This window comes from Nymphaea colorata, chromosome 8 (genome assembly GCF_008831285.2).
Source record: "Nymphaea colorata isolate Beijing-Zhang1983 chromosome 8, ASM883128v2, whole genome shotgun sequence".
In the NCBI taxonomy this organism is placed as follows: domain Eukaryota; kingdom Viridiplantae; phylum Streptophyta; class Magnoliopsida; order Nymphaeales; family Nymphaeaceae; genus Nymphaea; species Nymphaea colorata.
The window spans coordinates 8,787,914-8,860,002 of record NC_045145.1 but is presented as its reverse complement, the minus strand read 5'-3'; the positions used below and the strand labels follow the sequence as shown (position 1 = coordinate 8,860,002).

The following is a 72,089-nucleotide window of genomic DNA, read 5'->3' as shown; positions in this document are numbered from 1 at the left end:
ATGTGTGTGTGATGACTGAGAAACTCCAGCAATTAGATGTAATGGCACAAACAACATATAAAATACCACTTCACTATTTTTGTCAACTGACAAAGATCTTTGTATATAAAAAGGCAAACTCTTCATCCACTTGAACATTTTTATGGTACAGTAATATGAGGAGATATTTGAACGTTACTCGTTTGTGATTCTCCTTTTCTTCAAAGAAGCTTTTGCTTAGTAAAATTAAATATCTACCCAGAATAACCATCGTACATATACATAGATATGTACATAAAGGGGGGGCAGAGAGAGTGAGAGAGAGTTCCAAGTACATTTCTACCTTCCATTGACACTTAACAGTTTTTCTATTCCCTATGGATTAATTATGCACACGAATATTCCAAAATAGCTATAAAATCATAAATGGAGAAGAACCAAAATCATGCAAAAGTGATCATTTCTATGTCATTTGATGTCTACCTCCATTTAAAAGCCTATACCAATTGTGCTAATTTCATCATCACTGGAAACTACAAATGGTAAGCAACTGAAAACAGACAACATTCATCATATTTCAAGAGTAAAATGTGAGAGAAGCAGGAAAGAAATAAGACGTGCATGTGCTTTCATTTCTATTTTGCCTTCTGTCATCTTCATGGGTCCACATCTAATCATGGTCCTTTCAGAGTGAGAGACCGATCCCTCTGTGTTTCAGTCTCAAACAACCAATTCTTGGAAATGCTTCTATCAAATTGAACAGCAAAACCAAGAATCAACTAAATTGATGTATCAACATATATCCATAACAAAACAGAATAAAAAAGAAAGCTTATAGAGAAAATAAATATACTGGAACACTCCAATGGAGAACCGGCCACATAACCATGTACATATGCAAGGACTCCTTCAACACCATCTCCTTGCAACTTTTGCATGCTTCAAACACCACTTCCTGCATGATTTCATTTTCTAAACATCCATCAAAAACATGAAAGAATTTCCCTCCGTCAAATATCACCCAATATGGAACTTTTCCCATCGATATGGAACTTTGCTTCCAGCAATAAGGTTCCACCAAGATAGGTGGAACTTTAGGTGGATTGCTTGCCTCTTTTCTTTCTCTCATCCGTAGCAACGCAGAGCAGAGGAAGGTCAACCACTCGGCCAGCCGGGACATATTCAGTTATTCTTGAAGGAACGGGTTTGGTTAGACAGGTTGAGAAGACATTGGCTTCCTCAAGGTTGACTTCTAATTGTCACTACTAGTAGGAGGAATGTGTCTATTGGTGAATAACAAACAATTTTGAGACCTCATCAGATCCTAGATTTGATGACCAATAAAAATGCAAGCTTGAGGTTTCTTAATCCTTATCATTGTATCTCCTTAAAATCGACAGAATGAGTGAATGGAGAAGGGAGGAAACTTACAGTCTTGCTCTACCACCCGAGGCAAGTGGAAAATCAGGTCCAGCGGGAGAATGATGGATAAGAGTTGTTGCTCGCAATATCGAAGGATGAACTGCAGCAACCCATGCACGCAGTCTGCATCCTCCTCTATCATCAGCACCATCAAGGATCCAGCCTCGCTACGATCAAGAGAGAAAGAGAAAGTGCTTTCCTTCCTTGGAACTCGGCGGGAAAAAGAAAACTGCGTAACAGTTTATTGAAGCAAGGATAGAAATATTTTTTTCCCCTCCCCCACCTGACATACAATCATACATACAATCATTCCCTTCCAACAAAAGGCAAAGACACATACCAAGAGGGAGAAGAGGAGCGGGGTGGAGGCGTGCTCATGTGCCACTCCGCATTTAATGTGGGGGTGAAGTGTGGCTGCGGGCACTCATTCCTCTCAGTCTCTACGCTGGCGGATGGGATGGCGTTGGGAAGAGGCCGGCTGTCTTGGTGCTAACATGCTGCGAGAAGTTCAGAGAGGTGACAGAAGAAACAGGAGAGAAGAGCTCATCTGCCAGTCTCCACAATAAAATTCTATTAGTGGTACCATCCACAAAAAATGTCAGTAGAAGATACATGGAGACAAGCACCGGAAAAGAACAGAGAGGAGATAAGGCAAGGCCCTAAGATTCTGAAGATTCATGGAAAACATATAAGATGCAAAATGAAGGAAATATAGAAAATGATCTTAGATCCATTAAGGCTGAACATAAGATTTTTCATTTTATAGAGCCTCATAAGTATCTACTGCCTCCTTTTGCTGCATCAGATATGCCCGTCAGTTTTATGTCAAGCCCCAACCCTTACATTTCTCCTCAACCATTCCAGGTAGTTCAAAATTCTCTAGCAGTGTTCAAAACTATCCAAGAACGATTGTGGCTAAGCTGCCTGTATTTCAATGCAAAGATGACAAAAGAACCGAGCAGAAAGTTAGCGAAAGGTAAAATTTGGAAAAAGTCATGTAAATTTCAGAAATTCTGAGTTCCTGCACCAAGTTAGCGGAAACAGTTTAGTAAGAATTTTATAACTTTGGTCCAAAAATTCTGAAATTTTTAGAGTGTCAAGTTCAACACAACTTTGACCCAAAAACCATACAAAAGTCGGTCCCTAACCTCTGCAAAATCAGTGGTGGAACTAGCAGTTTTCTAAAGTTTGAGGAAAATAAGAGTCCAATAAGTGGGAACTCCAGATCGAACACAGGGAACAAACGGATATTAAGATAGACCAAAAAATGCACATTTACTACCTCAAATAGAAAAAAGTCAAAGACTCAAAAGGTTCTTCAAAAGTGATGCTACTAGTTTAATTACAGAAGTTGAAAAATAAACAATTCCTAAAGTGTGGTTGCTTGAAAGGGCAGCCCTGTGTCAATTTAGTTCTTTGACTTGTGCTCCAACTCCTCCACTGAATGCATCGAACCTTACATTTCTCCAAAAGTGCCAGCGGCTGCAATGACCAACTTGAAAACAAAAGAGAACAAAGAAAAACAAGGGCATAAACCTAAAGCTTAGACCCACTCACGAGGAAGAACTCTAAGCTCAACTAATAAACACTTTAAAACGATACACATGAAACAGAAAATAACCAAAATCCTTACTTGAAATCTATGTTCTCTAAATTAACTGGACCTAAATATAAACAAATTTGAAAGACCGTGAAAGAAGCCTACACGACTCTGACTTAAGCTGTCATATCACACCCAAAATCCTAACTCAATTCAGGTAAAAGATAGACCAATTGAAACTTGTTTGGTTTCTGCAAGCAATCTAATTTCTGCACATATATGTAAATTTCTCTAGCAAAAATTCTCTGTTTTCGACATCAACTTTGCACCAGATTTCCTACAATAAAATAAACTAAACCCAAGGGATAAGTCTTGGGAAGCAAAACAAATCAATCATCAAATGTTAAAGTCACCCAAACATCCACAGTTTTGGAATAGAATTCTGCAGCAATCTCTGCAATTGTAGGAGATTTCCGGTGTAGAGGGTGTGGTATCGAGCTCTCGTGCAATGTACATGCATAACACTTGGCTTCCGACCAATTATGACAAGCTAAGAAACAAAAAACACAAAAAAACAATGACGGGATTTTCCTGTCTTTGCGTGAACTTTTGCAGCCAGCATTAGTTTCTGTTTCAGCCAAAAATTTATGTAAACTCCCTCAAATCAAATTGGATGCCACAACTTTGTTGGGAACTCAAATAAAAACTTGATTTTGAAGTACAAGATCAAACTCTCGTGCAACATGAATCGGCTTTTCCAAAACCACTGTACATCCACAAGACACTGACAATGTAAAAAAAAAAAAAAAAGACAACAATGATAAAAGAGTTAAAAGCTAACGACTCTTTCAAGCCCCTTCCTAAGCAAACCTTAAAAGAGAAATAAACAAAAATACTGCCTAGCCTTCACAAGAAAACAAATTGTGATGGGAACATGGAAAGGGGAAGATGGAAAATTCATTACACTCAGCATGAGTGGAATATGTTTGAGGGGTTTCGTCTATTCTATGAATGGACTAGCGGTTTGGTAATAAAAAGGACAACATTTTTCAAAAACAGAGAGGGGCTGGGAGTTCCTCATATGCCCATGAAGTCAGGAAACATTACAAGAGATGTCAAGTGTTTACTTTTAAATAGTTTATAAATCATCAATTTAAATCATAAGCAGAACGTGATCGTGTTGTGCAAATGATATGCCTTTTATTTATCCTCAATTCCGTACAAGTATCGGGATTCATTTCGCATCAATGTTGTTGAATCTCTAGAAGGGAAGCCTTTAAATTTTCAAATAATGAACACAAAGTAATCATCCTCAACGTTTTAGGAAATCAAAAAGAAGAGCAGATATTGACCCAAGGATCGCACATCCATGAAAGATTGTTTCATTTCAATTCCTTCGAGTTCAGCCTTCATGCCATTTATCTCTTGACAGGCACCTTTTTTGTTTTTCTTGTTTTGCTTCTTTTTTTTTCTGCATCTGGCTTTTTGCCTTTTCATTTTTTTTTACCTTTCATTTTCTTTTTCAGGCCTACCTTCACCTTTGAGGGAATACCTCACCACCCCAAAGGCTACTACGAAGCTCCACCGCTTTGGTGGTTATGTATAGCTTTGTCGCATATCCAACCCGCTTCACCTTGTGGGTTTTCGACGAGACAAAGGTTCATAAGTCGTTATCTTCGCGGCATAGACATAAATCACCTATATGCCTACCCGGTACTCTTGATTATTAACCCAAAGGAACAACTACACAAGCCCCGAGCCCATCTCTCAACTCTTATTTTGCTACCTGCCAATATTTTATAAGGCATTATGGTTTCTCTCTAAGGATATTTTCCTGTTAAACCCTTACAGACACTTGATCACTACAGTCAGTAGCATCTCCTAGTCTTGACTTTCTCAGCTTCATAGGATTTTTCCAGATTTCCTCTTCTAATGATTGTCAACAAAAAAAACTTGAAAGTTTCCTTTTACTTGGGCAGGTAGTAAGAACAAAACAAAGGCATATCATTGCATGATAAGACACTTTTAAAATGTTTTTAGGCACAATTAAAAATTTTCTCTTTCAAAAAAGTACTTGACATCAAATGACATATCACCTGGAAGTTGGAACTCTCTTCTACCAAAAGAGGTGTTTTTGTGAAGCCAGATTGATTTGTTGGGTAGAAGAAGAACTTCATATGCTCTCCTATAGAAGTAGGGAAGATCAAACTATCCAATTCAAAAATCGAACTATCGAATTCAAAAATCAAATACAAATCATCTATTCTACCCTATCCTCACCTATCTAATCACTCATTCCTTGCACCTTATGCTAAATAATCAAGAATTCAAGCAAAAAAAAAAAACGGTTTATAAGAACATAAACACATCCTAAAAATAAAGAAGTGAACCTATATTTACTAAGTTGAACCCTTACCAACTATAAGATATAAAATGTCACTCAAAAAAGAAAATGAAAACAACAAAGCAAACCTTTCCACCAATGTTGTGTGAGGTTAATGACAAAATATCCAAGGGCGTCTTCCCTTCATCCACATACTGAAGATCTTGCATGAAGGAAGAAAAGAGAACTAAGACCACATTCTAAGCACACAAAAGAAAGTTATCAAATGCCAAAAAGAGAAAACATTTCAGATCTTTGTGACAATCTGCCTTGATGAGACAAAGTGGCCTGGGCTCATGAGAAAAGAAGAATGAAGCATGACTAACCAGGAGAAATTAGGTTGCAAAAGAATGGTTGTATTTTGTTTATCACCAGTAAGCATCCAAAAGTTGATTCCAGCCTTCCAAAGCAGATCGATTGTTTCAGGAACACCTTCCTGCAATGACATCCAAAAGAAAACGAAGACAGTCTACTTAAGTCAAACCAGAAGGAAAGCTCTCGCATGAAACAATACCCCCCAGAGAAGGAAAAAGAGAATCACGTGCAGACGGTCTTCTATTGCAGCAACTCCAAGAACCTCAAGATTGTGTTCCAAACGTTGGCAAACTTCAGCACTTCTCCACTAAAGGGAATGATTTGCATGCATTGACAAACTTTACATCTTCATTATACGACTCAAAACATTTCACCAAAGCCAGAGTTCAGTCAGAAAGAATCACTTGAACAGAAACCAGAAAGTAGAGAAAAATCAAGATCTCAAAACTAAACAGCTCACCTCCCTGTCAACTAGAGAAGCATTAGCCTCTTTAAACAACACAGACCATTCTCTATATTCATCTTCTGATAATTCTCGCCATGCCAAGCAAAGGGTTCGCAACACCAAAAGCCGACCACCGAATCCAGAAAAACAACAAAACCCTAAATCTTCACCATTCATGTTCAAATACTAACCTTCGATGAAAACCTTGCAGATCTGCTCACAGAGGAACAATCTGCAGACCATGTGAGAGTTTAATTAAAACTGAGACTACCTTAAATGCATTGCGGATGGTAGAATTTATGTGATCCAGAATGTAGCCTCCAGCTAATGTTCCAAATATCCCACATACAATTGTGATTCCTCCAAAAAGCAAATCTGCATTACTCTGCTACAAAGGTAAAGAAATTATGAAGAACAGATTATAATCAAGAAACATTCGGGACATATTGATTATAATGTTCTATAACAAAATGTTCGATTTTGATGAATGGAAAAAACCAGCAGAGAAGTCCAATTGTCCAACCAAATCCAAGAAACTTCGTAGGCAAAGAGCAAGTAAAATAGGCATAAAGAATAACTACCATCAATCATCTAACAAACCAGGACATAAAATATTCCAAGACCACTGCTTAACTCAACTCTTCAACTAGTTTGACCACAATGCAAACAGGAGCTCACAGATAGGCAAACAAGAAGGATTTTGTTTTATAACGCTTCCTTAAACCCTTTTCTTTTTTGCTGCTTTTTCTTTCTGAGAAACACAAATACTCATTTTTCCAAAAACAGAAAGAAGCTAGACTTCATTTCCTAACAGTCATTCCTTAGATAGCCAACAAGACTAACTCTATAGCTTCCATATTTCCATTAGAAATTTAGAAGCCATTTTTGCACAAAGTTAACAGGCAGGTGATAAATGATAACTGACAGGCAAACGAAGACCTGGTATAAAGCAGAACCCCTTCAATAAAATACTTCACCTCATTAATGAAATTCTTCCTTTATTAGGTCCTCATGAAGACTGTCATGTCTTCACATCAACTGGTGGAGGAGACACTCATAGTAGACAACCACTAAACCCATAAAATAGTGGCCATTTAGCAATACAAATAAACAACACAACCTAGACCATTCTTATGTGCATCTGAGAAAACATAGGCAACTTTTTCCATCTGCTGGTCAACACTTTCAAAGTAATTCAAGTGCATCCAATTACACTAGAAAATTGACCTCCTGAGATGATGTGTTAGTATAGGATACAAGAATAAGTGGGTCAGGTCCTAGAGACAGGAGATCCATAGTTCCCACGTATAAAAGGGAACTAATACTGTTTAGAGGTCTATGTTTTTTGAATGAAAAGGTTCCTCTCTCGCGTTGAGAGAGTTTGGCCCTAATTCCAAGGAGAATTAGGTTAAGTGTGTGTGTGTGATTACCCCTTTTATCGCAGCTCAGTTAGCCGACGGCTAACATCTGGTATCAGAGCCGATGCCAACCAAGGAAGCACTAGCCGCCGTGGACGCGCTGCGCCGGCAGGCAGAGGCAGACCGTCTGGCGATCGCTGGGAGATTGGAAGGAGTCGCAAGGAACAGCGGAGAACTGGGACAAAGGCTCAGCGACTAAATAAGCACTTTTAGTGGTGATTTCATTATTGCTTCATCTCTCTTCCATTTCTCTAACAAAATTTAATGCTAATTATATAGGAGGCATACTTTTTTTTGCATTTGAAAATGCCAAATAATATACTTCCAAAATGCAATGCATGTTTATTCATATATTTGAAAAGAGTACCGCAGTACATAGAACCTCTCTTAGTTGACATACACTTAAGAAACAAATTATGCAAAGTTTCTTGACCATGTTTTTAAGACTATGACAAGGTAAAAGGAAAAGATGATTATCATTATGCAATTAAAGAAATCTTAAAGATACATGAGTGACAAAAGGAAAAAAAAAGTCATTGGAACATGGATCACCATTTCCAATTCTTTGACCAAATGCATCATTTCTAGCTTTGTTTTCTTGAATATTTGCACTAGTCACCAGTTGTAGCAAGATCAGCCACATTTACAACATCATGCTTCTCCATTTTTGAAGGTTCATTTGTTTCCATTAGAGGCTCTTTAATCGGTACCATTGCAACCTCTACTTCTTCTTCCAACAACTACCCAAACTATATAAATTGCATTAGGATATTTGGACAGGAAACTCTAAGGCAGCACTACATAGAAAACTTATAGTTGAAAATTTAGCATAAACCATCCAAAGCAAATTCAAGTGAACTCCCAATTTTATTTTTGTGTGTGCTTCTTTGGCATTGTTTATATATCTTATTCTTGAATGCAAACAAAAAACATTGTCTTTGTGAATGCGAAATTAGCATATCTTACAACCACTAATAACTTTGCAAGGTTTTTCATTATCCAGCTGTAAGACCTCCTTGACTCTATCTATCAACCAACTATAACTTATTAGCTTGGATAGCATGTTATTAGTTCTTTGTTGCATTAAATAATCAATCAAGAAGACCTACTCATAGCTAGATTCTTTTCATTTTTTGTAAGTGCACGTGGAACGATATAATTTTTTTCATTTTTTTTCTTTGAGCTGCCATTTTGAGATGTCGTAATAGGCTAGATTGAAATAAAGATGTTCTCATCAGAAGGTTTACTAAATCTCATCCTGTATCTCAATTTTCATAAATGTCATATTGCTAAGCAGTAGTCAATGCCCACTCTTCAACAATACTTGTCTATCCAATACCCAAAAGACAAAACTAGTGGATAGGCATTCAAGATCTTCAAATATCAAGTAAGCCTAAATGACTACATGTTAACATCTAAAATAATGGAAGAGTCTAAAGGAACATACTTGGATCATTGAATAAGCGGTCAATGATGGCCTCCCTCCTTGGCTTACTTGAGATAGAATTGTCCCCAACTACTAAGGCCAACTTTGACATCACTGTTTTCTGAGTTTGACATTTCTTCGAGTTATAGAAGTCTGAGATGAAATTGTATTGACAAATAGAAAAACATATGCCCCATAAAAACTAACCTTTTGATGAAAGAGACCCATTTGATAGAAAGGTACAATGAAGTCGTCATGCCTCCAATAGAGGATCCATGGCAAAATTTATAACATGATATGTTCATCCCTTTGATATGTTTCAATAACAAAAACAAACCAACAAAAGCGTCAATACAAACGGACACCCACAAAAACTTTTCAGTCATTGTATGCATATAATGAGGTGCCCTAATCGCAGAGAATAGTAAACAAAGAGTTTGTTTGAACTCGTAAAGTAAGTTTAGCAAGTTGAACTTGACTAAACGCATGTCAGACTTGGTTCAACTTGTCAGGATCATTAGCTAGTAAATCAAAAACTGCCTCATTTGCCACACATTTTTAACCAAGTACAAATTCCTTTCCATCCTAGTTCATTAGGCATGAGTCTACTCATATATCCATTATATATATATATATATATATATATATATATATATATATATATATATATATATATATATATATATATATATATATATATATAGAGAGAGAGAGAGAGAGAGAGAGAGAGAGAGAGAGAAAGAGAAAGAGGTTCTGGGTATCCAGAATTCACCAGCTCACTCATGCGGGGCATCTGATTTATTGTGAACCATAGTTAATGTAGAAACAAAATATGCACGAGAGTAGAAGAAAGCACACAGATATAACGTGGAAAACCCTCAACGCGAGGGAAGAAAAACCACGGGTGAGGAGGTCTGGTGCCCACTAGCGTCCAGACACTCTCTCTCTTCAAAACTTCATTAACACTAAGATTAGGGTTTATAGAGATATAAGTAGTCCTAATTAGGACAAACCGGATCGGGTAAGGATCCGGACCCGGACAGCAAAACCCGTCAACACTCCCCCTCAAGTTGGGCATACATATCAAACATGCCCAACTTGGATACATTTCTCTCAAATGGAGTTACACTTAAGGCCTTGGTTAGGATATCAGCAGTTTGGTCTTCCGACTTCATGTATGGTAGCGTCAATTCTTTAGCATCAATTCTTTCTCTGATGAAGTGACGGTCAATCTCCACATGCTTTGTTCGATCATGAAGAACTGAGTTGTTAGCCAAGTTAATTGCAGACTTATTATCACAATACATTCTCATAGGCCCTTCAATCTCTATTCCAATATCTGTCAGCAAGATCTTCAGCCATAACAATTCTGATACCCCAGTAACCACAACCCTATATTCAGCCTCTGCACTTGAGTGGGAACACACATCTTGTCTCTTTCTTCTCCAAACAACTAAATTTCCCCCCAAGTAGACGCAGTACCCTGAAGTAGATCTTCTGGTGTCAACACAGCCTGCCCAGTCTGCATCAGAATACCCTTCAACTTCAATAGATCTTTGTTGCACATATAGAAGTCTCTTCCCGGGATTCTTTTTCAAGTAGCACCGAATTCTATCTACAGCCTTCAAGTGCATATCTGTAGGTGCATGCATGAACTGGCTCATCACATTTACAGCAAATGTGATATCAGGTCTAGTCAGAGTGAGATAAATCAGTTTTCCAACTAGGCGTTGATATCTCCCTTTAGCTTCTTCACCCAACAGTTCTCCATCTTTGCTACCAAGTTTATGCCCAGCATCTATAGGAGTAGAGGCTGGTCTGCACCCCAGTTTCCCTGTCTCCTTCAGTAGATCCAGGGTATACTTCCTTTGACTAAGTACAAGAGTTGTACTTGATCTAGCAATTTCAATACCAAGGAAATACTTCAGCTTACCAAGATCTTTTAGATCAAATTCAGTAGATAGTAAACCCTTTAATCTTGCTATCTCTTCCTTATCATCGCCTGTAACAATCATATCATCAACATAAACCAATAGTAGAGTAACTTTACTCTCTCTTCTCTTTACAAACAGGGTATGATCTCCATTTCCTTGTTTGTAGCCATGTTTCTTCATCACAAGTCTAAGCCGTTCAAACCATGCTCGGGGAGACTGTTTCAGCCCATACAAAGCTTTCTTCAATTTACAGCATTTTCTAGGTTTCTCAAAACCTGGTGGCATGCACATGTACACCTCCTCTTCGAGATCTCCATTGAGAAAGGCATTTTTTACATCAAGTTGGCACATCTCCCAACCCTTCAGCACCGCCAATGAAATAATAACTCTAACCGTCTTCATCTTTGCAACTGGAGCAAACGTCTCTAAGTAGTCGATCCCATATTTCTGACTGAACTCCTTGGCCACCAATCGTGCTTTGTACCTCTCAATGTTCCGATCTGGTTTGTACTTAACAGTGTAGACCCACTTCGACCCAACCAAGTGAGCTACTTCAGGAATATCAACCACCTCCCATGTCTGATTTTTGTCTAAAGCTTCCATCTCTTCTTTCATTGCATGAGACCACTTAGTGTCACCCTGAGCCTCTGTAGCATTCCTGGGAATCACAACCACAGCCAAGGAGGATACAAAACATTTATAGTCAGTGCTCAATCTAGAGTAAGATACGAAGTTTCCAATAAGGTGCTGAGTACATGACCTGACACCCTTTCTCAAGGCAATGGGGAGATCCTCCTTTTCTTTCCCAGTCTGGATTTCTCTTCCAACATCTTGCTTCTGAACACGACTTGGATCATCCAAGGAAGAAGTAGGATTGGGATTCGGTGTAACCTCCTCATCATTAATCACCTTGTCAGTACAAGCTCTTCTCTTGGAATACACCTGTCCAAACATACGATTACCCTCTTGTTCTGTCACCATCGGATGCTCTCCGTCCTTCTCCTGTTCATGTACATCAGTAGTCGTCCCCTCTTCATCTTTGCCAAGCACCTTGACAACAGGATTCTCTTCACGCCTGTAATCCATGATAAACTGAATTTCCTGTGTGGGAGAATACTCTTCCTTAGACATTAACTTCTCCCCTTGAAGAGAATTCTCACGAAAATAGGAGACATGTTCCAAGAATGTGACATCTTTGGTAATGTGGAGACGACCAGTGGTGGGATCTAGACATTTATAACCTTTTTGAGTGGAAGAATACCCGAGAAAGATGCCCTTAATAGATTTGGGATCAAGTTTTTTCACATTTGGACTGTGGTTATGTATGAAACACACACATCCAAAGACTCGAGGAGGGATGTGAAAAGGTTGACTACTCCCTGGAAGCATAGAGTAGGGAGTATGACCCTTTAGCACACGACTAGGCATGCGATTAATCAAGTAGACACTCGTAAGGATTGCATCTCCCCAATAGTATTTTGGGAGATTTCTTTGGAACAATATGGCTCGGGTGACATTGAGCAACTGACGATTTTTTCTCTCAGCAACCCCATTTTGAGGGGGGGTATAACTACATGATGTCTCATGAACAATCCCCCTCTTTCGAAAGAATTCTTCAACAGTGAGACACATATATTCACGAGCATTATCAGACCGAAAAGTCATGACAGAATTTCCATACTAGTTTTCCACTAGGAGGATGAAAGTTTCAATAATGTGAGGCACCTCACTACGATCTTTCAACAAATACACAAAGGTACACCTTGAATAATCATCTATAAAAGTTATAAAGTATTGAAAACCACCACGAGAATGAATGCCCGAAGGCCCCCACACATCAGAATGAACCAAGGAGACAGCTTTATTAGAACGACTATTTGAAAATGGATAAGAAGCTCTAACATGCTTCGCAAACTGACACACATCACATGATAACATGGAAATGTTTAAACTAGAACATAGTTCAGGGAAAAAATGTTTCAAAATCCCAAATGGGAGATGACCAAGGCGTTCATGCCAAAACAAAAATAACTGACGACACTCTTCTTCCGTTTTCTCTGTCCTGCTGATTGCTGACATAAGAGCTGTGACAACGTGTATAGGAAGCCGATACAGCCTATCAGACACCAAACCAATCCCAATCCTCTTCCCTGTCACCAAGTCCTGCAAACCACAACGTTTTTTAGAAAATATAAGTTCACACTTCAGTTCATTGGTAAACTTACTAACAGATAACAAATTTAAGGTAAGATGGGGAACATGTAAGGCATCGTGAACTAAAAAATTATTTAACAAGGAAAGACTCCCTTTCCCTGCCACAGAAGTAAAGGAACCATCGGCAAGGGACACACGTTCCTTTCTCGAGGATAGCTTGTAGTCATGGAACAACTTGGGGTTGCCAGTCATGTGATGAGTGGCACCGCTGTCAACAATCCATTCACCTGTAGAAGAAGTACCTTCTGCCCCTGAAACAGCCAATGCCTGATTGATCTTCACCTCAGCTGGTGTATCTGCCTCACCAACATCAATCTTGCTCAAATATGCTCGTAGCGCACGAATCTGTTCTGCAGAAATAGAACCTTTCCCATCACTCAAACTTGTTGCAGACGATACAGGCTTCTTCCTACTAGAAGACCTCCCCCTACTATCCTTCTTCTCTGGATATAGGTCCCAACAAAAATCCCTAGTATGACCAAGTTTTTTGCAATGTGTACATTTTCGGGAAGAACGAGGAGTTCCCACAGGGGCACGGCTAACATAGGCAAACTGTTCTTCCCCCTTTCGTCCACTAGAAATCAGCCTTCTCTGTTCTTTAGCTTCAACTCGGGAATAGACATCTTCAATACTAAATGATTCGTCAGAGTTAAGAATCTGACTCCTTATATTTTCAAAGTCGTCATTCAGCCCGGATAAGAAAAGGAATACCCTGTTCTCCCATTTATCATTCATATACTGCATCTGGTCGTGAGGACACCTCCATGTAATATCAGAATGATAGTCAAGGTCCTCCCCACTTAGATTTTAATGCTGCATAAAAGTCTGCAACCGAGAGAGCACCTTGTCGCAGGGAATACACATCCTTCATAAGTTGATACACATGAACTTTCCTTCTCTTTTGACCATACATCTGCTCCAAAATAATCCACATATCCCTTGCAGTCTTCTTACGAAGAATGAAGGGTTGGATATCCGGGGACACTGAATTAACAATCCAAGTTTTCACCTGGTTGTCTTCTAGAAACTATGTATCCCAAGCCAGACTATCTGCAGCAGGTTCAACATTTCTCCCATTCACATAGGCAATGCGTCCTCGCCCAGCAATCCCCATAGTAATCACAGCAGACCATCGTGAATAGTTCTCCTTGGTAAGTTGAATGGTGGTAACTTGAACCGGTACATGATCAGTCCGCGTAGACACAACATCAGGTAGATTAGTATTGACTGAAGAAGAAGACGAGTCAGCCATGATCACCAGTTAGAAGTGGCTGCCAAAGAACACACAGAGCAGCAATAACCGAGAGAAGAGGGGAGATGACGCAGTCGGGGATCAACGGTGGAAGCGGCGGGACACGGCGGAAGCGGCGGGAGCAGCTGGCGGCGCTTGGCAGCGCGTGCTGAGAACAGGCAACGGCGTCGGACGGTGGCGTCGGTGGTCGGACGTCGGCGTCGGTAGAGCCGTCGGCGGCGGAGTCGGCGTCAGCGGTCACGGTCACGGTGGGGCAGCGGCGGAGGCAATGTCACGGCGGTGCAGCGACGGCAGCGGCAGTAGTGGTGGTAGCGACGGCGACGGTGGTAGCGGCGGCAGTGAGGGTTGGAACTTCACAACCCTAGAAAAACAGATTTTGTTTTCTCCAAGTCCAACGTCTCTGATACCATGTAGAAACAAAATATGCACGAGAGTAGAAGAAAGCACACAGATGTAACGTGGAAAACCCTCAACGCGAGGGAAGAAAAACCACGGGTGAGGAGGTCTGGTGCCCACTAGCGTCCAGACACTCTCTCTCTTCAAAACTTCATTAACACTAAGATTAGGGTTTACAGAGATATAAGTAGTACAAACCGGATCGGGTAAGGATCCGGACCTAGACAACAAAACCCGTCAACAGTTAAGATAAAATCAAGGAAAAAAAAGTGATGGACATTTTCATCTTCTAATTTGAGTTTACATCTTTTTCCTTTTTTTTTCCCAGCTGTCCATCATGATGGATTAAATGGTCCCCATGAATGAGCTGGGTGAGTCTAGATGGTTAGAGTTACTACTCACTTACTATACACACACACATGCACACATATATGCATGTTTAGTTGTCATGAGTCCCCTTAGCATGAAGAAGACTAACCGCTTATATTGTTTGTTAATCACATTAATTCACTTTAGTGTTCTACCAAAAAAAGGCAGTCAAATAAAAGAATATTTTTCATCAACCCTCACTTATATTTTTCATTAATCATATTAGTTCACTTCAGTCTAAAAAAAAAAAGACAATTAAATCAAAAAATATTTTTAACATACTTTGGTGGCTGATACATTATGCAAGGCCCTCCAAACAGGTAAGAGTAGCAACAAATGTGTGAACATCTAAAAGTTACCATGTCTGTGTTTGGAGATGTCAATGCTAGAATTTAGAGGAAATTAATCGCCCATCCTTTTGCTTCCTCTTTTAGCAAAAGCGATCTAAGGAAAGGCTGCCAAAAAAGTACAAAAATGATTACAACAGCATATACAATAGCAATTTCCCCAACAACAAGACCTACATTTGAGTCTCAGTGGACTTTACATAAACATGAGTAGAATAGCCTACCAAATAACAGCTTGGGTACCTACAGTAGATCAAATGAAGAAACAATAGAAGATTATGCCCTATATGATGACATGCTCCATTTTGGCCCTGTGCTCACGGTACCATTTTGGCCTTGTGCCCACAATACCAGTAGTAAGTGCTATTTGTTGTGCTATTTCATGGGTGCATTCTAGATGATCCGGCTTGTAGTTCAAGTTATAAGATTTATAGCCATTTAGAGACCAGCTATCATCCGTTGGTTCATTCCTAGTTCGACTTTTTTTTTTCTCCTGTTGAACTTTCATGATTATGATCCACCATTCTTTTGGCATTTTCATTCCTAGTTCGACTTTTTTTTTATCCTGTTGAAATTTCATGATTATGATCCACCATTCTTTGGGCATTTCTATTTATACAACATGAAACCAAGTGCTCTAACCACTGATATCGAATATACAATTCCAGTAGCAGTTCTCACATCAAACGGTCCAAGTGAAGCATCTCACAAATAGTTTGACCTGATACCTGAGATTTATTTAGAGTTCTCCATAAGTTTTGTTTGCATTAATGAAAAGAATCAAGAAGAAAAAATACCACATCATTCCCAAATAGAATAAGAAAATGTTGAATGATCATAAAAAACAATATGCAATCACATGAAAATCATGACATTTGTTCCTTTGAAATGTGCTCTAGATCAATGAAAACCTTTAATAGCGCATGAAATTCAAGGAAGTTGTCCTTATCAGAATCAAGAAATTTAATCTCAAGTTTTTGCAAAGAGTGTTTGATTTCTTCAAAAATCATATTTCCTTTTCTTATAGTTGAAAAAGATAAACTAAAGTGGTTATGTCAACTCTAAGCTTAAAAATTTGTAATGTATAGTTGGGGAAGCACAACAACACACAACTTGAGCTTTATTCTAAAAAAATTTCTCCATTTTGATTAGACAAATCAATCAATGGTGGGGGCATTAGTTGTTTATTTCAACAAATGAATAGCTAAACACTGTTGCCAAAAATCGATCAGACACTGAATTTATAAATAGTCATATAGCTAAAAGCCTACAAGTTTACAAAGCAAAACCACGGAATTGATGTAATGCCACCAGAAATTGACAGATCCTGTACCGATGGGATAGGTCCCATCTCTCAACTTCCTGCATGAGAGAACATAGGTTAATGTATGCAATATTTTCCCCATATTTACGGTCTACGTGCAAGATTGAAAGATGGTGTATTTTTCTAAATACAGTATTATATGTATGTACCGTTGTACCATTAATAACTGCTAACAAAATTTTAACCAATTCATTTAATAAGACAGTAAGCAATAGTGGAATAAAGGTCAGTCGAGTGGATATTTTCATAAAAACACATAAAAAAAAAAGAATAAATAAATAAGAAGGTTGCAAATGGCATTGTATGTTTTGCTTTTGTTTTGTCATTGTCTACTTATTTATATCTTGTGTGCATGGAAATTATTGTCTATTGTTTTGCTAGTCTATGTTCAAAATGCATCTTGCACAACTGCCTATAGGGGCAATTGATACAATTAGTTGAACTGATGTATATGCAAAAGCCATGAGTCAAGATATGGATGTGTAGGCAGTTATGAAATAGGAGTCAAACTAGATGATTTGTATGAAATTTTACATGGTCATGTAGAGTTGTCTAAATACATACAAAAGTGATACAAGAAACTGTAATTATTAAGGAGGAATATTAAAAGCCTAAAAAATGTTGTATTCAACAAAAAAGTTAAAACAAAATGCAGAAATGAAACTATAAAATGAAGAACTTAGGCAACAATTACAGTCTGTCATGAGCACAGTGCTCAGACGGAGTAGCATCCAACATCCTTAGGTATTGTTTTATAGTTCTTGATGTCCTTTATGCTTAATGTTGGCAAATTTTTTTCATTTCTACAAGTGTTTCAACTATTTATGTTCATATCATCGAGCTTCAAAATGGAAATCTTCTCATCTTCAACCAATAGTTCATCCATTAGTATCTTCAATGGTGCATTTTCTATATTAATTTCATGAGCATGATTCTGAATCAATAGTTAAATAAATAACTGATGAAAGTGCAAAATTTCATGCAAAACTTGCCATCAATATTGTGGCTTTTGGAATGTCCCGTAACTCATTCCTAGTGATAAGATTGATTGCTTTTCATGTAAATAAAGTAGCCTTATTCTCCCATGTTTAGCATCCAGCATCCATCATGGAATGGTATTTTGCATATAAACGAAGGATGTGAAGTTTTTTTCCAATGACATTTTCGTGTAGACAAAAGCAAACCATTATTTGAGATGGTTCGAAAATAATATGAAACAGCATCAAACAATAGAATTTGTTGTTTCTTGTCTTGACCTTGGTATAGCTTTAAGAGATTAGTTTATCCTTTGATGAGATAGTGTCTTGCTATTTATTTGCAACTCATGGTCAAATTTTGGTTAAGAAGCCCAGGCAATGGGACCAATCGGGCCCAGGTTCGGGCCCAAAAAAATCTGCCTAGGTCGGCCAAATGGGGCCTGATTCGGCCTGATTTATTTTTTTAATATTATTTTTACTTAATAATGATATATATTTTATTATTAAAATATATTTTATATGTAAAATCTTTATTTTATATTAAAAAATATTTTTTATTTTAACTAGACTGGGCCTAGGCTCGAATGTCAGATATCAAGCCGGGCCCGGACTTCATTTTCGGGTGTTGGTCCAGGCCGGGCCAGCCCCATGCCCAGGCCTAATTTTGGTACATAAGGAAAGCTATGTATGCAACAGCTCCACTATTATGTTTTAAAATTAATTTTTTATCTGTACAAAACAATCAAGTATATGTGTTGTTCCATTGCTCATGTGGTATGGATTATTTGACTAATCCTAATGGACTAGTACGTTACAAATTTGAATATATTTGGTCTAGTCATTGTTATGGGATAAAACTTACTATAAGTTGTACATTATACTTAATATGTCTCTTTTATAGGAGTAGCATTTGGATTGGATGAAAAAATGGCTATGCAGCACATTAAGCCCATGTTTTCTAAAAAAGCAAGGAAATGATGCTTGTTTGCATTTTAATCTTGTTCATATATTAAAAATCATTAATTGGATCAATTTTTATATCTTGTTGAACTTAAAAAAGTCAACTTAGAAGGCACATGTTCTCTCAATCTTAATATTTCAAGTCTGGATGGTTTGTTTTCTTAATATTGTTCTCTCAATCCTGTCTTTCAATATGCTAGGAACAATAAGTGTTTCATTTTAATCTGGTTCATATATTAAAAATCATTAGTTGGATCCATTTTTATATCTTGTTGAACTTAAAAAAGCCAAATTAGACGGCATTTGTTCTGTCTATCTTAGTATTTCAAGGCCAAATGGTTTGTTTTCTTAATCACGTTCTCTCAATCTTGTCTTTCAATATGCAATGAACAATAAGTGTCTCTAAGTGTTTCTAAATACAAACAATTGTTGCAACTATGGTTGAAGCAATTCCAGCAATTTGGCATTGTTCGTTTCCATGATAGGTAGATTCCTCATTCCAGTTTAGCAATTTTTTTCTAGTCTCCTATCGTAAGATATACCGTTTTGTGTGAACCAATGGTGGTGAAAGGAGGAATCTAATCGAGGGAATAGGAATATTATGTTAAAGGATGGAATCCAATGTTTTCTGCTTTTCAAGTATACAAGAAACGTGCAAAGCAAATTGGACATTAACTCCATTCTTCTTAGTAAGGAAGAAGACTATATTCATGAAATTTTTGCTGCGAAAGCTAAATCTTTAACAACAGTTTTTCCAACCAAAAGGGGTCATCTTTCTGGTTAACATAGCCTTTCTTCAACGATGTAAAACTTCAGCTGATTTTCAAGGAATCAAGAATAACTTATTTCCAAGATATGTCCTTCTCTTCATTTTGGATTTTTTACTATTTATGTTATGCAAAAAAACTTTAGGCCATAGGGTGTATAGTAGGGAAAAATGCAATTGAAATCTGTAGCAAATTGATGTAGTCCTTTTCTATATGGTTCAGGGATGTGGCTTATCAGGTTCAAGACTAATTCATTACTGGGTGAATGCCATATTGGTAGGGAAACAAGCTTGAAGGTCTAATATGGTGGATAATTTAGATTGTTTAGGGTTTTCACATATTAAACATCCTTATACTAATATTATAATGATTGTATGATTCTGATATTTTTTTTGCTTCATGGACAAGGCTTGACTCTATGTCTTCAAGAAGAAGCTGCCCTTCCTTGGTGGTGTTGAATGAAAAACTGTAAGTTATTTTTATTATTTACTTCCTGATGGTGAAATTTTATATTGTAACATGTGTTGGCACCTGGTCTTTCCTGTGTGATGCTAACATTCTCAAACCAATTTTTCCAGGTATGCATAAGGCAGTTATGATGGGACAAGTTTTTCTTATCACGTGTGGAAATGTTTGATCCTTGTATTGGCTCTTGGATTTTGCTGATCCAATGAATATTTTCAAAGGATATAGTGTATCTATGACTCGTAATGATGCTATGCACATTGTGGGAAGTTTTATGAATAACGGTTAAGATACAACTGATACTATAAGTTCCAATTATTTATTGTCATCTTGTTAGCTTCATGATCTCATGTATCTCTGATCTTAACTCATGCTATTGTAGGCTGAGTGTTATAGAGAAGGAGCTGGTTGGCAAATTACTGGTTCAAAAGCCTTTGGAAGCAGATGCCTTCACTCAGCTATGGTTTTGTAGATTGCTAAGAATTAAGTTGAAAGATATATCTCATCATTTTTTTCTTCTATATGTTGAGGGCATATTCAGTTTCTCTTGTTGTAATTCTATTAGTTGGTCAGAGCTGCAAGAACGTGCATTCTACATGATTAGTTAGACTTAGTTGATGACCTGTAGATAATACTGCTCACTGTTACATGAAAATTGTTGGACATGGTTGGGTAAGTCTTGTTCATTTGATTAGTTTTTTGAAAGCCTTAAACTACTTACATGGGCCATATGAGGTTAACATTTGAATGATCATAGAATGTGATTTTCGAGTTAAACTCCAGCTAGCATATGAGAAAGATGAAAAAGTGAGAGACTCCAAAATAAGAGCCTTCCTAGATGAGAAAGTGCAAGCATCCCATTTTCCGTAGAGGTTTGTCATCATGTTCATGGCTAGCTGTCCTATCTTTAGTCCCTAATGTTAACAAGGCAGTCTCTTGTTATGTTGTTGCAATGCATTTGGCATCTTAAGATGTTCAGGAGAACCATCCTTCAAGCAATGATCAGATCCAAGGAGCATCTTGGCTAATATCCTTTGACGCTTTTGATCACTGACTGTCATTGGGTGGGAGTATCGCCATGTCTTGAGCAAAATGGGTGCCACATTTTAGTGGTTTTTATGAGGTGATGCCACATTTCATTATTAGGTGGTGTTTTTAATTTGCTTCGATTTAGTTATTTGGTCAGCAGTCTTGAGAGCTCAAGGCTGGGATTACAAGCCACTTTCTTGGATTTGCCTCAGAGCTATGGTGGATCCATCAACTACATGGACCCTTTCTTCTCATTTCTTTAGAGGGCATCGGTGTCCTGTCTGTCCTATTATTAGGGTTCTCTGTCCATTGTTTGATGGCTTTATGAGCAAAACACCATGTTCCTTATGTTCAATGGTTGTTTTCCTTGATGTTTGTCTTGTCTGTTCTGTCTGTTTTGTTCAATGTTTGATTTATGTTATGTGCATTTTGTCTGTTCTATCTAGTGTTTGCATCACGTACAATCTGTTTTGTCTATCTTGTCTGTTCTGTCCATTGTTTGATGACTAGAACATTATAGTTGTTGGTTTTGCTTGTTTTTTCTATATACAAAAATCATTCATGTTCGATAGTACAGGAGAATGTTATACCAGTCCTATTACAAAATTCATAACAAACTTGTTAAATCAAAATCAACACATTCAACAAATTGATCTTGTTAAAACAAGATAATACATAGAACACCAAAATAATGAATTCAATTTTATAACTTAAATAAAAGCATTATCAGTGTCAGATGTTCAAAGGTTCAAATAAATGTTACCAAATACATTAATAGGAAATCAAAATACAGACTATTTATGGCCAGAAGTTGGCCGACATCGACATATAGATGTTTGCAAAGATTCATAACCCAGACAACACGATTAGCTCTAGTACAAATACAAGAAAGTATGGCAACTCCCAATAATTGGTCTTCTGGTTCAGTGTGACTAATAAAATGTATATGACATGGTTTCCATGTGTTGTATATGTCTCAGGTTCTTATAGGTCTCTGTACCTGGTACGAGACATCATTTAGGGGAATAGTTCTATTATGTTTAATGACATGATGTCAGCCTCTCTTTGATTCTCTTTCTTCCTTTTAGTTTTTGGTTTCACTCCACTAAATTGTCATTTTGTCTTTTAGCGAAGGCAGCAAGAGACTTATAGGTCATTTTTGGCATTAGTAGGCAGCGAATGGGACAGGCGAGGATAGGCGGTCACTGGTGTTGATAGGCACATTGGCAATGGTAGGTGACATATAAGGTCTCTCTCTCTATCTCTCTCTCTCTCTCTTTATATATATATATATATATACATACCAGCGAGCTTCCAAAGATCCTTGTGGCTGCAAACAAGAGAGCTTTGAAAGCTCATGTTCCAGCCAGAACTCCTCTCTCTCTTTCGCTCTTTAAATCTTTGTAGTGGAGGCAGGTGGAAACGAGATCTTTAGTTGCAACATTCTTTCTCTCAATCTAGATGATGGTGATGGAGGCAGCTAGAAGCAGGGTTTGCAGCTGTGACATGGAGGTCGAAGTAGTTGAGATTGGAACAACCTTTTTTGTCTTTTTGTTGTATAATTACCATGTGATGATGGCTTAAGCCATCGTTGATAGAAATATTATCATGATGACTTTCCCATCATCGAATGCCATTGGCTTCTTCTAATGAAGCCTTTCTTACAAATACCAGTGTCGTTGCCGTAGGCTATGGCGATGGCCTGTCTATTTGTGTCAATGTTAGAAGCCGTCAGGGGAGATGAAGAATGTTGTAGCAATTTTACAAAGTGTTTGGAAAAAAGAAATAATTTTCAAAACTCTGGAAGATGCTCGAGAACATCGACCACTCCTTAGAAGATCCAATAGCAAAATCAAACTACCTCAAAAGTTTTCTCGATATTTCAAACAATGAGGTCTCTTGTAGTTTCAATGTTATTATATGTTTCCTTTATGAACTCTGTTTTGTTTTGGAGTTCTAGGACCAGATTTTTTTTGTATAAAATTTTTTTCATTTAAAAGAATTTAGAAACATTACGTAGGCTTTTTTGGCTGAGGGGCACAAGTTACTAGACCAGGTATGATGTAGGCGTCCCACATAATTTTTAATTCATCACAATGTAATTTTGAAATTTTCCCATGAAATTTTTTGTTGGGCTGGTTTGGGCAGCCCCAATGCATCTCCGTCGCTGCAATAAACAAAAACAAAATCTTAGTTACATGTTCCTTTTTGAAATGGTATATGAGACATCTTCCCCAATCTTGGGTGGCTAAATCTTGATGCAATAATATTATATAGTCTAGAAATATCCAAGAAATAAATCAATATAATGAAAACCATCTCCTCTAGAGCCTTCTTGAATTATCTTCCATGGGAGAGAAGCCCCTATGCAGAATTTGTTTGGCGAGAAAATTACTTGACAACCATGTTCAGCAATTTGGGATGCAAGTAAAATCACAGAATCAAGGCATTAATTAGCTTGACACTCTCACTACATTCAATTGGAAGAGAGATACCATCACCAGTGTTCACAAAAGGATAAACTTTCCATTCATGCATTTAGAAAGTAAGGAACATTTAGAGTCATAAGAAAATACTCTCCTAAATTGAATATAGAAGACCCGATTACATGGAACCAATGGTGGCTCCCGACTTGTATGTAGCATTTCTTTTAAAAAGAAGCTGGAGATTGTAAACAATTTTTTTATTAAAGGACACTCACAAATTTACCGATGTCAAGTGATCCAAGACACTTCGCTTCTATATTAGAATTCCAATACTTCCTCCCTACATATATAGGGAGGAGGAACCATTGGAACTATAATTATAAAAGCAAAGTGTCTTGGATCACTTGACAGATATATATATATATATATATATATATATATATATATATATAGAGAGAGAGAGAGAGAGAGACGTTTAGGCTTAATATGACCACTTTATATATATATATATATATATATATACATATATATGTATGTATGTATGTATGTATATATGTATATATATTGTGATTTTTAGGCTTAATATGCCCACTTTTTAGCAATGAAACTAAATGAACTTTCAATTCCTTTCCTCACTAAATCTATCCAAGTGAGGAAGATGAGAATTAGCAAGCACACTACCATGTTATTCCTTGAAAAAAATCAACCTATTTTTTTACAATATTTAGATTTTGGCAATGGTCCTACTCAGAATACGGACTTTGGATCTATATGAAAGGGGAGTCTTTACTGTTGAAATCAGCTCTCAAACCAACTATACAATTTTTTTTTAGATGTATCCTTTTTGTAAGGGCTATATCAATTGGATCATTTCATCTCATAATTGATGAACTTTGGTGACATATTCCTTAAAGGCTTTGTTGCTTTGTCAAAGATTTGCAATTCTCACTTTCATGTTACCATATGTGCAACATTCTTATAGTGTGAATCTTCAAGAAATTCCAAAGTTCAATAACATAGTTGAGCTTAGAGATTTGACCAATGGTTTCCATTATCAATCAAATAAGAGTTCAAGTCACGATTTTGTGGTAACCTTTCCAATCTTTACATTTTTTTTTCTCCTAATCACCTATAACCTTTTCTTTTTAGTACCTTCTAACTTATATATTTACCATCAAGAATTTTGGTAAAAACTAATTGTGGTTTCTGTTTGATTCGATAACAAGTGGTCAGAACCCTTTGCTCCTAATATGATGTCTCGTGCTTGTACCTTATTTCTGGACAATAACTGCGTGGGGGTTAGGCCCCCATCCATTTATTCCAACAGAATGGAGTAATACGTACAACAAAAATGTGTCCGCGCAGGACCTTAACTCATAGTATTACTTCCTTTTAATGGATCCCACATGTTGTCATGGTGAATCCATTTCCTATACAATCCATTGGTTGGAATAATCGACAAAAGGTTAGTAGCTTCAGCAAGAAGCCATCCCTTGCAAATAGTAAGCCTGTTAAGAAAGCTATTGCTCATCAAAATGTTGTTTACTATTTTTGTGCCACATTCAATGTTGTTGTGTAGGTGCTGATTCCAATATCCATCATTGGCCAGAAGGTAAATGCAGCCTAACTTATCCTCAATGTTCACCAAGTACCCAATGCATTCCATTAGAATCTCTGTCTCCCACCATCCAATATGATCCTCAAGCCAGTAGGACAAACCAAAACAGAACCATCCAAAGATGTCTCTAATGAGACCAGCCACTCCTCTTCTGCCACTCTTTATCCACAAACTAATGCTGATTTCTACTCATCTATCACCATGTCTAACTCCATTGCTCTATAGAATCCCAGAGCAGAGCTAGTTATGAATTTTAACCAACTGAGTTTCTTTCCATTGCAAATTCCACCAGTAATCACTGCAGTGTGCCCATAACGGTTCTGCCAAGTTGCCAATTAGTAGATCACCCTTATGCTTGATGTGATTGTGTGTCTTCTAGATGAACCATATTGCCATATGGAAGTTGTCTTTCCAGCATTTATCAAGCAGTTTGTCTTTTAAGTCATTCTTATGCCACCAGATAAGCCCTTGCATCAGGTTTGGGGAACTCTTATGCCATTGCTTGGTCCTCCCAAATTTTTTGAAAATGGATATCCATATACAACAAGCTCTCTTACACTTGAAAAAAAGGTGTTTCATGTTTTCAATCTCCTGCTTGCAGACTAGGCACCTAGAAACAAGTGACAGACCCTACTTTTGCACAAACCCATCAGTAGGTAGATGACCTGAAACATCTAAATAAATAGTCCAAGTGGTCCTTGGGAATCTTCTCCCTTTCAAAACGTGCATGTTCTCATTGCTCTTGGTGCCTTTTTTCCAAATCCTTTGCCAAAATTCATGTCAATTGAATTTCCCTTGATCTCTGTTTCTCCATACCAAAACATCAGGTGTACAAGGAACTCACTGATGAACTCCCAATTCTCCTCCATAATTTCTTTTACTGTACATCTGATCGTGTCTTGTACCAAATGTTGATGGGATATTGGGATCTTATTAATCAGACACTCTAGTCACCAATCCATAGCACCATTTCCTATCTTCCAACTGACATTTGCATTAATCCTGTTCCAAGACTACAATGACCTTCGTCGTTCTTTAGACACCCTTTTGCTCCTTACACTACTGTCAACCAGTCCTTTCCACTCCTAGTATTGACCTTTAACAAGGTCTGCCTAAGAGGAAGACTGTTGGGTCATGCGATACACTAAAAAAGCCAAGTTGGCCAGATTGGTTTCCTTGAGGTCTCTGAGTCCTATGCCTCCCTCTAATTTCGGGAGATACAGAGTAGACCATTTAATATGATGATGGCTTTTGTTGTCTGCCATATCACCCCATAAGAAGTCGGCTGCCATTTTACTTAGTTGCTTATAGGTAGTAGCAGGGAGTTTAACCACCAGGTTTCAGTAACCAGACAACAGAGATAGAGTATGTTTGATTAGGTTGAGTCTGTCTGGAAAAGAAAGGCATCTTTGTTTCTAAAGAGTTCTGGGATGAGCGAAGAATTAAATGCCTACATTGTTCCTCTGTCACATCATTCATATGGAGGGGAATGTCGAGGTACATAGAAGGAAGCTGACCTTGACGCGAGCCTAATTTCTGCTCTATTTGAGTGTGTACTCAGCTGTCCAAGTTGAGTGGAAGAATTGAGCTCTTGGCAGTATTCATGGCTAGGGCCGAGCAACTAGAGAATTCGTTAAGACACGCTTTTAAGTTTCGAAAATTCTTCAGCCTTCCTTCCGTGAAGAATATGATGTCGTCTGTATACAAAGTGGAGAAGGGGGAAGTGGTCCCAGCCCCATGAAGGGGATCTTGATTTGTTTGTTATTTACTTGAGCTTGTATAGTGTGAGTAAGCATTTCCATAATTGTAATAAAAAAGTAGGGGTAGAGCGGATCCCCCTGCCTAAGCCATCTCTTATTCTCAAACCACATTCCTTCCTAAGTATCACATATTTAACCGTGGTGATGATTGTCATAAGTATCTTCTCCCACAAATCATGGAATCCTAAGTGGCACAGGTAGTCTTCAAGAACTCCCAATTCACTCTAACATAGGCCTTACTTAAACCAATTTTCACACAAGCTGCTTTCAAAGATGTGGACAATTTCTTGATTGAGTAGAAAGTCATCCTGAATGCACCTCCCGAGAAGGAAAGCACTTTGATTTTTTGAGATAATCCTATTTGGAATAGGCCGCATTCACTTTATCATAATCCTTGTCATAAATTTCAGCATGCTAGAACAAAGGGAGATGGGGCGGTACTCATCTGCAGGTGTCAAAAAGCCCACGAATAGCCCCTGCTGTTGCCTCCTACATGACACTCTAGTTGTTTTGGAAGAAGCTATTTCCAAACCCATTCTGTTCTGGGCAATGAGTCCCTTTCTGCATCCATGACCACTCACTTGATTTCTGCTTCAGTAACTGGTTTCAACAACTCATCATTCTACTCATGCAACATAGTAGGACCCGGTGTGATGGTTTGGGGTAGGCATCCTAAGCCATGGCTGGTCCCTAGCATGTCGGCGAAAAAGTCAATACAAGTTGTAAATATATCAGGAGTATCCGTCGTAAGCCACCCCTTGTGAGAGAGCCTCAATCTTATTTCGGCGCCTTCTCCCATTAGCAATCCCGTGAAAAAAATTTGTGTTTATGTCTCCATCCTTGATCCGTTTGATTCTTGATTTTTGACGCCATAGTCATTCTTCTAATGACAAGAGCCTGGATAATTTGCTTTTGAGCATGCATTCTTCGTCTATTGTCTCTAGCATGCCACTTTTGCTTTGGGCTTGAAGAAGTTTGATTTTGTTCTTAGCCTCCATAATTTGGTGGGGGAGATCACTTGCTCCTCCTTTGCACCAAACCTTCAGCTTGTCCATAGTTGCCTCCAATTTTTGTGTGAGCTTGATCATGGCGCAGCCCCTGGTATCCTCCGCCCAAGCTGAAAGAATTTGATCACTATACCCTACCATCTCCTATCAATACTGAAAGTGTTTAAATGGGGTATGACCCCAAGTGCTGAACCAATGCTTGGAGATGCAGAGCAAGATTGAGTTGTGGTTTGACATAGTCCTTGGTTGCACTTCCAAGTGTAGAATCAATTCTGGGTCATCCACCCATTCTTTGGAGATGTAGCACCTGTCAATCTTTGACATGACATTCTCATGACCCACACGATTGTTAGTCCATGTGAATTTCATCTTAGGGCAGGATATTTCATATAAGGCTGATTGGGCAACAAAATTGGAAAGTGCAATATAAGCTTAAAGAACCGGTGCCCTACCAGTTTTTTCACTGTTGTTTAGAACAGCATTGAAATCATCCATACAAATCACAGGCACACTACAATGGTTCAATACACAACATAAGCTCAAAAATGAGTCCTTTTTTATTTTATAATCAGTATGCATATAAACTCCTATAGCCACAAAACACAGGCCAGACGAGACTATAGAGAAAAGTAAAACAACCTAGTGAGGATGTGCATACCTGTTTTGGAGAGTTACTTCATGCTGATCCCATAATGCGATAATGTGCACCCATGGTCCCGCTATATGGATGTTAGAGATCAAGCATATTTCTGAGATCTTTAGTTGGAACTTCTAAAGTTGTTCCATATTGAGCTTGGAATCAATTGCAAAAGCAATGGTTGTATTCATTTTCCTTAGAGTTCCCAGGAACTCATGTTGAACTGGAGGAGTCGCCAGCCTGTGGACATTCCAAGCAAGGATATTCATAAGTTAGGCTGGCCGTGCCCCCTCCCTTCTCGGCTGACTGTCAGGTCTTTGGAGAATTCAATGTCCTTGTCATCATCCATAGCCTCTGGAAATGCCTTTACCTCAACGGTGCCAACATCCATCTCGTCTATTGATAGCCTATCCTCCGGACCGGATGTAACCCCCACCATGGTGAGATATTGGGGTTGTTGTATACTCACACCTGCCTCCCCAAGTGTATCGCTCACTTTTGGTGGGCTAAGTCGCTTTTAATACCATTCATTGTCATGTGGTTAAGAGTTCATTTCTTAGCCTTCTCTACCATCTGGCTAATGTTGGCCACTGACGAAGCGTTTGGAACAATTTTTAGGACAGTTGCAATGCCTTTAAGTTTTTGAATTAGGCCCTGGAGACACCAAGGTTTCTTGCGAGACCTGAAGCTTTTTTCTTCCTTGTTGTATGGTTTGAGCATTTGGAATCACTTCAGCCTCTGCTCCACTTTGTCAACCAACTTACTTGGCTTATGCCCCTTTCCTTCTATGCAGCCCAAAAACCTCTCACCAGCACGTTTGGAAGAGTGGTCCATGTCCGCCTCAATCTTTGACAAAAAACCTAAGGACTTCAAATTTGTTTTGTTTCAACCGATAGTCCTCTTTCTCCTTATTGTATTATGTTTGTCTTTGGGGGGTTTTAACCAATTGCCAAGAATTGAGGGCGACCTTCTCCCCTTCCATGGATGCCTTTGTCACAATGCAGGAACCATCAAAGTGAGCTAGACCCACATGTTTTACAGTACTTTACCTTAGTTTTGTAATTGATGGATGAATGAAGATCTTTCCCCCTACAATCTCCGGCTCAATCTCAGAAATCGGGCTAAACCCCAACGGTACCAAGTAAATCAGGGCTCAAAAACCTCAATCACCACACTCCTTAAAAAATAAAATACACATGCAAACTGCCTTAAGAGAAAGAGCATTAAAGCCTCACAACCTTTGAAAAATTGAATATACTAGTGAAGAAAAACTTCTACAATCTGGCACTCAATCCTTGCTTCATATGTTACCCTGCCCTCAATTTTTAGACAAAGAAATAAGAACGAAGAACTACCAGTTTGAGCTACCTTCATTGGCTAGAATTCTAGCTGTTGAAGCTAGCCAACAGCTGGTTCTAGAGCTGCTGAAAAATCAGCAGAACAAAAACTAGCAAAATAAAGTTACAGGAAGAAATAAAAGATACTATTATAGATACAAAAACAAGATAATATATATATTATATATATATATATGTCATTTTCTGAGAGACGCCAAGGACCGATGCGGGGACATGGCAGGCAGCCTGCATCACAAAGAGACAATGGCATCTCACCCATGGAAGGAATTGACCGTAGTCTTTCATTGTACGAGTTTTTCTTGTGTACTGATCAGCAAAGTGATTGCAACGAATGGGGAAAATAAAGAGGGAAAAGCACAGATACAAGTGAACTCCCAAGATTGTATCAGCTATGTATTTGAGACACATCAGCTAAAATAAGTAGATTTGTTTGTTGATGCGCTCTCTGAGTGCATGCATATAACCAGGTTTGCAAACCATATTTCTTCAATATATGTGCTCACAATAAAAATTTAACTACAATGAAGAACCTCTTTGTGCCCAGCTTGGAGTGATAGAATCATATCACATAATGCCATGACATGAACATTCAAGCATTGAAGTGCTCGTCACCTCTTTCAACTTGAATGTCTCAAGTGGACATCCTAGCTAGGTAGGTGAAACGAGCTATTCTTGGATAAAATTTGTTGCCAAAATGGCAACTACTTTCTGAAATTTCCACAACGTTTTGAGGGTCAATGCAACAAAACATCGCATTTTTATAAAACTTCTTGAGAATATGCTTACTGTCCATCATTGCAGCTGCATTTGACATGGAAGTGATAAAGCAATCAAGACTGCAATTTTCTTTGTGAGGGGAAAGCATCTCTATTGCGATCTCATTAGTCTAAAAAGTCAGGTCCACTTGGCTTACCAATAAGCATGTGTGCCAAACTCACGATGTCCATTAAGTTGGTGTTTCAACAGTCAACAGTATCTGAGTGGAAATGCAAGTATACAATAATGAAAGGGGAAAAAAATTGTAAAGAGGAAAGGCAAAGGTAGAGGGTAAGAACCATTTCTTGATTTGTGCATGTCATCATTGCGCAGGGGTCATGCCAATCTTCTCTGTATCGTTCCAATATTGCCAATCTTCTCTGTATTGTTCCAATTTTATCGGATGTTCCCGAAGAGAATGATGGAGAGGGTAAGAAAGTTAGCTGGAATATACAACTAGGCTGATGAAATTGTCAGGAATTGATGCAGATCTCCCCTATCCTGGGCAGAGTTTCCTCATAATTTCAATTAGTGGCCCAAATACCATGAACAATCCAGTTGGACTCATGAAGGGAGTACGTTTGCGAATTGGATGGAAATACCGAAATGCAAAGGCTTCCTTCAGTACTTTCCGCATCATTACATCCAATAAAATATAAACCAAGGACATGAAAAAATGTTGCCTCAGACATTCATATAGCCCTTCTATATAGAGCACTTTCACTATCAGACTTTTACACCTCCAACAGCAGCATTCAATCCCGAAATTTGGTCATGCTTTCTGCACTGTCTTCATTATCTCCATGGTACGTGATAACACATCTAACCCCACGAGCAACATGAATTGCTATTAGGATGCGAGCAACAAGTAAAAAATTTAATCCCCAACCACAGGCAAACAAGTACACGAAGATACTTGGAGCCTCCTGCTGTTAAATCAACATATAGAAAATGGCAGCCTTTAAAGGAAGCTATATCATGGACATGGGATGAAGCTTTGGCCCTCATTTTCCTGAAAGGAGAAGAAAATTTATCACTGCGTTCAAAACAGCCCGTGTACTAGATGATCACAACCGAATTGTTGGTCCCTGCTCAAATGATTGGACACGACTTGTGTCTATTTCTGGTTCAACACTTATCTACAGCACCTTGACGAAACCCACTAACTGAATGGCTCGACTGTGAGATCAGGTCAAAGCTGAGCATGTGTCCCTGTTCTGTAACTGTAACGATATGCTCGTTTGTTCCGTGGTTCAATTTCCATAGAAGGGCAGTGTCCCAGCAGATTGAATCGGACTTTCAAGACCTGAATTGGTCAAGTTAGCACCATGGATATTTTCGGCTATGTCTTCTGTTTCGGTTAGATTCTGCCCCTTAATTTAACTAGTTTCAGGAAGCTGGCCAATGCCAACACCTAAATCTAGACTAACTACATTACATGCAGTAGGAAATAACGGAGCCCTCCCATTTTCAATGTGATTTGGTGGCTTTAGCATCACAAGGCTCAGGACCACTGGGCTACCACCATTGAGACTACTGACACTCTGCACTGCCATATGCATGGAAATTTCATGCCTGGTCGCACTTGCAGTGGGTACATCATGATTATGTTTTCCCTCGTAAGTAGTAATAACTGACTTGGGATCATGGTATGCCCTCTCCACATGCTTCCTAACTGGGCATCCAGCATTGGTGCATTTGTAGTAGCTCCTGCACATTCAAGCACAGTGACAATTAACTGTAAGAATTAGGCCTCGATGTTTTTGTACAAGAGTATCAAAACAACATAATACATTGGTAATCAAAGGTTCCAACAAATATTCTTTTTGCTAAAAGTTTTCCCAGGTAAACTAGATAGATACCAAGAAAATTAAGACAAACCTTGGATTTGGATTCCCTTTCACTACTTTTTGTCCATACTTCCGCCACCTATACCCATCATCAAGGATATCAACTTCGCTCATTGTCTGCACTACAACTCGTGGATCGCTAGTTGTACTGATAGTTATTCCATCCAGAGGAGAAGATCCCATTATCCTGCTTGCAAATAAACTTAGATAGTTTAATCGGATAAAAAACTCTAAAACCCTGATATATCATATAGAGACCTGTGACGCTCGTTTTAATTTTCAGGTCGGGTCGGATCGGGTCTAGATCCAGACCCAAGCTCCACTTGTGGAAAGAAGCCCGACACGAGGGCCCTTCTCCCTCGCCTTTCCCTATTCTCCTTCGTCGTTGTCCTGGTGGTCTCCCGTGCCAGCGCAGAGAAGAAGAAGTGGCGGTCAGTGTTGTGGTGGCGGTGGCTGGACCGGCGGCGGCGGCGGTGGCGACGGCGGCAGCATGGGTAAGCTTCCTCTCTCGCCCTCTCTGTCTGCTTCTTCTCCTCCCTCCCACGCAGCCTCTCCCTCCTTCGTCAGCACCCCCTGTCGCATGATTTCTCCCTCCCCCTCTCTGCTAGAGCTCCCTCCTCGTCCCGTCTGTCTCCTCTTCACCATCTCTCCCTTTGCCCCGTTCGATTTTTCTCCCCTTTGCCGTCTTTCCCCTTTCTGTCCGAACCCTCCTTCCCTCACTCTCTCTTCTGTCTGTCTCTTTTGTCAGCGCCTTTCCCCTACCCTCACGTTCCCTACTTGAGCTCTTCTCCCCATTTTCTATTTGTTTTTCCATTTTCCCCAACCGAGCACTCTTCTTTACAGATTTTATCACTGTTTGATTGGATTCCAGTATGGGGACGTGTTCTTCCCCATATAACAGTGATTAGAAGGCCTTGGTGTGGCGGCATTGAAGGATTTTAGCTGCTTGGGGGCCATTTGGACTTGTGAGGTGGCTGCCAGAAGGATTGCAGCAGCCTAGACTCTTGATTTAGGGTGAGCAAGGCGTAATTGAACCGATTTTATTGTGTATTTTCCTTTGGAGCATGTATAATTATCGTTTAAGCATGATAGAATTTAGAACTGAGGATTTGGGAGGCATGTTAGCGATTTTGCTTTTTGGGGGTAAGTGTAAGATTATGATGGAGAAGCGATGATTCATGTATTTATTGATATTTTAAGCATAATAGGTTGATTTTCGATGCAATAGGGAAGCATGGTAGAGTTAGTGATGTTGTGGAGAAGCGTAGGACCGTCTTTGGGAACGCTTGGAGTACCTTGGCCGATGTGGGTGGTATTTTTTGGTAGGAAGGGGGTGTGCATGTTGGGAAGACGCCTCAACTAAAGGAAAGTTAATGAGAAATGTGTTAAGGATGGATTGCTCGAAGCATTGGGTTTTGACGTTGGGTGGCAGTGGTAAGAAGTTGTGCAGTGGCCTATTGGAGGGCTTGTAGGTCGACACTACCCGTCGACACCCTCTTGAGGCAATGACATGTGCCTCAATGATTCTGTTTTGTATTTGTTTGGATTGCGTAGCTAACTAGTAGAAATATGATCTTTTGTTTATGTTTGTAGGTACACCGAGCACGTCCCGTTGACCTTGAGCTGTCAGATTTGAAGCTCGAGGCATTTTGAAGAGTTTGTGAGCGCGCCACAGGTATGGCGACATTCCAAGCAAATCCCTGCCTGGGCAAATATATGAATGTGTGTATGCATGTACATGAATTGATATATGATATGAATTATTTTGAAAGACTTATAGTAATTGTTTTGAAAATGTTAGGCATTTGCATGTGCATGCTAGAATTGATAACTGTTTAGGACAGATGAGGTGGGGTATCGAGTCGAGTGTCTCCTCGACCCTAATTGTGCATTAGAAAACATCCTAGAATGATAACTGCATAGGACAACTACGAGCCAATCACAAATCGAGACTACTCTCTGTGGTTTGCTTAAGTCTTTGAAGATGTGATTGATATGATGAATGATGTGAATGTTTTGTTATGTTGCATACACATTGCTGCGGGCAATGATGCAAATGATTGAATTGGAGGGTAGTTGTACCTATATTGTATGACAGCTAGCTATGACTGCTAGTGTTATGTGCAGACCTCGTGTGGAGGCAATTGGAGGTGTGGGTGCACTCGTGAAGTGTACCAACCTCATGAGCTAGCCAGTCAGTTTGTAAATGTGTTAATCTAATGATAATAATGAATGATTAAGAGATGAGAGGCCAGTGGGATGTGGCTATGTGTTGGGAGACGTCTCGTTTTTGCCACTGGTCTCGCCTGTTCGGAGCGCAGGCGGTGCAAGGCCCCAGGGTACTGTTGTGTGTTGTGCTTGGAGTGTTGGGCTCCCGCCTTCCCAACCTGGGTGTCCTAGGGAAGGTTGAGTATCTCTCATTGGAATTCACACATCAATTGATGAGTGCTCTACCGCTGCAGCAGATGAAATGGATCCATACTGTTATGGGCCACCACGGGGGTTGTCTCTCAGCTGTAGGCCGCCCATGGTGTGCACGTGCCTGTGTTGTACCCACAGGAACTGTTAATTTACTAAAGTTAATGAAAATGTAATGTATATGATTGAATGTATGTGATTGAGGTGCATGTGAATCATATGAATGCTAAGGGTTTGGTATTTTCCTAGCTTGTTGCCATACTGCGAAGGCTAAGCCTTCAGTTGTTTTATTTTTTCAGGTTTTGGCAAGCCCGGGGTTGCAGGTTGATCGGATGACTTCACTCACGTCCTACTAGGGAGGTTTTGGGTTTTGTTTCCTTATGTAGTGCCGGGTGCGTCTTGGTTTATTTGTATTGATGTCTTGTTTTTGTTAGACATCAATCATACAGTTTGAGGCATTTTTGTCATACACATAAATGTGATTTTGTATGAAACAAAGTTGTTATATAAATGAAAGTTCGCTCCATTGTTTTGAATTGTTTGGTTCATCTCTTTTGAGCTGTTGTGTAGTCGCACCTCGATGTTTGATGTTTAGGAAAAAATGTTTGAGTGTCAAAAGGTCGGGGTGTGACACTTGCGCTTTGATTCTGGGTCACCTTCATCGCCCTCATCTTCCAATTTGTCTCCGTAAGCAGAAGTCCCATCACCACCTTCATCATCACTTGTTGACAGAGAAGATGGTCTAGGAGTTCCATCCGCTTCTAACTGATTAAATGCCCTTCCTAGAGCATCCATTGGCAATGTATAATCAGGTCATATAACTATAAAGATCATACTTCAGATTAAAAGTGAGACACTTATCTGCTAGACTATCTATTTACCAGTTAATGCTGGCAAGACTTTCGCTTTATCATTTCCTTCTTGTGCAATACTTGAAGCACCAACTGACTGTCGATGGCTTGGCTGGGGCTTTGGATGACCATGGACACCTTCATATATCATCGCAGTAACCAACCCATTATGAGAGCGCTCCAACTTCTTCTTCACTTGGTAGTTGGGATGAGTACATTTGTAATAACTCCGTGGAAACTTACTTCCCTTAACTAGCTTTTCACCATACTTTCACCAATTATAACCATCATTAGGTTAAATCAAAGTTGGTAGGTCATTGCAAGTATGTAGGAAGGAAATTTGATCAATTTCATAGCTTTTTTTTTTTAACTTTAGTTGAGCTGCATGTAGGCCATATCAGCCACTTGTGCCTCATAAAATAAGCTATCAGTTTTATGTCTACATTTCTTTTGCTGCAGGTTTTGAGGAGTGCTTTCAAAAAGATGCACATCTATGTTCATCAGAAGTACGGTTATTCGTATGAATGGAATGAGTAGTATCTACCATGTTGCATGGATACTTATGTTACATTGGTATGGATACGAGTACCCGGTATGGGTGTGATTGTTCCATTGAGTGTTTATTACTGTTTTTTGACGTGCTAATATCATTTGTTTTTATTGAAGGACATTGAACTTTTATTTGTAGGATCGTTTTTTAAGTAGACTAGGAATTGTAGCTATTGGCCTATGTTTCTGGTATAATTTTCATCAAATTAAAAATCGTTTTTAAATATAAAAAAGACCTTCAATTTTTTTTTTTGTATCTAAAACTTCTTTGGCATATGTAAAATGGCCACCAGTTTTTAGTTGGACCAATTAGGTTGGATTTGCAACATTATTTAGTAGTCTTCATTTTTTTTAGAATTTTGGATCTTTAGTCATTAAACTCACACGACATTGGTGGAAAGGTTTGCTTTGCTATTTTCATTTTTTTTTAGTGAAATTTTATATCTTATAGTTGGTAAGCGCTCAACTTAGTAAATATAGGTTCACTTCTACGTTTTTATGATGTGTTTATGTTCTTATAAACTGTTTTATCTTTTTTGCTTGAATTCTTGATTTATTTAGCATAAGGTGCAAGGAAGGAGTGATTAGATAGGTGGGGCTAGAGTAGAATAGGTGATTTATATTTGATTTTTGAATTGGATAGTTTGATCTTCCCTACGTCTATAGGAGAGCATATGGAGTTCTTCTTCTACCCAACAAATCAGTTTGGTTTCATAAAAACTCCTCTTTTGGTAGAAGAGAGTTCCTACTTCCAGGTGATATGCCATTTGATGTCAAATACTTTTTTGAAAGAGAAAATTTTTTATTGTGCCTAAAAACATTTTAAAAGTGTCTTGTCATGCAATGATATGCCTTCGTTTTGTTCTTACTACTTGCCCAAACAAAAAGAAACTTTCAAGTTTTTTTTGTTGTCAATTATTAAAAGAGGAAATCTGGCAAAATCCTATGAAGCTGAGAAAGTCAAGAGTAGGCATATAGGTGATTTATGTCTATGACGCGAAGATAATGACTTACGAACTTTTGGCATGTTGAAAACCCGCAAGGTGAAACGGGTTGATATGTGACAAAACTACACCTGACCACCAAAGCGGTGGAGCTTCGTAGTAGCCTTTGGGGTGGTGAGGTATTCCCTCAAAGGTGAAGGTCGGCCTGAAAAAGAAAATCAAAAGCAAGAAAAAATGAAGAGGCAAAAAATCAAATGCAGAAAAAAAAGGAAGAAAAAGAAGCAAAACCAAGAAAAACAAAAAAGGTACCTGTCAAGAGATAAATGGCATGAAGGCTGAACTCGAAGGAATTGAAATGCGACAATCTTTCATGGACGTGCGATCTTTGGATCAATATCTGCTCTTTATTTTTTATTTTTATTTCCTACGACGTTGAGGATGATTACTTTATGTTCATTTTTTTTTTAAATTTAAAGGCATCCCTTCTAGAGATTCAACAACCTTGATGCGAAATGAATCCCGATGCTTGTACGGTATTGAGGGTAAATGAAAGGCATATCATTTGCACAACACGAGCACTTTCTGCTTATGTTTTAAATTGATGATTTATAAACTATTTAAAAGTAAACACTTGACATCTCTTTTGTAATGTTTCCTAACTTCATGGGCATATGAGAAACTCCCAGCCCCTCTCTGTTTTTGAAAAATGTTGTTCTTTTTATTTCCAAACCGCTAGTCGTTAGCTATTAACTTTTCTATCATTAGATTTTTTTTTCTTCTGATTCATGCAGCTGATGTCGAAGTTTAAAGCCCAACTCATCAGAGTTCTTGTGGATGTACAGTGGTTTTGGAAAAGTCGATTCATGTTGTACGAGAGTTTGATCTTGTACTTCAAAATAAAGTTTTTGTTGTAGGTTATGATTTTCAAATGTCTTGTTTTACCTAATCATAATTCATTGGCAATTTGGATGTACGTGAAGTTCATCCAGCTCTTTGTAGGCACTGGGGGCCAAATTAGAGCTCTGTAGATGAGGTTGTTGTCAAGCTTGAACGTTCCAATGAATGGACCAACATGTGGCTACTTAGCAATGGCTTGTCTATTGGCCATGCTTTTGGTCTCCCTAAAGTATTATGCATGCATTCTTTCTAGTTGGCATGTGCTGTTGCATTTATGTTTCAGTTGTGCTATATTATTTATTAACTATATATATTCTTGATAGGTTTGGAACACATTCTTGAGGTTCTTGGAGTTGCTGCAATAGAAGACCGTCTGCGGGTGTTTCTCTTTTTCCTTCTCTGGGCAGTATTGTTTCATGCAAGAGCCTTCCTTCTGGTTTGACTTAAGTAGATTGTCTTCATTTTCTTTTGGATGCCATTGCAGGAAGGTGTTCCTGAAACAATCAACATCCTTCGGAAGGCTGGAATCAACTTTTGGATGCTTACTGGTGATAAACAAAATCCAGCCATTCAGATAGTGCTCTCTTGCAACCTAATGTCTCTTGGTTAGTCATGCTTCATTCTTCTTTTCTCACGAGCCCAGGTCACTTTGTCTCATCAACGCAGATTGTCAGAAAGAGCGAGCTGAAATGTTTTCTCTTTTTGGCATTTGACAACTTTCGTAAAGAAAATATAAACTTTCTTCTCTGTGCAAGTTGTATGTGGATGTGATCAGAATGTGGTCTTAGTTCTCTTTTCTTCCTTCATGCAAGATCTTCAGTATGTGGATGAAGGGAAGACGCCCTTGATCTTGTTTTGTGCTGCTGTTGGTGGAGACTCAGGCATGCACAGATGGTGTAGGCATACGTGAGAAAGCTAATAAGAAGGCTGCTAGCATCCAGATCTAATAGTATGGTTCCTTTTGATAAACTTGTTGATGTTGTTTCTATTGTACCTGATCCTGCTTATTTCTTGCGCTTTCTATTACAAACTACTTAGTCATGCATAAGCTATCAAATGGTAGTAGAACTTATGTCAGTTAGATCATGCAGGGCCAAAAGGACAGCTTCTGTTAATAAATGGGAGGACAGAAGATGAAGTCGCAAGGAGCTTGGAAACGGTGTTGCTAACAATAAGAATAAGCACCTCCAAGCCTAAGGTGCAAACTTTGTCATTTTATACCTCAAGTAATTGCATAAATTGTATAATACAAAATTTTATGATTGTGAGGAGCCATTTCAAGAAATCTGTTTTCATGTTGTCAAATTCACCAAGTTTTTTTTTCTCCCTCCCAGGGTATCACTACCTTATCTGTAACTCATAGATATCTGAATACTTTGAAGTATCCTTTTGCTCCTAATGTATTCTCACTAGGCGCACAGTAGAAAATGGTAGAATTTTGTCCAGTTAAGGTGGATGCTTTGAGTTCTCTAAAAGAGTTAGCGTTGGTGTTTTCTGCATCCAGGATGTTGCTTTTGTTATTAATGGTTGGGCTCTGGAGATTACACAAGCATAGACGCGCATCGTTTGCTGAATTGGTTGTTTTATCAAGAACTGCTGTTTGTTGCCGTGTTACTCCATCGCAAAAAGCTCAGGTAAACTGGTTTACTTCCTCCTGCCTGCCTGCTTTCTCATAGTGCTCCCTTTGTTTCTTTATCTTCTGTTGCACAAGGCAGCCTTCTTCTCTTTGTGCTGTTCCTATTGTTGGTATAGTTTACCGACTGCTGTTGGTGTATTTTACTGAATATCTTGTTACCTTCTATGGTTGGGTTACTTTGTTGAATGATGTATGTTTTATGTTGTTTTCTCAAATGTGGGGCTTATCAGCTGTAAATTTGGTCTCAAGGGTTAGTCCTTTGTAAGAGCCAACATTCTGAGGTTGTCCAAAGATCACCTCTAATCATTTGACCTCCTGATTGGACGATAATTGGTTTAATTAATCAAGTTTTCTTGAATTAGATATAAGACCACTATTTGTAGTGGATGAAGGGTGCACGTGACTAAAATTTACAGTGCCTAGGAAAGGAGATGGCACTGACACTTCTTCCATTGCTTTTTGGCATAATGAAAAGTATACTCTTATTAAGAAAACGTGGCTGCAAGTAAAACTTATCATATTGTGTTTTAAAATTTTACCACATTTTAAGTTTGAATTTTACCACATGTGTCTACGCTTTTCCTTGTTATTGTTGTTTATGTGCTATATCAATCTTCCTCTTCTAGAAAATGTGGAAAAATGTTTCCTTATTATCAAACTAAGTATTAATTTTCTGAAAATGTGGAAATATATTTCCTTATCATCAAACACAGAGTCATCACACACACATCAAAATGAGAATCGGAAATATTTTTCCCATTCCTTTTTTCCAGGAAATATATTTCCAATTCCATATTTCTAGGCCATCAAACATCCCCTAACTGAAATCCTTGATTCATGCTATCCATCTAATTCAGGTTTACTGCTTACAAAACCCGATAATGAGGCAATTCATGAGAACATGGAAGGAGAGTCTGGAGCATCAGTGAGCAATGCTAATCTCTTGTTTTTCTCTTGCCCTCTTTTTCAAGCTTTTTAGTTAGTTTTTTCCTCTGTAATCAGGTTGTTAGAGGAGTTGTTGACAGTCTCAAAATCATTACCAGACAAGCTAGTCTGACATTTGGAGAATATGCTTTCCACTTTGCTAAAACCCATGGAGTTACACATACAAGCTGCTCTCTGGACGTTGCACTTTGCAAGTATGTTGCTTGCACTTTGTGCAGTTATTTAAAAAAAAAAAAAAAAAAAAAACATGTTCCTTGAAAATCAAAGTTGGTAGGTCATTGCAAGTATGTAGGAAGGAAAATTGATCCATTTCACAGCTTTTTTTTAACTTTAGTTGAGCTGCATGTAGGCCATATCAGCCAATTGTGCCTCATAAAATAAGCTATCGGTTTTATGTCTGCATTTCTTTTGCTGCAGGTCTTCAGGAGTGCTGTCAAAAAGATGCACATCTATGTTCATCAGAAGTACGGTTATTCATATGAATGGAATGAGTAGTATATACCATGTTGCATGGATACTTATGTTACATTGGTATGGATAGGAGTACCCGGTATGGGTGTGATTGTTCCATTGAGTGTTTATTACTGTTTTTTGACGTGCTAACATCATTTGTTTTTACTGGAGAACATTGAACTTTTATTTGTAGGATCGTTTTTGAAGTAGACTAGGAATTGTAGCTGTTGTCCTGTGTTTCTGGTAGAATTTTCCCCAAATTAGAAATCGTTTTTAAATATAAAAATGACCTTCAAAATTTTTTTTGTATCTAAAACTTCTTTGGCATATGTAAAATGGCCACCAGTTTTCAGTTGGACCAATTAGGTTGGATTTGAAACATTATTTAGTAGTCTTCATTTTTTTTAGAATTTTGGATCTTTAGTCATTAAACTCACACGACATTGGTGGAAAGGTTTGCTTTGCTGTTTTCATTTTTTTTTTTCAGTGAAATTTTATATCTTATAGTTGGTAAGGGTTCAACTTAGTAAATATAGGTTCACTTCTTCATTTTTAGGACGTGTTTATGTTCTTATAAACTGTTTTATCTTTTTTGCTTGAATTCTTGATTTATTTAGCATAAGGTGCAAGGATGAGTGATTAGATAGGTGGGGATAGAGTAGAATAGGTGATTTGTATTTGATTTTCGAATTCGATAGTTCGATTTTTGAATTGGATAGTTTGATCTTCTCTACTTCTATAGCAAAGCATATGGAGTTCTTCTTCTACCCAACAAATCAGCCTGGTTTCATAAAAACTCCTCTTGGTAGAAGAGAGTTCCTACTTCCATGTTATACCATTTGATGTCAAGTACTTTTTTGAAAGAGAAATTTTTTTATTGTGCCTAAAAACGTTTTAAAAGTATCTTGTCATGCAATGATATGCCTTCGTTTTGTTCTTACTACCTGCCCAAGCAAAAGGAAACTTTCAAGCTTTTTTTGTTCGGGATAATATAGCCAATTGCTAATTATCTCTTTCTTGCAAAAAATCATATTTGCACCAGCGTCAACGAAGGCTTGTCCTTTTTTCCATTTTCCACTTTTATCCATTGCTTTTTGAATTGGGATAATTACAAAAACATTAGGAAAGGACATCTTTTTCATCTGCTTAATCTCAGAAATTTTAAGGCTACTTTTAGGTGTAAAATTTCAAAATTTGATAGGATTTGTACCTTTTTCCTGTATAGCCTTTGCTGCCTTGTTTGAGACTGTCCATTTCTCTTGATGTTTTGGGGCTACCGGGACTTCATCTTCCGAATAAATTCTTTCGTTTTCTGAGCCTGGTTCTCCTGATTGCTAATTATCTCTTTCTTGCAAAATTTGATATTTGCACCAGTGTCAATGAAGGCTTGTCATTTTTTTTCATTTTCCACTTTTATCCGCAACTATTTGAACTGGGATAATTACGGAAACATCAGATAAGGATATCTTTTTGATATGCTTAATCTCAGAAATTTTAAGGCTATCTTTAGGTGTAAAATTCCAAAAATTGATAGGAGTTGTACATTTTTCCTGTATATCCTTTGCTACCTTCTCTGAGACTGCCCATTTCTCTTGATGTTTTGGGGCTACCGGGACTTCATCTTCTGAACAAATTCTTTCATTTTCTGAACATGATTCTCTTGATTGGGCTTCTTCCGAGTTTGTGTTCTTTTCACTGTTGCTACTATGAATGATACCATAAGTACTGGTTGATGCGAAATTATTACAAAATTCGCTTATACACAAGGACTCGTTTGGTTCTAATTCAGATTCTGTTTGTATCATGACATCCTTTTCGTTCTTTTTTGTTACCATGAAAATTCACCCTGCTACTTTCGACGATGTTTCTGCAATGCTAATGGTGCGCGTTGTTTCATCGTCTATTCTTCACTTTCAAGATAGAACACATTTTTATTTTTTAGGCACTCTTTGAACTCTTCTTCATTTTCTATCAGACCCCAGTCTTTTTTTATTTCTGGGACTTCAAACTTCATTTTGATTTGTCGAGGAGCTCTGCTAGGGCATTAATTAGCGTAATGGCCCTTCTTACGATAGGCAAAACACCTGTCATCCTTTTTTTTTGTCACAGATCCTTCGTCTTCTGAAGAATCTTAATTTTGTTGTAGGTCCAAAATGGGAAGAAGAGTTGTGCCGAAAATTTTAGAGAATTAACTTTGTTGATTATCCAGAAGTGGCAATCTTTCAAGATGAAGAACTCATGTACAAAAATATTTATTATTTGTATATATATATATATATAAATATATATATATATATATATTTGTAAACATATCAAAACATATAATATATATGTATTATATATAAGGATGTAAAATATATTTCTATTAACATTGTATGTATATATATACATACGTATATATATATAATATAATATATATATTACGTTTTGTATGAATGCTACGTTGGAAGACCTCCCTTTGTGGCATATGAATTTACTGCATTGGTTGAATCTATTCTCTCAGACCCAGTGCCAACATTGCCTGATAATCCATCTAAACCTTTTTGCAATTTAGTGAACCATCTCCTGGTAAAGGATCCAGCTGAACGTATTCAGTGGTCTGAACTATGTGGCCGCCATGGCTTTTGGAGAACAAAGTTCAGACCTTTGTTATGCCTAACAAGACAGGCTTTCCACCCGATAATGGGGAAAACCACGAAGAGGAGTCATGCCCATTGCCTGCTGAAGTTGCTACCACTACACCAGCCATAGGTCAGAAGAGAGCTACTCGAAATGTTGTGGAGATGCATAAAATGGAAGCAAGAGCTGCTGAAGGTTCAGATTCATCGAGATCAATTAATAATCTCTCCCAAGTGTTGTGGCATCCTTCTGACCTTTCTGTCAGGCCAATAATGCGTAGCAAGAAAACTGAAAAGGCTCAAGAAGCAATGCCTCCCCTTCCGTTCATTGTTATGCCTATGATTGAACTTTTGAAATGATCTCCAGGGAAGTTGGATGAACCTCTGTCTCGCATTGCAACCTATTTAACTGGAAGTGCTTCTCATGCAGAAAAACAGAACACAATTAAGTATCTTGAAATTTTGAGTGCACATCCAGATGCTGCTAACACCTTAGCAAATAGCTCAATAATGCTAGTGCTTGTAAAGATGCTAAGGCTTTCAAAAGCTTATGGTCTTCGTGTTCATTTACTTTCATTGATCGGCTTGTTGATCTGGCACTCAACATCAATAGAAGTTGATTTGGCATCATCTGAAATCATTAAAGTACTGGCAGATAGTCTTGGAGATAAACAGGACAAGGTGAGAAGATATGCCATGGCTGCTCTAGGTGAACTGGTGTTCTATATTGCTACACAAAATGAAAATTGTTCAAGGGATTGTGCTGGTCTTGCTTCTCCAACAAAGGATGGTTGATCTACGCCTAGTTGGCAGGTTATATAGCTGAACTATTACTTTAATTGACATTTTCTTTCCTTTTGTATTTTATGCATATGCTTTTCATGGTTTCAGGTCTATGACTATTTATTCACTTTTTGTTTGTAACTCTTTTTTCCATTCCTTATACAGGTATCTGGTCTAGTTTTTGCTCTAATTTCTTCTATACTGTGAAAAGGAGAAGATGACACCACCCAGCTTTATGCTCTGAGAACAATTGAAAATGTTTGCAGTCAAGGGTCTGATTGGGCTGCCCGTTTTACTAGTCAGGAAGTGATAGTAAACCTCTGTTACATCTTTAAGGCAGTAGGAAAGTAGGAGAGTATTCGATTAACTACTGGATCTTGTCTGGTACGTCTAGTTCACTTCAGTCCTCCAAGTATTCAGTCAGTTCTAGATAAGTTATCCTTCAAGAATATTACATCTGGCCTTGCTAAAGAAAATCCTCGAGAGCAGCAAATCAATATCAATCTTCTAAACATGGCGATGCTAGGAAGCCACATGTTCTCTAATATGGGTATTCACCTCATGTCTCTTTCAGAGGACAAACTTCTCGTTCCTGTCCTCATTTCACTTGTTGAGCAAGGTCGTGATGTTTTACCTAAACGTAAAACTCATACTTATCTTGGAGGATTTTTTCAGGGTAGATTTTAGGGCGATAATCTACAACACATCCTATTTTTTAACTTAGGGGATTTCAGGGCTACCACAAGTGAAGCATGTTAATTTGTTTTTATAATCTCTCTTAGTATTAAATTTTCTAACATGTCTATGTTTGTCAATGTAAGGTTTTCTGGCATTAGATGTTTGAAGTTAGTATTTCTTTCCTTTTGTCTCTTGTTTTATTCTTATATGTTTTTACATGTCTATGCCCTTTATCATACTTTTGTGGTGTGTATATTTTCTTATAAAAGCTATACTCTCCTTTTAATTGTTTTGAGATTGTAATTTCAATACACTTCTTTACTAATTTTTCAATAATGAATTGGGTCCTCATACTAATGTTATATAATTGGAGTATACTTTTGTGGTGTGTATATTTGCTTATAAAAGCTATACTCTCCTTTTAATTATTTTGAGATGGTAATTTCAATATACTTCTTTACTATTTTTTCAATAATGAATTGGGTCCTCATACAAATGTTATATAATTGGGGTATTACTTCCTTTTCTTTATACTTGTGAATTTCAGAACCTAATGGATCTGGTACTTTGGGGAATAAGTTTTCTCCTATATCTTTATTATAAAAACATCATGCTAAGGAACTATACTAAAAGAAATCTTGTAAAAATGGTTTTATATATGGCAATTTTTTAATTTGGAGTTGTTCTAATTTTCTAATAGAGTCTTCTTGTTGTTTATCAAATCCTATATTTGGTTGATATCCCAATAGCAGTACTTGTATTTTATTTGTAAAGTTATAAATATTCTTTCCAAATAAGAGTTCCTTTTGTAGGTCTTGGGGATGTTCTCTTTTGTATGCTTCTCAGGAGGCTCTAGTAGTTTCTCCTAAGAATTTTTCTGCCCAAAAATTTTGAATACCAATGGGATGTAAATTTGGATACCAATGAGATGTATCCAATTCTAAAATTTGGAAGAAACTGTGCAAAACTGCAGGAAGTAGGCTCCCTTACCCTATTTGTTAATTTTAAATAGTGATTTGTTATTTGCTCAACTTTAGGTGACCTCTTTATATATACTTTTTAAAGCCAATTTATCTTTAATTGATTTCTTTTTAATAGTGGAGAAGAAACATTTGAAAAGTGAGCCTAGTTGCTGCTGTGGTTCCAAAATTTTAGGGTTCTGAAATTTTAGGGTGCGTTTGGATGATACCCATATCTAATCTAGTTTTCCAAAACATAGTTTTATGAAAACCAAGTTTAATGAGTTTCAAACACCTTGTTCTTTTGTTTGGATGACACATCCAATAACCTTATTTTTAAATAACCTAATGGAGGCTAGGTTCTTTGCTTCTATTTACAAAACCAAGTTTTGTTAAAACTGGGTTTTCTTCGAATCCGGCTTTGATAACACCTAAACACTTTGAAAGCCCAGTTTTGAATTGTCATCTAAACACCCATGGATGAATGCATGTTGTCTGGTAGCTGAGGCCTTCAATTATCGCATGGGAAAGGCCATAACAAACAACTGCTTTAAAACAACATGAGTGTTCTTGAAATAACATAATCCCATCATGGTGATTGATTAGTTGTAGAGATGTAGGAGTATTTCAAGTTAGTGAAATACTGAACTCATAACAAAAATAAATTAACTTTCTCGACCCAGAAAGTTTGACAAAACCACAACTTTTCTCTAAATGCTGAGAAGCTACTTATGCTAACAAAATTATATATTTGCATGTATTTGATTGTTTATACATATATATATATATATATATATATATATATATATATATATATATATATATATATATATGTATGTAGTTATCTGGTTCGGTTAGTGGGATTTTACTTCCATCGTACCCAAAAAACAAATCCACCTTATATACCATGCATTTAAACACCCTCTAGCTTATATGTGGCGTAGGTTCCTATTGGAACTCCAAATCCAAAACGCAAACTGATTTTCTTTGTTCATTTATGATTGCATGGAAAAGCTAGTTTGGGTTTCACAAATTGAGTTTCTTTGACCAAAATAAAACAGTACCCCATGGTTTGAAACGTATATACGTGTGCATCATAACATATTTAAAACAATTTCATTCGCACAAATTTTGCAAGAATAACTATTTATGGTTTATGTTCTTGATACGACATAAGTCATTCATTTCGTTTATATATATATATATATATATATATATATATAAACGAATCGTATCAATATACTTATCTTATTTTTTGAGTTGAAAGTTATTTTGGAATTGAATAATTTTATGCTACAGTTTTTAACATCAATGCCACTACCCATATGAATTAATTGAAGAGGCATCAATAACGCACCACTCAACTCGATGCAAAGCACATTTAAAGCGTGAGAACATAATTTTTTTTTCAAAATTTTCGTCTTTGTCATTGTTTTACAGCTTTGTATATTTATCTTTTTCTCCATAAATTTTTTTTTAGCTTGTAGTCACGATGTCCCATTTGAGATTATGTTGAAAAGTCGGTCCGAAAATGAAAAATTTTGTTAACCGAACGTCACCGACTTAAGTGGAAACCAAGAACGTATTGGAGGGAAGTGGAAGTTCGTTAACGTCCCCCCCATCTCTCTCTCGATCGATAGAAGGTTCCTCCGAATCCAGAATTTCGTGAACGTCCCCCCTCTCTCTCTCGATCGATCGATCGATAGAAGGTTCCGAATCAGAAAGAGATCGACGGAGCACCAGATCTTTTCTTTCTCGGCGTCATCATTGGTGAGCGTCCTCTCTCTGACTCTCTTTTATCTTTTTTCATCTCATAATCGCTAAAATTTGCCGTTCTTGTCTGTACTTTTCATCCACTCGGCCTCGGAAGTTCTGCATCAGGTTTTGTTGATATCGGAGAAGAACGAAGGAACAAAAAGAAAGAGATCGACGGAGTTCACCAGACCTTTTCGTTCTCAGCGTCGCCATTGGTGAGCGTCCTCTCTCTGACTCTCTGATATCTTTTTTCATCTCATAATCGCTAAAATTTGGCGTTCTTGTTTCTGCTTTTCCTCCACTCACGGTGGAAGTTCTGCGTCAGGTCTTGTTGACATCGAAGAAGAACGAAAGAACAAAATGCGACGAGATCGGCGGAGTTCATCAGCTAAGCATGGAAACGTCGGTCTCTCTCTCTTCTCGCTCTCTCTCATATTTGTCTCATATAACTAAAGCTTAGCATCGTCATGCCTCCTTCAACGTTTCGATAGCGTTGATCCGGAAGAGCACTGGGAGGATCAAAGCCGAGCGGTATCAGAGCCAACCTGCGCATCCGGTACACCCCTCCTCTCTCTTGTTTACTCTGTGTGCGTGCATTTCCACTTCATACATACAAAAATGAGCGTCTGTCATTGTATTTTTCCCTTTGTCCATATTGAATGTTTCGCAATCGTCCAGATGTTGGCGGACTCAGAAGAGGATAGGCGGATCAAACATTTGAGCGAGATCGGCTTAGTTCATCGGTTTTCACAGCATATGGAATCGATACACTCTCTCTCTCTATCTGAACGCAAAAGTTTAGCGTGATTCCTACATTTGTTATACGTGAAATGCTTTGCTGCGATGACGTGGGTTTCGATGAGCATCCACGGATTGAATACCAAAAAAAAGAAGGAAGCTAGTGACGCAATGGAAGTTAGTTGGTGGATTTTAGTCCATTTCGAGGTTTCCTTTTAATCTGATTATTTCTGCCAGACTATCTGCATAGAACATATTTCATGTCGAAAGGGTGTCGGGACTAGGTTGGCTTAGACTATGTAATCGCGTGGAAGTAGTTTAAGAATGATACACACACACACACACACACACACACACACATATATATATATATATATATATATACCATGACTCCATCGTATTCATGCTATTTACTTCTGCCCACTGATCTAGCCTTTATTTTTTTCACAAAAGAAAAATAATGGTTCTCTGATATGAGCTTGGTTCCATCAAGAGCTCCATCGACTTGGGTAGGCAGGTGAATGAAGTTTTCCAAGCTGAAGGAGGTTAAGACTTGAGAGTTCGATGCCTAAGGTGCATCTCTAGGAATCGGCTTCAAAAATTTCTGCTTAAACTGGCATATGCATATTACAAAGAAATGGAAAAAGAAAGTGAAAAATCTTTGGTTCAGCCAATAACTCACAAATGCACAATATAAGAGAGTCAATGCAGAATTGCTTAAAAAATCAGTTTGTCTGTTTTGTGCAAATGCTAGAGCTTTAAGCAATGCTGATCAGTTTCATAAAATGTACTTATGCTACAAATGCCAGATTGGTACCATAAATGTACCAGTTCCAGAGTACTTTTGTGCAAACGTAGAGTAAAAGAAACTGAATAGCATTTAAAGATTTGAAATGGAGGTCAAATTCTATTTTGTTACAACTAGCGTGTGTGAATGGTTTTGGAGTAGTCTTATATCTAACGTTTTCAGATAGATTGATGACCAGAAATAACTTACCCCGTTAGTACCCCAGTCTGGATAAATTGGCTGTTTGGATAAGTTTTGATGTCAGACTTTCCAAATGTAATTGCCAAAAAAAAAAAAAAAAAGTTGTGATTACATTTTAAGTGATTATTTTTTTTGAGGTAGAAGATTGTGTGGACTTGCCTTGTGTTCAAAACTTTAACCATATGGGTGCAATTTCTACATTTCAAACATTATAAATGATCTATTAGATAAATATAGGAGATCTTTCATAATCCATGAAATTGGAGAAGTTAGACCCTCAAAATTTGAATGTTCATGAAGTTCTGTTTATGTATTCAAATAAACCCATCCATTGTTCTAGGTTTTAATTAGGGGCCACAGCTGTTGAAAATAGAAAACTTAACTAGTTGCACACTCTTCTGCAGTTGCATTGCATGATATTTGGTCTTTGGAATTTTGCAACTTATGGTTCTCAGACTGTAGATGGTGATTTTTTCCTGATGTCCGAATGATGAACTTAATAGATCTGCCTGTTTTGCAGAAGAGAACGAGTTTCTTTGTTCTGTCCAGTTAATCTGAGACACAGAAATGGACCGAGTGAGACCTAGGAATCCTTTGTATATGAGAGAGAAGAGCATCTCTAGTATCGGTGGTGCATGTTCCCCGTTGATGTCACCTGTTCATCATCACCCTCGATCTGGAACCACTGGCCTAGTTAGCTTCAAAAGGTCCCAACACTATGATGCAAAAACTGCTGCTCAAAAGCTTGCACAAGTTATGGCACATCAACGGGCTAATGATGAAGATGACGAAGATGACGATGATGATGTGCTTTCATTAGACTATGTTGTTACAAGCGGCATTGGCCTTTCAGCAGGAAAAGGAGGGAGGTCTCCTAGTCCCCAGGTAATTGTCTCACAATGCATTTTCTCGTGCATTTTTTTTAATTGTGAATGACCTTTTTGGGGAATTAGGTACACTTTTCTGGCTTGCTTTCTCATGTTAGCATAGCATCGTAACAAATCTTGTACTAGAAGCATCATAAAAGCAACACTCTGCTGCGTGTACTAGGTTTTTGTCATAGCTCTTCTGCTGTCTTGCTTATGTTTAATGATAAATTGATGCACTATTCTTCAATATTTTCCTGTTGCGCAGGAGACTGAAAAATGCCAATTCAGGGCCATGCTTCATGGGCACTACATGTTTTGTTTTGGACATTAAGGGGTCCTGAATGCCTAGATGTGACATATTTGTATGTTGTATGTGTGCGTATACATGCATCAGAATGTGTTTAAAGTGGGGCTGACAGGGTCTGTCATACTTGCAGGAGATAAAAGAAATGCTAATTCAGAGTTATGCTTAATGGGCAACTGCTTGTTATGTGGTCCTGAAAAACTAGATGTATGGCATCTTTATATGTTTTGTGTGTCTAAGGTAGGCTGGCAGGGTTAGTCATACTAAAAGTCTAAAAGTAATGGAAGAGTATCCTTGTATGACTATCTTGATCCGTTCTTCTTTGGTTAATGGCAAGAAGGAGGTAGTGGGAACTCATAGAATGATCAATGTTGTATCTCATACAAGGAATCATGTTATTAATTAATTGGGATTTGATCCAGATTGTGCTATACACTGGATTCTAAGATCACCACAGCTAGTGTTACTTGGTGCCTTCCCTGCCTATGGAGGTAAAGATTTTCAAGTCAAGTTAGTTAAGGCGTTCTGGTTCCAACCATTTTTATAGTTTTCATGGCTTAAACTTCAGCTGAAATTTATATCCTTTACAATTTTGGAGACTTCTTTTTTGGATTTTGTCAATGAAAATGAAAGTTAGATAGGTAAATTCTCTGTACTATGTTGTGAGTTTGTAGTTCATTTCTATTGTGACGGTATTTGTGGTTAGTATTGATCTGGTTACATCATCATTTCCTGATTGGATTGTTCTTGTTTAATGTGGTCAGTTTTGCATGTCTAGTTTACTAAGCGATTTCACATTCCAATTTAGTTGGCTAGAAATCATGTGGATCCTGGTTCAACCGCCCGTGTACCATCTGTTGGAAGACCATCACTGAGGCCAGTGAAAATACCTCCAGGGATCCCACCTAGTGGGCTAGTTGTTAGACTGCCAGAACATCCAACTCCTGTAACAGATGCTGCTGTGGACAATCAAAAAGATAAAAGGTGCTGATAGACTTTCAGAAGGAAACATTCTTTATTCTAGCATTGTTTATATTAATTTTCAGTAAGGCATTCTTTATATTATTTGTGATCTTGCATGTGTTCATGTGATGAAGGCTCCCAATGTCGGTAAAATTCTCAGAGAAATGGGATTGATTTGTGATATTTTGTATTTTTCTCATTTTTGAAGTTACTGTGACTATAATATGAGGAGATGAAACGTGACAAGTTCATGAATTCACAAGTTCCATCATTTTTTGAAAACCAGGATGATCAATGACTTGTTCAAAATTCAAAAAACATTATTTGAGATATTACTAAAAGTAAGAAAAAAGGTTTTGCATCTTCTGTTCTCATATCCACATCCTCTTGTGCAGGCATACACATCAGAATATGTTTAAGTATAAATCAAGATAGATGTCTTCAAATGCTTGTAAACTAATATTTTGTCTTATCTGAAACAGAAAAAAAATATCACTTTTTACTTTTGGAAAAATATTTCTCTTTCTTTTTTGTAATTTCTATGAGTCGCCAAGTGTACACAGGTAAGACATGCAACCTATCAAGGCTGAGTTTTTATTAAGTTAAAAGTGGATTTTTGTTGTCATCATGCTTATTCTCAAGGTTGCAAACAGTTGATGATATTACTAGGTGACCTCATAGTTTTGGTGTTAGTTGATTCTTATCTTCCCTACATACCTCTTACAGTTTGCTTTACTTTAGTTTTATTCGTCACTTTTTCTCCAAAAACTAATTATTCAATACATTATGCTTTTCACTAAGCACGTCATAATGCACAGGCATCCAACAAATTTAACGAATCCCAGTGGACAAGTACTAGGAAGCCAGCTTGATTCTTCTGCTATCCAGGATGAGGTCTCTTTCAGATGACCTGAACTAGCTTCTATTCAACTCAGCAGCATGATGTAATCTAATTGCTGTTAAAATATCTTTCCATGTTGTAACATGGTCATTTTTTAAATGGCAGCTTGATATGTTACAAGAAGAAAATGAAAATCTCCTTGATAAGGTTCGCTGTCTACTATCCAAGAAGAAACTTTCTGCACCCAAATCCATAGTCGTGGAGAGATTGGCAGTAGCAGATGGAGCAATCAAGGAGATGCACAATGGGGGAGAAACGAAAATGCTTGTCAACTCTTTGACGATGCCCATCTGGTGAGAACCTAGACCCGGCTAGCGATTTCTACGCCTGAGAATAGATCCCAAGTCCAGGATCAACTGGCGAGAGCCTAAAGTCCACACTTAAGCAAATTATATTTACAAAACTTTTCCCGCCAGACAGCAACCCCGGCTTAATAGTACCCTGGGTATAAGATACAAGTATGTTTTCCCTATCCCAAGTCTTCAATCCTATTACAAAACTGAGGGGATTAAGGCTAGTACAAACGCTAGCGATACAGATTTAACTCTCACAACTCACTCATCATTCGTTCACAAACCATGCATACAATCCCTAAGAACGGCCAAACCATGCCCTTTCCCGTTGGTGGTCTAGCTACTCGCAGTCGTGTCCTTGGCAAGGTGCCTTGGAGGGACTACCGACAGTAGCAAATGGCTAGAGCCTGGCTTAGAAAGCAAATGCACCCAATAGCCCCGTTCTATAGGATGTTTAGAAGTTACCTAGCTGATGAGAGATCGACTTAAACAGCAATAGGATCCGAGAGAAAACCAGTGGCTTAGCCACTCTCGGATATCTCAGCAAGGAGGTGGAGTGGAGGCTAGACCCGCCTGGTCTAGGATGCCTGGTCTTCTAGTAAGAGTTGGCAGAGAGAGATCGAGGATCTCGGCAACAGAAGTGGATGGTGTGTGGCTGCTGCAGGCCTCGGTCGGTCGAGAGAGGCAGCAAAGTGATGGAGGAGCGCCCGAATGGAGGCAGGGGCCCGGCCCACCTAGCCGAGGTCACCTTGGCGCCTAGGAAGATGTTCGGGAGATGGTTGCAGCGAGGGAGGCTGCAAGATGACTTACTTGCTGTAGTAGAGATGCTAATTTGATCACGAGCAAACCTTGGAGGTGAACCTAGCTAATGGACTCCAAGGGGTCAAACCAAGCCCGGAACAAGGAATGAGCTCGGAGTGGGACTAGGTAGGCTCGATTTGGGTTAGGTTGTATAGAGCTGGGAGATGGAGATTAATTGCTAAGGGTTTGGTTATGGCTTAGAGATAGACTAAGGGTCAGGCGTATGATGGTGGAGGGTTAATCCTACGAGAGAGTGAAATTAAGGCTAGGTGAGATGGCTCCTAATGATGAGAGGTGGCTCTTAATGAGTATGGTCGGTTATGAGGATGGGTTACACCAAGGGAGGAAACTAAGAGACTTGGATGGGAAGGAGCTTAATTCACGTGAGGGCTGGATAAGGTCATTGAGTGGAGAGTTAATGTGAGGCAAGGTGGCGTGAGGAGTGGAGCACTTAAGATGGTGCCGGTTTTGGTTTGGGGAGAGCCAAAGGGTCATACAAGAGGGTATAGGTGTTATGCACGAGGGGGAGATGGGGTTATAACTCAAATTGGGGTAATGATGAGGACTCAAGAGTTAGACAAGTGGCGAGTTAAGAGGGTAAGACTCTTGGGCTGGTGAGGCTTTAGGGACGGTTTCAAGAGGAGGTGAAGAGGCTATGAGGTTTGAGAAGGGTTTCCTAGCTAAGGAAATTGAATACGTACCTTAACTCCTCCATGATGACTGTTGATGGTGCGGGTGGACGGGACGGTTGAAGTTGAGAGGTGATAGGGAGAAGTGTAACTCCCAGCGTTAAGGCGAGAAGCCCCAAAGGGAGCTGCTGCGTTTAACGCTCACTGCTGGTTTAGGGAGAAGTGTAACTCCCAGCGTTAAGGCGAGAAGCCCCAAAGGGAGCTGCTGCGTTTAACGCTCACTGCTGGTTTCCTTTTCTTTAAGGGCTTAGGAGGTGGAATGACTACAATGCCCTCGCCAATTAAATTCTAACTTAATAACCAATAACACTGACCATGGGCAAGTTGGGAAAACCAGAAGTTATTGAGTGCCTCTTGGTTTTGGACTGAAAAATTGCAGCGTTCAAGATTCTGGCGAGCAGGGACGGAATTTCTACCGAAAGCTGGTTCTCCGCGATGGTTGGACGGATTTGCATGCAATTTGGTGGGGATGTTGCTAAGGCCAGGGCGATGCTACTGGAATAAGCGAGAGAGTGAAACCCACCCTGGTTTGCTTCAGAATTTGCCTGCAACGTCCGCCCGATGGCTGTTTGATTCTGCCAAGTCGTGAATACGAATTTGCTCACTTTTGGAGAATTTCTATCTCCTTCTTCGACAGCAATCCCTCGACTGAGTGAGGTTTGGATTGCGCTGAAATTCTATTGGCCGTCTACCAACAGAATTCCGACGAGCTCTCTCGGTTTCTTACCGTGAAAATCAGTCTCCTAAGAGCTAGTGTCAATCCTCCTTTCCGGCACTCTTTCTCTCTGTTTTTAGCAGAGATCAAGTGGCCTACTAGGGACGATTTCAACTAGTCCTCTGCTCTGCTCAAGTAGGGAAGGAGCCGGGAGATTATCGGCACCTACCTCTTCTCTTGCAGCCGGAGTCGTGCGCTTGGGTACTAGGCGACTAGAGCCACGAGTCGCTCTCCTCCAAGCCTTCCCGATTATCTTCTCCTGCCTCTAACTCCTTGCACCGTAAGAAGATGGCGATTCAGTCGGGGAATTATGCGTAGGATGAAGAAACTCCAAGAGGAATTCCGGTAGCCTCGAGGAATGTCTCCAAGCTTGTTTTGCTTCAACCAGAGCCGCGGGTTGGAGCCTTTGCATTCCGATCACCGGCGGTAAGACGATGAAGGGAAGAGAGAGGCAAGAGCCAATTCACACGAAAAACTCAACTTCTAATTCTTGATTGCATAATGAAAAAAGACTTAGAAAAGAGTTTAAGTACTTGAAATAAAACCGGTTCTTAACATGAGAACCGAGAGACTTGCTGAAATGAAACGACTCAACTATAAAGCAAAAGCATAAAAGGAGACCGAGATGAGACGTCTCGAATGTTTAGTGAGTTTGGCCTCTCCCTCACGGGTTCAGCCATATAACTTGCCTAAGTTAGGCCTTAGGCTTGCCACGCGTGGATTGGGTCAGGACTAGACTCAGGGTTCAAACTCGGTATAACCGGATCTAGGTCTAGTTCCCGTGCCTGTTCCTCCTTGAAGTCTTCAGCCCGCTGCCCGCGCTCCGCTGATGATGCTCCGCTCACACTGCCCGCTGCATCAACTTCAAGTTCTATGTTAGCCTCCCTTAGCTCATCTATGTTTTTCATCATGTTGGTCGATGGTGCTTGACTCTCTTGGCCTTGCTTGGCCGTGCTGGCCCTAGTTCTCGGCCTCCTGGTGGGAAGGTCTGCATCACCATCCTTCCAATGAAAGGAGCAAACAAGGATTCTCGATACAAAGAACAAGAATTAGGAGACATAGCTGTAGGCAGCAGAATAACTACCGATGATCCAAAAATTGGTGAAAGTAAGAGCCCAGTAGCATATGAAGTTGGCCATCTGAGGTACAGACATATATGTTAAAAAATTTCAAAATGAATAACATATTCATAAATCATGATCTAAAACACAGTATGAAAGTAATTAACATACAAATATATCAGCTTTCTTAATTCTCTGTCGCATCATCAAGATTAGGAGCAACAGGTCACGCTTTTAAGATATACTGACATCGCTATGGTTATGGTTCACACTATTATCGAAGATTCAAGTTATAGAGAAGGGATGGATTTTCAAAACATTGTATGGAAGATTTTAAATGAAAAGTTGTGAGGAACTATATGCAAGAAAGGTTTAGAGTGAAAAAGGAAACAGGAAAAGAGGGGGATTTTTAATTTTCAACTCAAAAACTAGACAACTTTGGACTCGGTCAAAGTTGACCGAGTCTGAAAATGGACAAAAATGATCTTGGGTATGTTGACCGTACCCGATGCTATGTTGACCGTACCTGATGCTACGTTGACCGCACCAGGGCCGTACCCGTACCGTGTGGGTACCATGTGACATAGCTTCCAGAAAGAAGCTACCAGATGGAACCAACGTAAGTTGGTAGCAGGGTTGCTCAAATCGTTTCACTAGACTAAATAATTGAGAAGTTCCAAGACCGACTGCTTCAGTTCAGAGTACTACCCACTAGTTGTTACCTCATCTTCTAGAGCTGGCAACTTTTGCATCAAATCCAAATGCAGACCTCAACTGCAACTTTTCAAATATGGAACAAGAAAGCTAAGGAACATGTTGAATAACATTTATGTTAGGTGGTTTTTTGAATATTTAATAGTTGTAGGAACAGCTCTTTATTAATAGTTGTTTTATTCTTGGACTTTCTATGTAATTTGTTAGTGTTACCCTAATTCTCATTTAATATGAGATTAGGGCATAATAATAAAAGCAGAGTGCACTTCTCTCTCTCTCTCTCTCTCTCTCTCTCTCTCTCTCTCTCTCTCCCCCTTGTCTCTTCTCCTTTGATCTCTCATGACAGGGCTCACGCAACAGAACGCATATCCCAATTACCCAATAGCTGGTTTGCCATTGTTGGGAATACTGTCTCATGCCAACTTGGAGGAAGTTTTTGAGCAGGAGAAGCTGACTTTCAAATGTATCCTTACACTATCATGGCTATTGTCAACCCATGTTTTTACTATTAGCTATAGCCCTAGTTGGCTGCAGTCATGGAAAGACTTTTGTTTGTCAACATTTGATTTGGTTCATCACACCTTGAGGACAAGGTTTTTTTCGAAAGGGGGAGTATGCTAGTGTCCTGGTTTCAGTTCTAGAATCGGGTCTGGATTGGGTTTACTGGGCTGATCCAGAAAAATGACTTTAAATAACAGAATTGGGAGGGCGCAAGGGGGATATAGGAAAATAGTATGTATTTGTGTGAGCATTCACATGTATGCAAATGCATGTAGTGACAAAATAGACTGCAAGCTATGTCACACGGGTATGGGTACGATAAGGGTACGGGTACGCGGACACGGCAATTTTCAAAATTTTAGGATACGCGGACACGGCGAATTTTATATTTTAAAAAATTAAAAAAGATAATAAAATAAAAAAAACATTAAATTAATAATTCACTCTTACAATCTCATAAGTCATAAGAAAGAAAGTCTCAGATTCTCAAACAAAACATTGTTCATCACCAATCTCATAAGTCATAAGAAAGAAAGTCTCAAACAAAACAAAGAATGTCGGGTTAGTAAAGTGGTTCGGACCGGGTCTGACCCAAACCCGATCCAAAACCTTTCCTGCCGTGTCCAAGTGTCGGTATCCAGGTGTCGGAGTGTCGACACCGGTACGTGGCCCATTTTGCTGTGTCCGTGTGACATAGACTGCAAGGTAGCACTCTTTCATGATGTCACATGCAAACAGTGAAGGGATCAGAATGTTTTCTTTTGAGAATAGCATGAGCGTGTTAAAGTTTATAAATATATATGTATATATATATATATATCTCTTGGGCACAGGCTTTTTGTTCAGTTTTTAGGTTTCTTTTGTAATTTTTGTATTTTTTATTTATTTTGTCTCTTCCTTTTTGTTTTGTAATCTTCGCTTTGTTTCAGTTTTTTATGATCTTTTTGCAGCTGAATTCTCCAGCTGAAAGAGCTGCTTGGCTCTCCAGTGCCTATAATTCTAGTCGTTGGATATCCTAATAGCTCATTAATGATGTCTATGTCAGGGTCTCTTTGGCCCTTGTCATTCTATGCTTCTTTTGAAGCTTTTCTAGGCATTTTTATATATTTTTTTGCTTTAGTATACTTTGTTTCATTGAGAGTTTCTTCTTATGACTATTTGTTTAACTGAAAGTTTTCCTTGTGACTTGATATATCTTATTTCTATATCATAGTTACTCACAAAATGTTTAGTTTGGGCTTAGTTGAATTTTCTGCATATAGCTATTTCAGATTTTACAGTTCAATGGAGAATTGAGATTGAAAAATGGCAATGGAGATGTGGTCCGCTGTCCAAGAATATCTACACATGTCTGTCTTCCAAGTGTATTTGTTTGAAGATTGTAATTTATGAAGGGCAGAGTTTTTGGTTTATACTGAAAAAATTTGTGAATCTCTTAATGTTCTTCTAGTTATGGTCCTTTTTTTCTATAATTTTATTAGTTATTTATGCTAAATTTGTAATTTTATCTTGGTGCAAGGCTGTGCGAATTCTTCAAAGTGGTGATTCAGAAGATTTACCTGAAATAGTGGAGGGGCAAACAAGTTCCTATGATAATATTACAGAAATAGAAGGAACACAAGATGGTTATGATGATAACAAAATTGCAGATGTATACTTGCAAAGGGCATTATCTGTTCTTCTTGATGTTACTTTGTTGGAAGGTAGAAGCAGTATCTTATTACTTGTTTCCTAGCTTTCTTATCCTTGTGCTCCTAGATAATATCCAATCGTAGTCTTTGTATTTTTAGAAAATCTTATTCTTATAAGGTGCATTGTTAATAACTGCAAGTTGAAAATAAGATGTTTATATTTAGAACATCCGGAGAAGAAGACACAATCCAATGGCTTACTGGGGTTTAACTAAATTGTATCCGAAAATGGATTTTTTTCCCTACTGAATCTGATATTTGGTTGAATCTGTACACTCAACTATAGCCAATTCTGCCTACTTGTAGGCATTTCTTGTCGTAATATCATTAACTTATTTTTGCTTGCTTTCAACAATTTTTTTCCTTTGCAAAATTGGTCATGACATGTCATTATGATTTTTAAAAGATTATATATATATATATATATATATATCTGCCAGACCCTTATAATCCAGACTAGATGAGAATCGTATGGGCTGTCTATTTTAAGGAGATCGGATGGTGGAGATTAAGCTGAAATAATTAGAAACCAAGTTGTACTTTCAAGAGAGGGAAATACCCCTCACAAGAAGGCAAGAGATCTTGATTAACATACTTGTTGATTTTTATTTATTTATTTATTTTTCAGTTTAATCTCTTCCAGGCAATTTCCTTAAAATCGATGGCCCAAGCGATCCAGAATGGCATACAAGGGTCTGGTAGCTACTCGTTTTCCTATATAGATATATATATGTGTGTGTGTGTGTGTGTGTGTGTGTACATATATATATGTTCATTTATATGTAACATGCACATCTGTAGCTAATTAAATGAATAAATAAGCCTAGTTAGTCTCTCTCTCTCCCCCTATATATATATATATATATACAATCATCTATTTATTTATGGCACTTCTAGCATTATTTTATAGAAATAAGAATGTGATCTGCATGATGAACTTTGTACGAGTTAATTGTGAAATGGTTGATATCATCTTTATTGTCCTCATCCTCCACTTCCTAGGGGTCACACTCTAGCCCAATTTTTTTGCTTTGAGACCATTAATCATGTCCATACATTGTCTTCGGGCAAATGCTTGTGGTCCTTTACTAGTGGACAGAGCCACATTCTCATGCATCCTAGCTACATGGTGTTTTAGCGGAGATATTCTTGCTGATAAGTCTTGTTTACAATACTTATAAAAATGATTTTCAATTTTCATTTCCCTCACCAATGTGGACCATTGCCGTGTGGGTCACTTGAAATCATGTCTTGAGAAAAACAATATAAATGTATGGTAAAAGCATGAGGCTTTATGCCTTTCATGGTAGAAATTGGAAACCCGTCTTTCTTCAACCGTAGTTCGCTACTTCACTTGTACATCTATTTTGAAATTGAAGTTTTCTTCCTTAACATAGCGAGATCTCCCTCACAGCTCACAGAAAAATTGAGAGGGAGCTTTTAAAGTTTAAACAAAAACTGGGGGTCAGACCCCCCTCTTTTCATGCCTTTCTCATGTCATGGGATGTGAGACGTATTACACTATATTGTCATGCCTTGTATAATACTATACAGTAAGATATGGTGCATTACACTCTTCTAAGGTGCAAGATGTGTCCAAGTAAAAAGTTAAGATATGTATCGTACAATTTGCATGATATTGGACAAAACCAAATGAAAGGAGGAATCCCCCTTTTCTCAATAGGAATATGAAAGAGTAAAAGGGTTTAGATGCAAGAAGAAGAACGAGATAAGAAGATCCCTGGTTTTGAAATATAACAGTCTTTTGATGCAGCGCAGCAGCAGTCTTGTATGAGGGATTGAGCCTTTCTTTTTCTTTATGTTCTTCTTTTCTTAATGAGAGGACAGTACTTAAGAATTTCTCTGCTGACACCCTAAGGCAGCATGAGGGCTGATGACATCCCTTAAGGTTATCTCAGGGCAATCTCAAGGGTGGATCTTCATAACCTAAAACAATCACAAGCAACACATTGAAAAAGAAGACACGAAGGATCCATAGAATCATGAAAAATAAAACTCTAGATCTGATGTTAGATGGAGGAATAATTTCAGATCTGTAGACAGACTTGCATTTGCAGATATACAGGAATATTAAATCTGGCATCTGGCTTAATATTTTCATGCCTGACACTGGAGATAAAATCTGCAAAATTGAAATGAAGGCAAAAAACCTGTAGATCCAATGACAGCTGCGGGTCAGAAATAGATTTCAGAGGGAAACAGTGGAAAAGGGTAATATCATGACGTTCAGGAAAAGGAAAAATAAAAAAATCAGGCACGTTAGGGTTGAGGACCAACAATATTCCTACTGCGGATTTTCTGAAGAATGGAAACAGAGAAGGAAACATGTTTGAAAGGAGAAAATAACCTTTGAGTAAGGAAGGAGATTAAAGAAGGAACCCTTGACTGCATTTTTGGTTGCAGATCTCCTTGGACATACCTTTACAAAAATCTACAGCTTGTTAACCTGCCTCTGATACCATGAAAGATTTTGTTATTGCTGTAGTTTCACAATACAGAGGAGAAGAAAAGAAGAGAGAACATAAGAGAGATGCTGCAAGGTCACTTCTGTCAGAAATAAGTCGTGCCATAATTCTCATTCAAATATGTTCAGCTAACAGAAAATATGTTGAAATGCAGTACATAAGGATGTGTGGATCTGGATGGCATGTGGCGATGAATTTAGACTGGATCCAGTTAGATCAAAGTCAATGGCATCTGCTTAACACTGGCACTTCTGATTGACATTAAAGAACTGTATAAAAGAAATAATGCTGATAGGGTCTACTTTTTATCTCTAAAATCTAAATGCTGCTTTCTATTTTGCATCTCATATTTGATACAACAAAAAGGATCCATCATTTTTTTTCTTCCTGAGAACAGTAGGAAAGCTGACCTTTCTCAACTCTGGTTTCTTCCTGTATGAAGTTAAAAAATCAAGAGCATTTCTGACAAAGGAATAAATAGTATGATACCTATAGCCTGCGTATTTTGAGATATTTGAGTCACTGAAGTCAATTCCAGTAACAAAGAATGCTTACACTGAAGTTGGGATCTCACTTTTGGCTTCCTAGTCTCCATAAATTTTCACTCGCTGGTATACATATGTATACCTGTGCAGCATCTTCTTTTTCATAATTATCTTCATTCTTTAGCCTTCATTTTCAATTTTTCGAGCTATGGTATGCAGATCATCACTTTTTTCTTTTTTCAGTTTTCCAGGGCTTCATTAGTAACCTGCTTTATGGCTATTTGTGTTAAAAATATGTGCACAGCATCAATTAGTTTTTTTAGTTCTCCAAGGGGCTTTGTTAGTAACCTCGTTCATGGCTGTTACAAATATGGGTTTACACACACACATGCTATGTGTCATGTGTTTCTTGGTTCATGTATAATTGTGTGTGTGCATCATATATGTGTGTGTGTGTGTAAGTGTATTTGTATGTAGTTTTGGTCAGTGTTTCTTCATGTTTTATAATTTGTTATTCTTTGTTTCCGTACTTCCATTGGTTTTGTCAAAATTAGATTTTCACCAAAGCTTTGAGCAGCTCCAACGGCTCCGTTTAGAGTTTAGAGACATTGAAAGTAGTTCAACAGCTAGTTCAGGGCTGCTTTGTTGTATGTTTTAAGGGATGAATTCCTCATACGTTTCATGTTTTTTGTAAGCATACTTGGGGAACATCATCAATTTATATGTTTTGAGTGGGTCCTTGTTTAGCTTGCCTTGATTCTTTGTATTAGAATCCTTCATTTTGGGCTGTTTTGGGCCTCTACATTGCAAGCATTTTATCAAGTTGGTCCTTGGAAATTCTGATTTCAAGGTCGTATGACAGATTGCTAGATGAATTTATAATGTCTTCCATGGAATATAAACATGAAAGGTAGATGTTTGTACAGTGCACAGCTTGCTTGTTTTGTTCTCGTGTTCATTCACTTGCTGGATTTCTTGATTTATTTAGAGGTTCCGCTTGTGAGAATACTATCCTATTGCTTCTTTATTGTGCTTGTTAGACAAAATGCTGTTTTTATGGATATTTCAATGAAATTTCTCACAAGCAACTCATAAATGATAAATTTCTTGGTGTTCCACAGCGTTTTATCACCTGTTCTAAACATGCCAATTTCAGAGTCAAAGTGGCAGAGGGTATTGGTTGCATCCTGCATTCTCTACTCAAAGGTTAGTTTAGTTTTCTACTTGTTCTGCTTTCCAACCCCGAAGTATAAATACTGTTCCCTCTTTGAAATTTGTAATTAAGGTCTAAAATACATACATCTAATAAGCATGGGAAATTCATTTACTAGCTTTAGAGAAGGTAAAAAAGGATCCTTCTTTTTTCCTTTCATGGAGGAAAAGTTAGTCTTGTTTCTACTTATGTAAGCACACATGGACCCTTCTAATGGCTCGTACTGCCTCAATCCTTATTTCCTGTTCAGCATGTTCTTCATAAGAAAAAAAAACTGTGCATTAGCCAAAGTATCCAGATCATCATGCTCGTGAACTTTCTAAATGCTGTTCTAATCCATGTAAAACGATATTCAATTTTTTACTTTTGACAAATGTTTTACTTATTGTGTCCCGTTTTTGAAAGCTTTATTTGCCAATGCTTGGTTTATCAATTCTTTAAGTTTCTTGCTTCTGCTGTTGAAAACAAAAATAAAATGTCGAGATATTTTTGATATTTTTCTCCTTTGCATCTGAAGCTTCAGTTCCATAATTTCCATGTTGCTTTCAAGAGATTTATGATGAAGGCAGAGGTAGAAAGACTTAGCGAAATCTCTATACAGAATAGCGAATCCAATCTCTGCTCTCTCGGATCAGGATGTGGTGCAGCAGCATCATTCTCCATGGTGGGACAAATCCCTCTTACTTATAAGATATATTAGGGCACTAGGGCCTAGAATGCCCTTAAGAGGGCTGGATAATGAATCCATATTATCAAAGCAAATAATATGATAAATATGTGGTGATAGTCTCCCTCAATTGAGCCTTGCCTTTGAACCATGCTGGACTTGTCCTCAAGGAACCAAAGCTTCCTTCGTTAGTCCTTTCCCAAATATGTTATCAATGTGATTCTTTGTGCCAACATATCTTGCTTCTTCTTCTTGGTCTTCAATAGTTTGTCTGATAAAATGCTAATCTGTTTTAATGTGTTTTATTCTACCATGTAATAAAATCTTAATGGCCCTTCGGTTAACTGGCTTCAGCAAAATTTCTCCAAGTGCAACCAAAAGATGTCCGAATCCAAGTTTTTTAGATGTAGCTAACACTGTAGCTCTAAATTATGCTTTTGCACCTGATCTAGCAATAACACTCTTTTTTGCTGCTCCACTAGACAAGGTTCTCTCTAACAAAGAAAAAATATCTAGATATTAATTTCCTTTCATCTAGATCTCCAGCCCAACCCACATCTGAATATGCGAACAATATCAACATGTCTAGCTCGAGTTTGTTCTCTCCTAAATGAGGCCATTGCCTACAGTGCCCTTTAAGTGTCTTAACATTCTTCTAGCCTTGGTTCATGTGCAAACTGGGATGCTTGATTAACTACATACACCAAGGTTATCAAGATTCCTTAAATTGAATTGAAACCAGAATTGATTGACTAAAAAATGTACTTTATTTGAAAAATTTAAACATTCAGGATAAAATGAAAGAAAATGTAAAAGCTTACACTTTAGAAAAATAAAAAAATGATAAAGAAAGTAAAACACAATAAAAGTGATCATTGAGGTATGGTCAATCCTTTAGTGATCAGATGGGCTAAGCTACTCAATAAGCAAGTTTATGTTCAATTGGTGAAGCAATCATGTGAAGTACTTTGGTGTTCTCAAACTAGAAAGTGAACGAAGATCACAAACTTTCTTTTGTGTGCAAGCTGTATGTGGATGTGATCAGAATGTGGTCTTAGTTCTCTTTTCTTCCTTCATGCAAGATCTTCAGTATGTGGATGAAGGGAAGACGCCCTTGATCTTGTTTTGTGCTGCTGTTGGTGGAGACTCAGGCATGCACAGATGGTGTAGGCATACGTGAGAAAGCTAATAGGAAGACTGCTAGCATCCAGATCTAATAGTATGGTTCCTTTTGATAAACTTGCTGATGTTGTTTCTGTTGGACCTAATCCTGCTTATTTCTTGCGCTTTCTATTACAAACTACTTAGTCATGCATAAGCTATCAAATGGTAGTAGAACCTATGTCAGTTAGATCATGCATGGCCAAAAGGACAGCTTCTGTTAGTAAATGGGAGGACAGAAGATGAAGTTGCAAGGAGCTTGGAAAGGGTGTTGCTTACAATGCGAATAAGCACCTCAGAGCCTAAGGTGCAAACTTTGTCATTTTATACCTCAAGTAATTGCATAAATTGTATAATACAAAATTTATGAATGTGAGGAGCCATTTCAAGAAATTTGTTTTCATGTTGTCAAATTCACCAATTTTTTTTTCTCCCTCCCAGGGTATCACTACCTTATTTGTAACTCATAGATATCCGAATACTTTGAAGTTTCCTTTTCTTCCTAATGTATTCTCACTAGGCACACAGTAGAACATGGTATAATTTTGTCCAGTTAAACTGGATGCTTTGAGTTCTCTAAAGGAGTCAGCATTGATGTTTTCTGCATCCAGGATGTTGCTTTTGTTATTGATGGTTGGGCTCTGGAGATTACACAAGCAGGGACGCGCATCGTTTGCTGAATTGGTTGTTTTATCAAGAACTGTTGTTTGTTCCCGTGTTACTTTATCGCAAAAAAGCTCAGGTAAACTGGTTTACTTCCTCCTGCCTGCCTGCTTTCTCATAGTGCTCCCTTTGTTTCTGCATCTTCTGTTGCCCAAGGCAGCCTTCTTCTCTTTGTGTTGTTCCAATTGTTGGTATACTTTACCGACTGCTGTTGGTGTATTTTACTGAATATCTTGTTACAACTTGGGGCATATCAGCCAATTGTGCCTCATAAAATAAGCTATCGGTTTTATGTCTGCATTTCTTTTGCTGCAGGTCTTGAGGAGTGTTGTCAAAAAGATGCAGATCTATGTTCATCAGAAGTACGGTTATTCGTACGAATGGAATGAGTAGTATATACAATGTTGCATGGATATTTATGTTACATTGGTATGGATACGAGTACCCGGTATGGGTGTGATTGTTCCATTGAGTGTTTATTACTGTTTTTTGACGTGCTAATATCATTTGTTTTTACTGGAGAACATTGAACTTTTATTTGTAGGATCGTTTTTGAAGTAGACTAGGAATTGTAGCGGTTGTCCTGTGTTTCTGGTAGAATTTTCACCAAATTAAAAATCGTTTTTAAATATAAAGGCGACTTTCAATTTTTTTTTTGTATCTAAAACTTATCATATTGTGTTTTAAAAGTTTACCACATTTTAAGTTTGAATTTTACCACATTTTAAGTTTGAATTTTACCACATGCGTCTACGCTTTTCCTTGTTATTGTTGTTTATGTGCTATATCAATCTTCCTCTTCTAGAAAATGTGGAAAAATGTTTCCTTATTATCGAACTAAGTATTAATTTTCTGAAAATGTGGAAATATATTTCCTTATCATCAAACACAGAAATATATTTCTAGAAATATTGTTAAGATGTGTTTATATTCAGTTTTAGGTTTAAGAGGGTACTTTTGTAATAACTTTTCCTTTAGATGTTTCTCTTGTAACTTCTCTCTCTCCTCTAGTCTATATAAAGAGGAGTTAGGGCAGATTTCGAGGTTAATCAAAGATTATTCTTTCTAATCTTATTATGGTATCAGAGCAGCAGCCGTCTCCTCCTCCTTGGCGCGCCGATTGAGCGGCGCCGCCCGCCGCCTGACCGCGCCCATCGCTGCGCTTCCTCCACCCGCTCGTGTCCACCCATCTCCGCCCGTCGCTGACCTCGCCACCCGACGCCTCTGCCAGTCGCTGTCCTGACCTCTCCGCCCGACGCCTCCGCCCGTTGCTGTCTTCTCCACCCGACGCCTCCGCCCGTTGCTGTCTTCTCCGCCCGACGCCTCCGTCCGCTGTTGCAGTCATCTTCGCCGCTGCCCGCCGTGACTGTCACCTCCGCCCGCCGCCGCCGTCTGTCACTGTTGCTTCTCCGCTGCCGCTGCACGCTGCATCGCCCTTGCTGTCTCCACCATTCTCCTCTGCTCCGCCGCTGCCCTGCACGTTGATTTTTCTTCTCAGCGTCTTCGCTGCATCGCCTCCTCTACTCCGCCGCTGCTCTGCACGCTGATTTTCCTCTCAGCGTCTTCGCTGTCGCCTTTGGTAATCTGTCTTCGTTCAGTTCTGTTGTTGCCTCTTCCAGCCGATCAGACTTATGGATTGCTGCCCGTGTTAACTGCTTCATGATCAGCATGTTGTCTTTCGATATGTGATTGTCTTCTTTTTGCCTGCACTTCCTATTCCGTGGCTCGGTTTCCTCCATTGTGTTGAGCGATGTCTGAAATTAGCAGCGGCGCTAATACCTCTTCCTTTGTGTCGTCGGGAGAGATGAAGAGTTCCCCATTTTCCAGCTTTATCACCAAAATGGATGGGGGTAATTACGAGATGTGGGCCATGCAAGTAAAAAGAACCTTGATCGCTCATGAGAAGGAACATCTTATATTGGAGCCCGAGCCCGTACAGAAGGTAGGAAAATATACTACTTGGTTTAAAGATAATTCGTTGGTTATGGTATGGATTGTTGGTACTCTTACTCAAGACATTGCCAATGAAGTCCTGCATAAGGAAAGTGCAAAGGATATGTGGGATTCCCTTGCAGCCACCTATTCACAAGCAAGGAATGAAACCAGAATTATGCAGCTTCATCATGATATTCATCAGATGCGCCAAGATGGTCGCCCTCTACATACTTATTATTCTAGTCTCAAGTCCATGTTTGAGAGACTAAACAGCTACTTTCCTGCATGTAAGTGTGAGCAACAGAAGGCATACAGAGATATGCTTATGGTCGGAGTATTTCTGTCTGGATTAGACTCTGTTTATGAATCAGCAAAGAATCAGATGCTCACTAGTCCCTCGATTCCTCCTATTGATGAAGCTTATAGTAGGCTAAGCAGAATTCCAATCCCTTCATCGACTGTTCTTGATACCACTTCTGCTATGCTTGCTACTCGTGGCAGAGGTGGGTCCCTCTTTGCCAGAGGACGAGGATACCGTGGCCGTGGCAATACCCCTTCGCGCCCAGTATGTCAGTTTTGTCATCGCATTGGTCACACTGTGGATAAGTGTTGGCAGAAACATGGTCGTCCAGCTGTTGCCAATCAGACTGTTTTTACTGATTCTCCAGAGCAGCCTAAGACTCAACATCCTGTTTCCTCCAGTGAGTTACGTGCAGATGATATTATCTCTCAGTTGAGACACTTGATTGGAGATAGACCTCAACAAGCTCCTGATCCAACCACATCTACTATCACTACTGCTGCCAGTGCATCTTCATCTGGTATGTATTCTGACACTACAGATTGGCTCATTGATTCAGGTGCATCGACACATCTCTGTGGAGACAAGGCACAGTTTACTTCTTATGTCCCTACTCCACCTGGTCGCTCGGTTATTCTAGCAGATGGCAAATATTCTCCCGTTGTTGGACTTGGAGAGGTCCAACTTACTTCATCATTACCATTGCAACATGTTCTTCATGCACCAGAATTCCCACATAGCCTACTATCTATCAGTCAGATTACCAGAGATTTAAACTGTCGTGCGATATTTGACTCCTCTTCTCTTGTGTTTCAGGATATACTGACGGGCAGGGTGATTGGCAGTGGCCGTGAACAGGGAGGTCTTTACAGGCTAGTGCATCCCTTTCCCTTTGCTGGATCTACCTCTGCAGGGTCGTCCTCATCCTCGGCTTATACTTGGCATTTACGTTTTGGACATCTACCGTTTCAGAAACTGCTGCATGTTCTTCCTCAGCTGTCTCCCAAGTCTTCTTTTCAATGCGAGTCTTGTCAGTTGGGCAAACACCATAGGTCATCCTTTCCTCCGCGGCCCAGTCGAAGTAGCCATTCTGTGTTTGAGTTACTTCATTTTGATGTTTGGGGTCCGAGTCGTACACCTGCTCTTCAAGGTCATCGATATTATCTTGTTGCTGTCGATGACTATAGTCGTGTTAGTTGGGTTTTTCTTATGAAGCATAAATCTGAAGTGGGTCATGTAATCAAAAATTTTATCAATGAAATTCTGACTCAGTTTGATACTTGTGTCAAAATTGTGCGCTCTGACAATGCTCTTGAGTTCTGTGCTTCCTCTTTGGAACAATTTTTCAGGGATAAGGGTATCATCCACCAAACTTCTTGTGCCTATACCTCCCAACAAAATGGGGTTGCTGAACGGAAACACCGTCATATTCTTGATGTTGCCAGAACCATTATCATACATAGCCATGTTCCCCATTCTTACTGGGGCGATGCTGTTCTCACAGCATGCTATCTTATTAATCGTATGCCGTCATCTGTGTTGGGAGACCTTATTCCTATCTCTGTCCTCTTTCCTGACAGAGACTTGTTTTCTGTTCCACCTCGTGTTTTTGGATGTGTTGCCTTTGTTCAGTTGCTTGGTCCTGGGCGAGATAAGTTGTCTCCTCGGGCCATCAAAACGATCTTTGTTGGTTATTCCCGCACTCAAAAGGGATATCGATGTTATGATCCTTCTACTCGTCGGTATTATGTGAGTGCTGATGTTACATTTTTTGAATCAACCTCTTTCTTCTCCCCAAATGGAACTCAATTAAGGGCGCCTGCATTAAATGATGAAGTCCAATTTCCTCTACCTCTCATGAGTTGTCCAAACCCAGTTGATCCACGTTTTGGGGCTGTCTACCATCGTCGTACTAAGCCTGCTGCGCCTGTTCAATGTGCACCTGTGCCTTCACCCAGCACGCCCAAGGTAATTCCTGACACAAACTCAACTGACAATGTTTTATGTAATGATGACATAGGAGTATGTCACGAGCATGTTCCTGCTCCTAATGAACTTGATGTGCCCATTGCTCAAAGGAAAGGCAAACGCAGTTGCACTTTGCATCCTATCTCTGGTCATTTATCCATGGATAGACTCACCCCTATGTACCGACAGTTTGTCAAGGGGCTGTCGGCTATTGCTCTTCCACAGAATCCCATGGATGCTCTCTCTGATCCCAAATGGGCAGCGGCTATGCAAGAAGAGATGGATGCTCTTCAGTCTAGAGGCACCTGGACCCTTGTTACTCCTTCAGTTGATGCAGCCATTGTTGGTTGCAGATGGGTCTTTACTATCAAATACCGAGCAGATGGCAGTATTGACAGATATAAGGCTCGTCTGGTTGCAAAAGGCTATACCCAAACTTATGGGGTTGATTATTATGATACCTTCTCTCCTGTGGCACGACATGCTTCCTTACGGATTCTCCTTGCTGTGGCTGTCAGCAAGAATTGGTCCCTCTCACAGCTTGATGTCAAAAATGCCTTTCTCTATGGTGACTTACATGAAGAAGTGTATATGCAGCAACCACCAGGGTTTGTTGCTGAGGGGGAGTGTCAGAAAGTGTGCAGATTGCGAAAGGCGATTTATGGTCTGAAACAGAGTCCTCGAGCTTGGTTTTAGAAATTGTCAGAGAATATTGAGAATGAGGGCTTCAGACGTTCTTCGGCCGACCATTCCCTCTTTGTCAAGAAGACTTCTACAGGTACGGTGATAGTTCTTGTTTATGTTGATGATATCATTGTTACAGGGGATGATGATCAGGGGATTTCCAACATCAAGGATGTCCTTGGACAACACTTTGTCACCAAGGACCTTGGTGAACTACGTTATTTCCTTGGTATTGAGTTTGCCAGAAATCAAAAGGGCCTTATCATGTGCCAGAGGAAATACGTTACTGATGTTTTGCAAGAGACAGGGATGCTGGGGTGTCGGCCTGCATCCACGCCTATGGATATCAATACCCGCTTGTATGATGATGATACTGAAGATGTTGATGCAAGACAGTATAGAGGGATTGTTGGGAAGCTCCTATACATCACTGTTACTCGACCTGACATTGCCTATGCTGTTAGCAGAGTGAGTCAATTTATGGATAAGCCCAAGAAAGTTCATTGGGATGCTGCTATGATGATTCTTAGGTATCTAAAGAATTCACCAGGAACGGGACTCTTCTTTCAGAATGGTACCTCACTCACTATATCTGTGTATGTTGATGCCGACTATGCAGGATGCCCCTCAGACAGAAAATCCACTACTGGATTTTGTGTGTTTATTGGATCCAACTTGGTTACATGGAAGAGTAAGAAGCAAACTGTGGTTGCCAGATCAAGTGCAGAATCTGAGTATAGAGCTATGGCTCAGGGTACTGCTGAAGTTATGTGGGTTAGATCCCTGATGTTGGATCTTACTGTCGAAGTGCCTCTTCCTATGCAACTGTTATGTGATAACAAAGCTGCACTGTTTATTGCTAATAATCCGGCTTTTCATGAAAGAACCAAGCATGTTGAAGTAGATTGTCACTATACTAGAGACATGATTCAAAAGGGGTTTGTAAGTACCTCACACATTTCAACTACAGGGCAAACGGCTGATATCTTTACTAAGGCTCTTGCAAGGGGACCATTCCAAAGCTGCTGTTCCAAGTTGAGCCTATTTGACATATACGCTCCAACTTGAGGGGGAGTGTTAAGATGTGTTTATATTCAGTTTTAGGTTTAAGAGGGTACTTTTGTAATAACTTTTCCTTTAGATGTTTCTCTTGTAACTTCTCTCTCTCCTCTAGTCTATATAAAGAGGAGTTAGGGCAGATTTCGAGGTTAATCAAAGATTATTCTTTCTAATCTTATTAAATATATTTCTGAGTCATCACACACACATCAAAATGGGAATCGGGAATATTTTTCCCATTCCTTTTTTTCAGGAAATATATTTCCAATTCCATATTTCTAGGCCATCAAACATCCCCTAACTGAAATCCTTGATTCATGCTATCCATCTAATTCAGGTTTACTGCTTACAAAACCCGATAATGAGGCAATTCATGAGA

The 72,089-nt window shown here is 38.7% G+C and overlaps 1 protein-coding gene, 2 long non-coding RNA genes and 2 pseudogenes across 3 annotated transcripts; 3 read left to right on the top strand and 2 right to left on the bottom strand.

The window, feature by feature from the left end:
* The first annotated feature begins 19,887 nt into the window (after positions 1-19,887).
* Positions 19,888-20,777, top strand: LOC116258715 (uncharacterized). The gene is made up of 3 exons (XR_004173806.2): positions 19,888-19,936; positions 20,047-20,217; positions 20,316-20,777. It is a non-coding gene; the product is annotated as an uncharacterized LOC116258715 (long non-coding RNA).
* A 10,034-nt stretch (positions 20,778-30,811) lies between these two features.
* Positions 30,812-30,944, bottom strand: LOC116259760 (U6 spliceosomal RNA; annotated as a pseudogene).
* Positions 30,945-31,903: 959 nt separating this feature from the next.
* On the bottom strand, positions 31,904-36,190 carry LOC116259518 (probable WRKY transcription factor 26). The gene is given in 6 exon segments (XM_031637381.1): positions 31,904-32,234; positions 32,406-32,522; positions 32,986-33,034; positions 34,851-34,881; positions 35,738-35,934; positions 36,145-36,190. Coding segments are annotated over 6 exon segments (771 nt in total).
* A 2,773-nt stretch (positions 36,191-38,963) lies between these two features.
* On the top strand, positions 38,964-40,740 carry LOC126410280 (uncharacterized). The gene is made up of 3 exons (XR_007574011.1): positions 38,964-38,982; positions 40,527-40,594; positions 40,672-40,740. It is a non-coding gene; the product is annotated as an uncharacterized LOC126410280 (long non-coding RNA).
* Positions 40,741-43,673: 2,933 nt separating this feature from the next.
* On the top strand, positions 43,674-45,155 carry LOC116259517 (serine/threonine-protein kinase RUNKEL-like; annotated as a pseudogene).
* The last annotated feature ends 26,934 nt before the right edge of the window (positions 45,156-72,089 follow it).